At 37.6% G+C, this 66,445-nt stretch overlaps 1 protein-coding gene across 2 annotated transcripts; it reads right to left on the bottom strand.

Annotated features, from left to right (window-relative positions):
- Window positions 1-6,118: 6,118 nt before the first annotated feature.
- On the bottom strand, window positions 6,119-31,066 carry RFC3 (replication factor C subunit 3). 2 transcript variants are annotated; one of them, XM_040448176.1, is made up of 10 exons: window positions 30,876-31,066; window positions 28,173-28,310; window positions 24,988-25,055; window positions 22,828-22,925; window positions 19,425-19,606; window positions 18,260-18,396; window positions 18,076-18,174; window positions 7,974-8,043; window positions 7,869-7,884; window positions 6,281-6,425 (listed from the first exon to the last, which is right to left on the bottom strand). In XM_040448176.1, exons 1-10 carry the CDS (start codon window positions 30,960-30,962, stop codon window positions 6,400-6,402), a joined length of 921 nt encoding a protein of 306 aa, XP_040304110.1. In that variant the 5' UTR covers window positions 30,963-31,066; the 3' UTR covers window positions 6,281-6,399. The 2 variants fall into 2 exon arrangements, with proteins under 2 accessions (XP_040304109.1, XP_040304110.1); XM_040448175.1 differs by lacking the exon at window positions 7,869-7,884 and having other exon boundaries at window positions 6,119-6,425; window positions 30,876-31,065.
- Window positions 31,067-66,445: the final 35,379 nt, after the last annotated feature.

Below are 66,445 nucleotides of genomic sequence, written 5' to 3'. Positions count from 1 at the left end.
CCAAGACACAGACACCTTAGTGATCTCCAGGGTATTGAGTAGAACACCAGAAAAGTAATGTCTCAGTTGTCAAGCTTAACTACTCTAAAAAAGGTGAAAAACAAGCAAGAAAAGGGATCAAGCAGTTAATCAAATAACTGCCCGCTAAAACAAAGTTCAAAACTGTTTAAAAACAACAGAATTCAGACATTCAAAAATCTAACATTACCATGTAATATTCAAAATAGCCAGCATCCAATAAAAATTAATGCACATACAGAACCGCAGGATATATGACCCACAACCAGGAAAAATACCAGTCAACAGAAACAGATCTAGAAATGACAGATGGAATTAATCAAAGACTTCAAAAGGGCTATTATTAATATAAGAAATTTTTAAAAAATCATGAACAGAATAAGAAATGTAAAATACAAAAAAGAACCAAATGAAACTTAACTTCCAGAGTGGAGGAACTCAGTATTTAAAATGACAATTTCACTGCATGGTCTTAAAAGCAGATTAGACTGTGCATAAGATTAGTGAACTTGAAGGTAACAGAACCTATTCAAACTAAAGGACAGTGAGAAAAGGCCTAGAAGAAAAAGAGAGACTCTACAGGACACTATCAGGAAGTCAGAAATATAAAACTAGAGTCTCAGTGGACAGGGCAGAAAAATATTTCAAGAAAACAGCTAAATTTTTCCAAGTCTAATAAAGTATATAAACCCACAAATCCAAGAATCCCAATAAATACAAAGCAATATAAACAGGAAACTACAAAGTAAAATAGTGTCAAGACACATCTTAATCAAACTCCAGGAAACTAGCTATAAAGAGAAGTTGTAAATCTCACAAGTAGCCGAAGTAAAATAAAAGAAACAAAAACACACAGGGAGAAAAATTAGGATATAAATCTCTCTTCAGAAAAAATGTAAACCAAAAGACAAAAAATATTTTTCAAGAAAAAAAACCCATCAAAGTACAATTCTATATCCATTAAAAATGCTTTCCAAAGAACACTGCATACTAAAGACATTTTAGGCCCCACCAAAACCAACAAAACAAAACAAAACAACCCTGAGAGAATTCACCAGATCTGCCCTGCAAGAAAAGCTTAAAAAAAAAAGGTTTTCAGATTGAAATTTAGATCTACAAAAAGCAATGAAAAAAATGAATCAGTGAAGGGCTACTTACACTAAGTGAAACAGGAGGAAATTGGGTGATCTCCCTCTACAGAGAAGTATTAAAAATGAGTGGATAAACTGTCACAAACAACCAATCGGGATACTTAAAACTGATCCAAATTAGGCAAATTAAACAATGTTTATTGCTAAGAAACTAGCTTTACATAAAAATGGCAGCAACTCTATGGCCTTCTCCACCTGGTGTTGTTAGAACACACCTGTCACTTGGTCAGTAAAAATTGTAGCTGTGTAAGTTCAAGGCTGATTGCAGCCAGAGTAGTGGACTCAATTCAGGATGTAGACATATGAAAACCTATGGCTTTGCTGGATAAAAGTGGCAGACGTGGTTCAAGAAGGATGGGGGAAAATCTATAGCTTTGCTAGCCCAAGGTTACAATTCTAGTTCATGACCACCGAGAGACCAGTCAGTTATTGAACTGAGAGATCCTGGAGATAAAAGAGCCATAGAGGGACTAAGATACAATCTTGACTGACACATAACCAAATGAATGCTAAACTGGGGAAGTGAAAACCAAAGGATACTGAGAACTGGTTGCAATCTTGGAATGTGTTCCTCAGCCCACCTACAGCTCAGCCGACATCAAGCCTCATTTAAGACGTTGAGCTCAAACTGCCCAAATGATTATCTGGTCACGAAACTATGCAGACAGAAAGATGAAGCCAGGCTTAAAAATAATAATAATAATAATAATAATAATAATAATAATAATAACTGAGCAGAAACATCAGACACTGCACAGTGAAAGGAAGATAAATTACACAGTTTAAGTCTAGGTAAGCTATGAAACAAAAAAATCAGAAAAAAAAAAAAAACACATAAAGATGGCTAAAATATATTATCTAAAATTAAGTTTTCAGCCACAAATTACCAGACATGGGGTTATGGGAAGGAAAGAAATATACTGAGTAGAACCAGATGTTGGATTTAGCAAAGACTTCAAAGCAATTATAAATATATTCAAAGAATTAAAGGAAAAAGATAACAGTGAGACAACAAATAGGGAATTGCAATAGAAAAACTGAACCTACATAAAAGAGCAAAATGGAAACTCTAGAGTTAATATGCACAAACATTAAAATGAAAAATTAAATATCAGAATGCACAAACATTAAAACAAAAAATAAATTAGCTATCAACTATGAAATGGCATAAGAAGGAATCAATGAACTTCAGGATCAATGAAATTATCCAGTCCAAAGAACATAAAGGAAAAAGACTAAAGGGGCGCCTGGGTGGCTCAGTCAGTTGAGCGTCCGACTTCAGCTCAATCATGGTCTCACAGTCTGTGAGTTCAAGCCCTGCATCAGGCTCTGTGCTGACAGCTCAGAGTCTGGAGCTTGCTTAGGATTCTGTCTCCCTCTCTTTCTGCCCCTCCCCTGCTCATGCTCTGTCTCTCTGTCAAAAATAAATAAACGTTAAAAATAAAATAAAAAAAAAAAAAAAACAAAAAAAACAAACAAACCACCAGCGGGGGGGGGGGGGGGCGGGGGACATCAAGCATTCCAGCATATAAATAATGGGACTCTCAAAGAAGATGAGAAAAAGGATCACAGAAAAGATATGAATAAATAATGGTTAGAAATTTCCCAAACCAGGGGCACCTGGGTGCCTCGTTTGTTGAGTTGGCTCAAGTCATGATCTCATGGTCCGTGAGTCTGAGCCCTACATCAGGCTCTGTGCTGATAGCTCAGAGCCTGGAGCCTGCTTCAAATGCTGTGTCTCCCTCTCTCTCTACCTCTTCCCCACTTGTGCTCTGTCTCTCTCTCAAAAATAAACGTTAAAAAAAAAATCCCCAAACTGATACTACAATAATACTACTCATAATAATCTAATCCAAGAAACTAAATAAAACCCAAGATAAACACAAAGAGAATTAAAACTAGACACATCTTGGTCACACTGCTAAAAAGCCAAAGAAAAAATGAAAATACTGAAAACATCAAGAAGAAATAACAGAAGGTAGTAGAATGAAATATTTAAAATGCCGGGGGGAAAAAAAAGTAAAATCAACCAAGAATTCTATACATGAAGACAAAACAGATACATTCCAGATAAAACTGAGAATTCATTGCTAGCAGAACAAGAAATATGCCTACCATGCAAACTCTCATCAAAAGAAAGCTGGAGAAGCTATCTTAATATTAAAGTAGATTCAGAGCAAGAAATATTATCTGAAACAAATATTATCTGAAGTAATGACAAAGGTGTCAAATCACTAGCAAGACATAATAATCCTAAATATGTTTGCCCTAATAATGAGATTCAAAATGCATGAAGTAAAACTCAAAAGAACTGAATGCGATAAATCCATAATTGTGGCTGGAGATTTCAATATTCCTTTCAGTAAGTGAAAGAAAATTAACAATAAAGAAGACTTAAAAATATATCTGGAAAATCTTAAGTATTTGGAAATTAACACATTTCCAAGTAATAATTCAAAGAAAAAATCGTTAAGAAAAACGAAAAAATAGTTTGAACTAACAGAAGTGAAAACACACGATATCAAAGTCTGCAGAGGAAGCTAGATCAGTATGCAGGGTGAAATTTGTAATTTTAAATGATTATTAGAAAAAAAATGGTCTAAAATCAATGATCTAAATTTTCATGCTTAGACTCTGGAAAAATAAGAGCCAACTAAGTCAAAAGTAGAAGAATGGGATTAATAAAGATAAAAAGGTAATCAATAAAATATGAAACAGACAATACAGAAAATCAATGCAACCAACCAATTTTATAGGAACAACTAGAACTCTCTTTTTGTTGACAGAAATGCAAAATGGTACAACCTCATTGGGAAGCTTATTTGGCAACTTCTTAAAAGTTAAACTTATACCTTTCTTACATCCAGTCATTGTATTCCTATAAATTTACTCAAGAGAAATGCAAACAGTATGTCCACAAAAAGACTTTTCAGAAATATTCAGAGCAAGTTAATTTATACTAACCAAAACCTGGACACCCAAAGGTCCATCAATAATAGGCTTAAAACATACACAAACATATTCTGATCAATAAAAATTGAAATTAGTGAAACATACGTGTTTCAACAACATAAAGGAATCTCAATTATAATTGAGACAATGAAGCCTGAGAAAAAGACCATACAGTATTTGACTTTAAATTCTTGAACAGGCAAAACTAATCTATAACCACAGCAAGCAGATCGGTGGTCACTTGGGCCAGGGTAGGGGTAGAGTGACAGCAAAGGGATGTGGAAGAAACTGAAGTTGATAAAATCTGTATCCTGATTGGGATGGTGCTACTCTGAATACATTTGTCAAAAATCAAATACAAAGTGGGTATGTTTTAGTATAAATTACACCTCATTCCTCTAAACTTCAGCCTCTTTATTTTTATAGAAGATAATACCTCTCTCCTAGAGATGTAAGGATCTAATAATACATAGAAAGTCCCTAGTGCAACGTCTAGCATGTGTAAGCATTGCATTCTCCGACAATTCTCTAAACATTTCCTGTTTATAAGAAACTCTCAAGCTTGCCATACAATTACAAGACAGCTGCTGTTAGAAAGTTCTTCTTCACTTGCAACTAAAATGTCTCCCTTTAATCTATGCACACTGATCCTAAGTACACATTCTCTAGAGCAGTGGTTCTCAAACTTAAGGGTACACCAGAATTCCCTGAATAGCTGATCCGATTGCCATAGTTGCTGATTCAGTAGATGTGGAATCAAAGTTGTGAGTCTATGTTTCTCAGTTCCCAGGTGATGCTGGTGCTGGTCCAGAGATTCTACTTTGAGAAGCACTGCTCCAGAGGAATAAAAATTATAAGACCACTCAGACTTCCTAAACATCAGAAGACAGTCACAATATTTTCACTTTTTGTTTTTCAAATTAAAAGTCCTAACTCTGCCAAACCTTACTTTCCCAGTTCTTTAGTTATAGTCAATATCCTTCCTAGCATGTAAGTGCCCCAAGGACAGGGACTGCTAACTGGGGCCTAACTAGTACCCCCAAAACAAACAAACACAAAAAGATCATCTTTCCTGACCTTAACAGTTTCCCATAAGCCTAAAACTGCTACATGTTTTTATATGTGTATAGCTGTGTCCATCAATTAAATACTTCCTGACTGATCACTACTACAAGAAGTCTCCCTGTTATCCTCACAGAGGTAATTTAACTTATTGGAACTTAAAATCTTTTATTTCACCCTTGTTGGTTTAGCTTTTGAGTCATGCTTCTGTTGCCCAAAATTAAAGAAACTATTCAGAGCCTGTCCTACAAATCTGTCAAGCAAACTCTTTGTTCCACGAACCAAATATCTAATGAAAAAATGTTCCAAAGGATAGGATCAATGACAGAAAAATACACTTGTTCAAAGAGTAATTTCTATACTAATATACCTTTGCTGTGAAACACATGATGCATATTCTTCAACAATCTCAAGTACAATGAAAACATTCTTATTTCTTAGTAGCCCACCTAATATGTGAATTACTGAAATAAAATTGGATTTCTATAGTCTCAACAGGAATGGTACCAACAATGTTCTTCACACTCAGGCTATTTTATTTCAAAATTAATCCTTATATTTCCTGGAAAAAAAAAAAAACCCACAATTCTTGACTGAGAGAAAATATGATTAAAGGTAATGACTTGCCAAGCAGAGTTATGTGCCTGTGGCCAAAAATGGTCATTTAGAGGATAGAAAACAATCTCTGCTTTTGTATGTAGTAAATTTCCTCCAACAGATGAGAGAAAGGATGGAAAATGGGAAGACCAACAATGCATAGTTGAATAGCAAATTTTGAAAGTATATTAAACTCTAAAATCATGTTTCTGGACTCTGAAGTTTCTAAGTTGTGTCCTTTCAATAACTTCAACAGTATAAAAGAGCAATTATTTAAGTATAATAATTAATAGTTCACAGAAAAATTGCTACCAAAAAAAACCACAAAACACCACAAATAAGGCATGGTTAAGTGAAGTTAGTTTATTTTACCTGCAGCTCTTCCAATATAAAATGGATGTAAATGATGATACTGAGATATATTAGGAAGAATTAAGGATAGCTGTCAAGATGTCAAAACATCATGCCTTCCAATCCATCCTCCATGAACTTCTTATAAAGTGCCATAAATTTGGCTACAAATGCTTCCAAGTGATAAATGGCTTTGCTACCCAGCTGTAGACGATGTTCATAGTAAGCTGCCATCTGGGCCACTTCCCCTTTCAGCTGTCCGTCACAATTATGTAAAAGTTCTGAGAGAAGGCCCTGAAAAAAAGATAACCAGTAATTTAAAAAGTAATCATTAAAAAAATAATAAGCTGAACAAGTTTTATTTCTCATTCAAAAAAGAAGCAAAACCTCAGTATGTTCTTTTTACTTGTGAAATCTCTTTTGTATGTTCTTTTATATGGTAGTTTTCATCCAAAAACAAAAAAATTGCATACCTTTTCCATAGTGTAAAATGTGGTAGCTATCAATCATATTCCAAATGCCAAATACTTAATGTATGAGGGTGCAAAGAGAGAAGTAAAAAGATGCTCACTGCAACATTATTAGTTACAATAATAACGTGTAGCCAACCTGAAGTTCCACACAGCATCATATTCAAAAAACTATGATATAGTCCCATAATGAAATTCCATTCATCCACTAGAAAGGATAAAATAAATCCATACTGTCATGAAGTATCATCCATGCTACATTATTTAAAAAAAACAAACAAACCACAATGCAGAACATTGTGAAGCTTTGTGAAACTATACACACACAGCCATACATATGGGCATATTTCTACGTGACTAGAATACAGGTCTGTTGGAAGTGCTCACCCTTGTAGAAATGGATGGGTAGAACTCACTCTCTTTTATATTTGGCATAATTAGAATTTTTTCTTGTGAGTGTTGCCATATAACTTTAATAAATACAAACAGAACCCCCTGCATTCCCTAACATCTAAATCAGTCAACACACATGGCTTAGACCTACCAGACCAAACCTAAAGCTGTGCCTTACAAAATCTTACAAAGTCTAGACTCTACCTACTTCTTTAATGTCATTCCCTATGTGCACTAAACCTCACTCTCTGAAATACAGCTGACCCTTAAACAACGTGGGTTTGAACTGTGAGGGTCCACTTGTAAGCACATTTTTTTCAGTAAGTCCAGTAGCATAAATGTATTTTCCTTATGATTTTAATAAGTTTTTTCTCTAGCTTAGTTTATTGTAAGAATACAGTATATAACACATCTACATAATGTGTTAATCCAGTGTGTTATCAGTAAGGCCTCTGGACAGTAGTAGACTATTAGGAGTCAACTTTTAGGATAGTTAAAAGTAATACACAGATTTTCAACTATGCAGGAGGTCAGGGTCTTAACTACCACATCGTTCAAAGCTTCAAGGTTCAAAGGTTAACAGTACTTGTTCCCCAACTATTTACACCCTGCCTCTCTTTTAATCTTCCAAGTCTCAGTTTAAACACGCCTTCCTCACAGAAGCCACTGCTGACCTTCCACAGCCCACCTTCCATTATTACCATTTCACCTTCTTACTTCCTTTGTAGCACTTAAAACATTCTGAAATCCTTTTGCTTCTTGTTTCCCATTTCACCCCACTAAAATGTATATTTTCTGAAGTCAGGGCCTCCCAGGTCTTCCTCAACACTCCCCTAATGGTATCTGGCACACACAGGAAAGGTTCAATAAATACCTGTTGAATTAATGAGCTGGAGAGAAAGAAATGACAATGTGTCTCAGTACTGCAAAAGTCCAAATTTCATGGTTATGAATGGTTCAGGAACTGAAATCGGATTACCTTCATTATAATTTCAGGAGGAATACAATGAGTTAGAAGCTCATAAAGTCTTCCACGGACTTCAAGGAGCCTATATAAAACAAGATAATTAATACTTTGTAATGAAAATAAGACACAATTTTTTCAAGAACATACTGTGCTGTTTTAGTTTATGAATTAATTCCCATACATTTTGTTAAATGGCTTATCATACTTAAGATACACATTTAAGCTTTTCCTAATTTCAGTTCATGTTTCTAAAAGAAAATGTTCAGAACTCATTTAAAGTCAGACATTTATATTGAGTTATTAATTACATCAAAATACCATGAAAGTGCCAGATAAAAATTAAGACTTCAGGAAGAGTGAGGGTTGACATTATTCACACTGCATTTCAACCTACTTTCATGACATATCATGGGAATATGTTTATTTTTCCTCCAGATAGATACCTCGGACATCTAGAAAATGGTCATGAAAAGATAAGACAATCACTAGTTAATTATACAAGAAAAGAGCATACAAGCATGATTCTATATATCATTACATACTACCTCAACTGCAAAGTAAAAAAGCAGTATGGCAAGGAAACAAAGCGGTCCTGTCACAGAAAGGCAGTACAATAGGTCATAGGCAAGCACAGAATCAGACTGTCTAAGTGAATATGAATACTCCAACCTCTGAGCTCTTAATTTTCGGCCCTTCTCATAATAGTTCCAGGAAAGAAAGAATACATATGGCATTTTAAAATGGCAAGAAGGAAATGACAAAATTGTAAGTACACACAAAACAACTATCTTTCTCCATATATATACTTAGTACCCTAAAGGGAAAACATGTTTTAAAGCTTTTAGTAAAATATTAGTAAGATTTAGGAAGATATTAGTAAATATCACAGATGTTCCATATTTAGATCAGAGAAGTGACTCATCAAAGATTTTCTTTTGCAATACTAGAACACTTCCATTCAAAGCAAGTTTTCATTTTTTTTTTTTTTTTTTTTTAATTTACAACTAGGTTAGTTACCATACAGTGTAATAATGATTTCAGGAATAGAATTTAGTGATTCATCACTTACATATAACATCCAGTGCTCATCCCAAAAAGTGTCTTCCTTAATGCCTCTTGCCCATTTAGCCCATCCCCCGACCCAATACCCCAACAACTTTGTTCTCTGTATATGAGTCTCTGATGGTTTGTCTCCCTTGCTCTTTTTGTTATTTTTGCTTCCTTTCTGTTATGTTTACCTGTTTTGTATCTTCCACATATGAGTGAAGTCATATATTAAGCTTAGCATAATACACTCTAGTTCCATCCACATTGTTGCAAATGGCAAGATGTCATTCTTTTTTATCCCAAGTAATATTACATTATAGATATATACCACACTTCTTTATCCATTCAGTCAATAGACATATGGGCTTTTTCCATACTTTGGCTATTACCACCAGCACAGCACCCCTGTATCCTTCAAGACAGCACTCCTGTGTCCTTTGGAGAAAGACCTAGTAGTACAACTGCTGGATCATAGGGTAGTTCTATTTTTAAATTTTTTGAGGAACCTCCATACTGTTCCTTCAGAGTAACTGCACCAGTTTGCATTCCCACCAGCAGAGCAAAAGGATTCCTCTTTCTCCGCATCTTTGACAACTTCTGTTGTTGCCTGAGTTGTTAATTTTAGACATTCTGACAGGTATGAGGTGGTATCTCATTGTGTGGTTTTGATTTGTATTTCCCTGATGATGAGTGAGGTTGTGCATTTTTTCATGTTATGGGTCTGTTAGCCATCTGGATGTCTTCTGTGAAAAAGTGTCTATTCATGTCTTTTGCTCATTTCTTCACTGGATTATTTGGTAGGTGTTGATTTTGAGAAGTTCTTTACAGATTTTGGATACTAACCCTTTATCTGATATATCATTTGAAATATCTTCTCCCATTCCGTCAGTTGTCTTTTAGTTTTGCTAATTGTTTCCTTCACTGTGCAGAAGCTTTTTATCTTAATGAGATAAAGTTCAATAGTTCATTTTTGCTTTTGCTTCCCTTGCCTCCAGAGACATGTCAAGTAAGAAGTTGCTGCAGCCGAGGTCAAAGAGGTTGTTGCCAGCTTTTTCCCCTAGGATTTTGAGGGCTTCCTGTCTTATGTTTAGGTATTTAATCCATTTTGAGTTTATTTTTGCGTATGGTGTAAGAAAGAGGTCCAGGTTCATTCTTCTGCATGTTGCTGTCCAGTTTTCCCAACACCATTTGCTGAAGAAATGAGTTTTTTTCCACTGGATGTTCTTTCCTGCTTTGTCAAAGACCAGTTGGCCATACATTTGTGTGTCCATTTCTGGGTTCTCTATTCTGTTCCATTGATCTATGTGTCTGTTTTGTGCCAGTACCATACTGTCTTGATGATTACAGCTCTGTAATACAGCTTAAAGTCCAGAATTGTGATGCCTCCAGCTTTGGCTTTCTTTTTCAGAATTGCTTTCACTATTTGGGGTCTTTTCCGGATCCATACAAATTTTACGACTGTTCTAGCTCCGTGAAGAATGCTGGTGTTATTCTGATAGGGATGCATTGAATATGTAGACTGCTTTGGGTAGTGTCGACATTTTAACAATATTTGCTCTTCTGATCCATGAGCGTGGAATGTTTTTCCATTTTTTTGTGTCTTCTTCAATTTCTTTCATAAGCTTTCTATAGTTTTCAGTGTATAGGTTTTTCACCTCTTTGGTTAGGTTTATTCCTGAATATTTTATGGTTTTTGGTGCAATTGTAAATGGGATCGCTTCCTTGATTTCTCTTTCTGCAGCTTCATTACTGGTGTATAGAAATGAAACTGATTCCTGTACGTTGACTTTATATCCTGAGACTTTGCTGAATTCATGTTTCAGTTCTAGCAGCTTTTTGGTGGAGTCTTTTGGGTTTTCCAAATAGATTATCATGTCATCTGTGAAAAGTGACAAGTTTGACTTCCTCCTTGCCATTTTGGGTGCCTTTTATTTCTTTGTATTGTCTAATTGCTGAGGCTAGGACTTCCAACGCTACTCTGAATAAGAGTGGTGACAGTGGACATCCTTGTCACATTCCTGACGTTAGAGGGTACACTCTCAGTTTTTCCCCATAGAGAATATTAGCAGTGGGTCTTTTTGTACATGGCTTTTAGAATCTTGACATATGATCCTTCTATCCCTACTTTCTTGAGACTTTTTATTAAGGAAGGAAGCTATATTTTGTCAAATGCTTTCTCTGCCTTTGAGAGGATCATGTGGTTCTTATCCTCTCTTTTATTAATGTGATGTATCACATTGATTTGCAGATATTGAACCAGCCCTGTATCCCTGAAAGAAATTCCACTTGATCATGAAGAATTCTTTTAATGTATTAGTGGATCCAGTTTGCTAGTATCTTGTTGAGAATTTTTGTACCTATGTTCATCAGGGAAATTGGTCTATAGTTCTCCTTTTTAGTGGGGTCTTTGTCTGGTTTTGGAATCAAAGTAATGCTGGGCTCATAGAATGAGTTTATAAGTTATCCTTCCATTTCTATTTTTTGGAACAGCTTCAAAAGAGCAGGTGGTAACACTTCTTTAAACGTTTGGTAGAATTACCCTGGAAAGCCATCCAGTCCTGGACTTCTGTTTGTTGGGAGATTTTTTGATTACGGATTCAATTTCTTCCAGATTTGTCCATTTCTTCCAGATTGCCCTATTGGCATGTAATTACTCATAATATTCTCTAATTATTATTTGTATTTCTGCAATGTTGGCTGTGATTTTTCGTCTTTCATTCTTGATTTTTATTTGGGTCCTTTCCTTTTTCTTTTTGATCAAACTAGCTAGGGATTTATCAATTTTCTTAATTATTTCAAAGAACCAGCTCCTGCTTTCATTGATCTGTTCTGCTTTTTTTATTTCAACAGCACTGACTTCAGCTCTAATGATTATTTCCTGTCTTCTGCTGGTTTGGGACTTATTTGCTGTTCTTTTTCCAGCTGTTTTAGGTGTAAGGTTAGGTTGTGTACTTGAGACCTCTCTTCCTTCTTTAGGAAGACCCGAATTGCTATATACTTCCCCCTTATGACTGCCTTGGCTGCATCCCAGAGGTTTTAGGCTGTCATGTTTTCATTTTCACTGGCGTCGTGTATTTTTTAATTTCCTCTTTAATTTCTTGGTTAACCCATTTAGTCATTAGTAGGGTGTTCTTTCATCTCTAAGTATTCACGATCTTTCCAAATTTTTTCTTGTGGTTGATTTCAAGTTTCATAGCATTGTGGTCTGAAACTATGCAACGTATACTCGTGATCTTTTTGTATTTGTTGAGGGATGATTTGTGACCCAGTATGTGATCTATTCTGAGAATGTTCCATGGGCACTAGAGAAAATGTGTATTCTGCTGTTTTAGGATGAAATGATCCGAATACACCTGTGAAGTCCATCCAATCCAGTGTTTCATTCAAAGCCATTGTTTCTTTGATTTTCTGCTTAGATGAAATGTCCATCGCTGTAAGAAGGGTATGGAAGTCCCCTATTATAATGGTTATTATCATCAATGAGTTTATGTTTTGATTAATTGATTTATATATTTGGATGCTTCCATGTTGGGGGCATAAATATCTACAATTGTTAGATCTCTTTGGTGGACAGACCCCTTAATTATGATATAATGCCCTTCTGAATAATAATGCCCTCTTGTTACTGTCTTTATTTTAAAACCTAGTTTACTTGATATAACTATGGCTACATCAGCCTTCTTTTAGCCACAAACAGCATGATAGACGGTTCTCCAACCCCTTACTTTCAATCTGTAGATGTCTTAGGTCTAAAATGGGTCTCTTATAAGCAGCATATAGAGGAGTCTTGTTTTCTTATCCATTCTGATACCCTACGTCTTCTCATTGGAGCATTTAGTCCACTGACATTTAGAGTGAGTACTGAAAGATATTAATTTAGTGCTGTTGTACTGCCTGTAGAGTTGGGTGTTTCTAGTGATGTTCTCTGGTCCTTTCTAGTCTTTGTTGCTTTTGGTCTTTTTTTGTCTTGTTTCATCTTTTCTCCACTCAGAGTCCCCCCCTTAAAATTTCTTGCAAGGCTGGTTTAGTGGCCACGAACTCCTTTGGTTTCTGTTTGTCTGGGAAACTCACTATCTCTCCTTTTAATCTGAATGACAGCCTTGCTGGTTAAAGAATTCTTGGGGCGCCTGGGTGGCGCAGTCGGTTAAGCGTCCGACTTCAGCCAGGTCACGATCTCGCGGTCCGTGAGTTCGAGCCCCGCATCGGGCTCTGGGCTGATGGCTCAGAGCCTGGAGCCTGTTTCCGATTCTGTGTCTCCCTCTCTCTGCCCCTCCCCCGTTCATGCTCTGTCTCTCTCTGTCCCAAAAATAAATAAACGTTGAAAAAAAAAATTTAAAAAAGAATTCTTGGCCGCATATTTTTCCAGTTCAGCACACTGAATATATCCTGCCACTCCTTTCTGGCCTGCCAAGTTACTGTGGATAAATCTGCTGTGAACCCGATCTGTCTTCCTTTATAGGTTAAGGACTCTTTTTTCCCTTGCTGCTTTCATAATTCTTTCCTTGTCTGCGTATTTTGTGAATTTGACTATGAAATGCCTTGGTGATGGTCGGTTTTTGTTCAATCTAATAGGAGTTCTCTGTGCTTCTTAGATTTGGATGTGTCTTTCCCCAGATTAGGAAAGTTTTCTACTATAATTTGCTCACATTAAACTTCTGCCCCTTTTTCTCTCTCTTCATCATCTAGGACTACTAAGATTTGGACATTATCTCTTTTTTAATAAGTCACTGAGTTCTCTAAGTCTTATATTGTTTCCTGTAGAACTGAAACTATGAAGCACTCTATAGTCCATACACTAAGCAGGTAGACAGACCTGTGTTGGACTTTTAGGGGATGTGCCTGGAGGGCACAGCTGGGCAGGGCTTGGTGAAAAGGCTCTGTTCTCCACTAGGTGGTGCTGCTTAGCTTACTGAGCTGGATCAGTGTGATCTGCGCGCACCGTTATGCATGTATGCGGGAGAGGTGGAAATGGCTTCACCCAGCTTTCTAGTCTGACAAAGGAACTTTGTGCTCTCACCAACCCACAATCAAGCACCTCTCCTTTGTCTTGGGCTTCCATCCACTCCCCACCTCCATCCTGTCCATGTCCAACCCATCAGCCTACCAGGCAGCATCTCCCTCCAGAGTTTTATCTCAGATGGGGTTGTGTTTCAAAACCCCACACTTCATAGACCCCTGCAGCTTAGACCCCTGCTGTCTCTCTGGGGGAGGCGCTCGCTGAGCAATGGCTGGGTGGTGAATTACCCCCAGAAAATGTCTGTGCAATCGCACAGTGGTAGAAGTTCAGAGATTATGGCAAATCCCAACACAGCGACAGTGCCTGGTTTCAACAGGCTCAGGTGTCTTTGTCTCAATAGCAAATGTGGGTGCTCTCAGGGGTCCGCTGGGACCACTGCCTGTGGAGAGGCCATATGGCGTCTACCAAATGTTTTCCAAGAAGGGGAACCGCTTCTCCCTGTGTGGCACATGGACCCGTCAGACCCCGCTGCCTGCTCCTGCAGATTTGCCCTTTTTCCTCTCCAGAGCACCACCAGGCATTGAGTTCCAGAATTTCCAACTCTGTGCTCCACTGTTTATAGAATCCTAATGGTATTGAGACCCTCTCCTTCCTTTCTGTCACTGGTTTTAGGGACCAGATTTCTTATTCAGTCACTTGTTAGTGTTTTCACTCTTTCTCTCTCTCCAGCTACTTTCAGGAGAGTGCTTTTCCTGCACTCTCCACCCCTCTTTCCTCTCTCCACAAAAACAGCTCCCTATCCTCTGTGGCTATTCTCTCCCCCAGTTCACTTCTCCACACAGTGTACCTGCCGAGTTCTGTGACTCAAGTTATGCATATTGTTGTGTTAATCCTCAGATCAATTTCCTAGGTATGCAAAATAGTTTGGTGCTGATACAGCTGCATTTCAGAGATAAGACAAACAGAACTTCACCATCTTTCCTCATCCCCTCATCAAAGATTTCTTAAAAGTAGTTCAGACTCTTCTCCAGAGAGCCCAAGAGTATGAAGTTGTATCAAAATAAAATAAAGTGGGAAAAAAACAAGCATCTTTTGAACATCTGCTATGTGCAAGACACTGTAACAAATTATTTTACTTAAGTCCTCACACTAGCTCTGAGTGGGGGCATTATCTCCCTTTTTTTAGATGAGAAAAAAAAAAGGGTGATAGTTTAAGTAACCTCACAAAGTTGACTATAGAAGAACCATGAATTAAGAACAGATCTGCCTTACTCTCCAATCCATACCCTTCCAATGTTTGCCAAAGTATTTAACTCTTTCCTCTGTATGAGACTGACTGCAGTATGCTATTTATACCTCACAACACCATTCTTTTACTGAAAAGAGAGGTTAGGCTTTCATTTAAACTCATGTCACTGAGGCAGAATTTTAATTCAAGTCTGATTCCAAAGGCCTTGATCCTTCTTGGACATGATAGTATTATCTTTAAAAAAAGAAAGAAAAAAAAAAAAAAAAGCAGGGGTGCCTGGGTGGCTCAGTCGGTTAAGCATCCAACTTCTTGGTTTCTAGTTTAGGTTCAGGTCATGATATCACAGTTCATGGGTTCAAGCCCCACATCAGGCTCTGCACTGACAGTGTGGAGCCTGCTTGGGATTCTCTCTCTCTGCCTTCTCTCTCAAAAATAAATAAGTAAACATGAAAAAAAAAAAAAAAAAGTAACCCTGATTATTAAAGAGTTAAGAAACAGATACAAATGACAGATGGTATTAAACCATTTTAGGGAATCTATACACCCAATCTGACATCAACAGTTGCATGCTCTATCAACAGAGTCAGCCAGGCACCCCAAAATTATTCTAATAATTATGCATATCATTTATTTCTAAAAAGTTAATTCAGGATGTTTTCCTCTACAACTGTTCTATGCTGTGTGCATTGTGTGCATGTTACATGCATCTTGTCTTAGTCTGAGTTAATTTCTAATATAACTTAGTTTCTTAAAAATGAATACATTCTACAATTTCTTTGTGTCATTATTTCTTGGGGATTGCAAGTGCTAAAGAGTACAAATTCTTCTGTCAGAGAAACATGGTATTATTGAACTGTCTCTGATTCTTAACTGAATGTCTGCAAGTAAGCAATAATCTCCCAAAACAGTTTTCTTACCTATAAAATAAAGATAATAATAATACTTTTCCATGTAGGACTGCTCTATGAATTAAATGAGATGTCACAGTGTAAGAACATTAATAATTGCTCACTAAAATTAGCTATCAAATTAGAAAACTATGACTCTTCTAAAATAAATCAAATAAGAATCAAGACTGTAAATATCACAGCAAGTCTAATGGGTCAAAAATGAGAAACAATTATTTGGTACTGTGTGGGCCAATAATCAGAATGATACCAGCCCTCCTAGTATTTTTGGTCAACCTGAAAGCTTTGAAATTCAAATTTCTTTTTTGTAGCACAACGAAATCACTTCCTACAACTGTTAGTCTAATCAGGAAATAACACCTCTTTTTAAAAAAGTGTATTTGTGAGCTGCCCAAACTTGTTTGGAAAATTGAAAGAGATAGCAGCTGCTAGAAGAATTAAGCAAAGCAATGATCAACTAAAGTCTTAAGAACAAACTAGTAATTATCAAATACTACAACATCTGTACCTAGCTCTCCTAAAATTAGGAAAGTTCTACAACTGCTACTACCAAGTTTTCGTCTTTAAAATCAGAAAACAAGAAAGTCATCTTCAATGCAGAAATATTTTACAAAAGTAAAAGTCTCCTAAAACATGTTTTGAATTTTATCTCTTTTAAGGCTGAGATTACTTCACTGCTTAGCAATATTTTACAAAATGGAATGCACACTTTTTCCTAAAGTTTTTTTTTCTGAAGAGACTACTTACAATGTTTGGCACTTCTTAAAAACTATTAAATTCTTCCATTAAAATAAATGAATTATAGGAATTCAAAGCAAACCCTGATAAAATACTAAGAACCCATTATGTATGACTATCCACGAATCTACATGGTGGCCAAAGAGTACATGTTATAATCCTTTTGAAGAATCTTTACAAAAATTAGAATTCATCAGATATATCACCCAAGAGGAGAAACAAGGTATATTTTTCTCACGATTATTTTCACATGAACCAACGAAGCTTAAACTTTAGCAGATGAACACAGTCCAGTGTGTTTCTTAAAGCAATCAACTACCCTCTCTTAAGTCCAGAGATGGTTTCTCAGGTCTGACAGGCATGAAGAATAGGAGACCACATATCAACGAGCCTTAAAAACCTCTGGGCCTTAAAACTGCCACTCCTGATTTGGAGAAAAGTAGATGGCCCTTCTCAAAGTTGTCATAAATCAAACAATTAATGGCTGACATATTTTCAGTATGAGCCACTACTGAATAATAGACCCACAGAAGTAAATGAAAACAACTGTTCAACAAATATGTTATAAAACACTTCCTAAACACTGGTGGCATATACACAATATCGTTAACAGAGCTTATCATCATACTTGAGCACAGAGTTCATGTATGTTCTCAAACCATTATCACACAATCTTTTTTGCTCTTCATAGCAAAGGCACAGGTATTCCCGGCAGAGTAATAACAACAGTATCTTCGTTATAAAAATGAAAAAGTTAAAACTCGTTAAAATGAAGTTACCTGCTCAAGAGCATAAAAATCAGTAGAGGTATGATTCATAGCCTGGTATCTTTCTAAGATATGATGCATCAATTACAATTATAATATTATTCTTTTCAGTATTAGAAAATTAAGCACATTGAGTTATAAATTAAGTCATCTGAGATTCTGAAAGGAAAACTAAAACTTCCAAGATTTGTTTTAATTTATATGTAAGTTCCATATGCAAATGTCAATAGCTTAATAAAAGCCACATTACTAAATACCACCTATTCTGAACCACTAAATTTCTAAAATTAAAATCCTATCTTTTCTTTGAAAGTTTAGTATTCATATTCAAGATTTAACTATAATTCTAAATGGCACTGGTGGTAGTATGAAACAGCTAATCCAAAACTCAGACTATCTGTTCTATTTCTATGATCAAACTTTTATGGTCATTTTTGAGACTACTTACCTTTGTGGAGTCTGCTGACTGACAATAGCATTAGCAGTCTCCCTCAGATACACCTCCCAATCTGTTTCAGGGATTTCTTGATCTGCAGTAAAAGGATATCTACATGATAAAAAGAGAACACAATAAATTATATGGAAGCTTGTGCCCCAAAATGTTTCCTGTGGTCACTGCCCCTTTCACTCACTGTTGCACTCTGCAGGCTTCACACATAAGTAGGGCTTTTCGAAGATTCCTGCAGGACTTCTCTGCAAGTCTATGAGCCAGTTGTGAAGGAAGATTCAGACCTTCCTTCTTACACACAGTAGATAACACGTGACAAATCTACAAAAAAGACAATTAACAAAAACGGGCAATCTATCAGCACACTGAAGCAATTTCTGTTGATAACACCTTTATAGACCCTTGTTATTTATTTTTGTCACTCCCAACCCTAACCCACAGGCTCCTTTAGCAGAAAGCCAGGGGTCAGTCAAGTTTGTCAGGAAGAGGCAGCAACTGGTCCTGCCAACTACAGAAAGAGCTGGTTTGAGCTCCAAGTCCTGCCAGCCATCTTAGGGGGCTGGGTGTGTGTGTGGGGGAGGGGGAGGGTGCTGTGAAAAAACACACAAGGCCTCAGGTCTTTGACAAGGACACCGATCAGAGGGCTGCCAAGTAGAGTCTCATAGGCTGAATTCTGCGTGACTCGGGGGGTATTACTTGCATGCCCTAAGAAGCGAATAGTGCCCACAGGAGTGGTGTAACCTGGTGGTCCCTTTTAACTATATTACTCTCAAAATTTTTATAAGTGAAACTTCTAATAAAGTTACTTCACCACTTTGCAACTAACACAAGGTGACATATTATCCCTACTTTGCATAAAATCACCCCAAATCTATTAACAGCAAGAAAGCTGCTTATTGTGAGAAATTTCCATTTTTACTTTATAAGTGTTAAGAAAAGAAATCTATCTCAAGTCTCCTCCAAAGCCAATTAAATCAGCTTGAGGTAGAATAACTAAATAACTAGAATAACTAAATAACTAGCCCTTAACTAGTTTAGTGAAATTCATACCTACTTAAGGTAAAGAAAATGACTTAAAAGGAAGAACTTCTTAAATATTGATGGCATATACGCAATATTATTCTTAATAAGAGTTTATAATCATGTTTTCTATGTATTGGTGATATCTGGTATTTACTACCATACATATTCATTTATATATCTACTACAGGTTAGTATCCAGGCCATAGCTGTTCCTGAATCACTAATACATTTCACTATGTTTTTACAAAACAAACTTGACAAAGATATACACACAGTACTCAGAGAATCTGAAATGAATGACTTCTGAAAAGTTTCACTTGACTTACATCTTCAATGCTGGGAGCAGGCACACGAACCGCCAGGCACCTACTACGAATAGGTGGTATCACTTTAGATGTAGAATTGCAACACAAGATCAATCTGCAAGTGGACATATACTTTTCCATGGTTCTACGCAAAGCATGTTGAGCATCTTTGGTGAGTTTGTCAACCTCTGTCAGTAATACCACTAGTCAAGGAGAAAGAAAACAAATTTTAACTTGAGAATCTATCTCCTTCTCTTCCTTCTCATTATTTGGAGTGAAATTCTAAATAAGAAATCTGATATACTACTCTTCCCTTTGGCAAGGACATATAAAAGTCTCAGGTATGGTGAGAATAATTTATTTTATTTATTTATTTTTAAGTTTATTTTGAGAGAGAGGCAGACTTCATGAACGCAGAAGGGCATAGAGAGAGGGAGAGACTCCCAAGAAGGCTCTGCACTGACGCAGGGCTCAATCCCACAAACTGTGAGATCATGACCTGAGCTGAAATCAAGAATCAGGAGCTAACAGCATGGAATCTACTTGGAATCCTCTCTCCCTCTCCCTCTGCTCCTCCCTTGCTTGTGCTCACTGTCTCTCAAAATAAAAAAATAAACATTTAAAGAAAAGATGTTAAAAGAAAATTCCAATCACAGTTAAGAAACACTAGGCTAAAATGAAGTTAAAGATGTTACTTTTTTGTAGAATTCACTGCAGTCTTTATTATATTTATATGAACCAAAACTCACCAAGACAGAGAGGTGCTAGGCTGTACTTCCCCAAAATATTTTATCTCAGAAGCACATTTCTGGGGAACACTTTAAATCTTATCATGCCTAAGAATATACTTTGGAAAATACTGATGCAAGAAACAGAGCCAAAAAGAATAAAGACAGCTGGTCACATGTACTATGAGATTCCACCGAGCCATAATAAAGGATTGACTTTAAAGTGTTTCAGGAATACTATATAGCTAGAACTGAATACAACTATTTATTGTATTTTTCATCATATTAAGTTATTTCTAGAAGATGGCAGTGTAGATTTGAATCTCTCCCACAAAAGTAGAAAGATTCCAAGACCAAAGACTCATGGACAACATTTATATCAAAACAAAGTGATAGGTTTTACCTAAGAACTCCCTAATATGAGCAAATGAGAACAAGCAACTATGTGTGGGAGGGTGGCAAGAATGTACCATGTTTCTGACAGCCTTTGGTACAGAACCCAAATCCAGGTACCTGTAAGAACACACTGTGAAGTACAATGGGACAATTTGAGAACAGCACCCACAGGGTTCAATTTATGGGTTAAAGCAAAGGAACCTGGATGCAACAAGGTTTGACAAGAACAGAACACTGAAAACAAAATGAAGCTCCCTTCCAAGACAATCCTTCACAGTGAGGAGAAATTCTAGAGATAGAATCCAAATGGAATAGGACAGGAAAAATAGAAACAAGGAGACTGATCCCAAAATCTAACAAATAGCACCTAACATAAAGTACTACAGACCAAATGATACAAAAATAAGTCCTTGGTAGGCAGAAAACAGCAGCATATTTTAAAAATTAACACATCATGACCAAGTGAGGTTTACTCTAGAAATAGAGAGCAATTTCACTAGAAGAGCCAATAATATAATCTACTTGACCAACAGAGCTAAAAAGAAAAATCTTAATACCACATTCACAGATGCAGAAACAGCATTTGAAAAAATTTAATACACATTCACATTAGGAACACTCAATAAAATACAAACTGATGCTTACTTTCTTATTTCTTACTACGATCAAATAGATACAGGGACGCCTGAGTGGCTCAGTCGGGTAAGTGTCCAATTCTTGATTTCGGCCCAAGTCATGATCTCATGGTTCGTGAGTTAGAGCCCTACGTTGGGCTCTGTGCTTACAGTGCGGAGCCGGCTTGGGATCCTTCCTCTTCTCTCTCTGCCCCTCCTCCACTCGAGTATGCGTGTGCACATGCATGAGTGTGCTCTCTCCCTTTCTCTCCCTCTCAAAAATAAATAAATAAGCTTAAAAAAAAAAAAATAGATACACCTCAGGCCAAAATCCAGCAACTAAATGGGGAAACCCTAAGGCTCTCCTTCCAAAGTCATGACAAGGATGTCCACCATCTTTAGTACTATTAAACACTATACTGGAGGTATTGGTAAACATAATTAGATAAGAAAGAATGTTGAAAGCCATACAAATTGGAAAGGGAAAAAATTATCTCTATTCAGAGATGATATAAATATATATCTGAAAACTCAAACCATGGAAAGGCTATTACAAACAATACAACAATGAATATAGTAAAACATAAAATTAAGATATAAACATCATAGCTATCACATATAACAAAAGTTAGAAAACGTAAGACTCCATTTACAGTAGCAAAAAATAGATAAATGTAAATTTATTCTGAAATACAGTGAACTAAGGAAGATAAAAACCAGCTGAAATATGCATAGGCAATTCACAAAACAGTAAAATGAGCAACAAACAAAAGAAAAAAATTATCATACTAACTGAAAGAAAAAACAAACACAATTTATTTTCTCCATTCAAACTGATAAAGATTAAAAATAATTGACCACAATGGTGATAAATGTCAAGGAATAATGGCACTCCCAAACACTTCAGATGGTAGTATAAATCGACCTTTTGAATGAAGAATTTAGCAAAATGTATCAAAGGCATTAAATTCTGGCATATTTATTATCACAAAATCTTCTATGAGAATGTACACATACATGTGCATACAGGTAATACCGGAAGGTAATGACAAAAATGTTAACAGTAATTGTCTCTGGATAGCAAAATCATACCTGATTTTGTTTAATATTTGATAATAAACATGTAATTTTGGTCCTAGGAACAGTTATGCTTTTTTTTTAAACGTTTATTTTTGAGAAAGAGAAAGAGTGTGAGCAGGGGAGGGGCAAAGAGAGAAGGAGACACAGAATCTGAAGCAGGCTCCAGGCTCTGAACTGTCAGCACAGAGCCCGACGCGGGGCTCAAACTAATCAACTGCGAGATCATGACCTGAGCCGAAGTCAGACGCTTAACCAATTGAGCCACCCAGGTGCCCCAGAATAGTTCTGCTTAAATCATGTTATTTCTTATTTTAAATAAGGTGTTTTCATTACTTATCTAGTTCTAAAATAACAAATGAGTGGCATAAATTGTCCTCTTTCCACCAAAATTCAATTCCATTAGGCTACAACCTCCCATGAGCAGAGATCATGCCTGTCTTACTCACTTTTACGTCCAAAACTAAGAGAACATCAATGCTCAGCATAGAACAGGTTAATAAATATTCGCTACATAGATGGAATTTATGTTTCCCCACTACATTTTCCCTTATACTCACTATGTACCAGGTCAGTGTTCACCTTAAAAGAAATATGTTTATCACATACCTTTAAAATCTCTTTGAGAGTTTGTTTCAAGTTGCTGTGATTGTGCCACTGTTTTCAACATCTCTTGAATTACTACCCGGTCACTATTTCCAGCATCACTATATAATACAAAAATAATGGTAAATATAGACTTAGGTATTTAGAAAGTATTATCCCTTTAATCTGTTATTATAAGAAAAACATTGAAGATTTTAAGTGGTTAAAATATTAATCAAAATTATTCACACCTAATTACATTCACAAAACTTTCAAAGTGAAATAGTTCAGGGTCATTAAAATAACAATATTCCAATATTCAATTACAATATGATAGATAACACTGAAAACGGTAAACGTGCTTATATTAAGTTTATTGTTACTTAAAAAAAAAGAGCAACAACTGGGGCATCTAGGTGGCTCAGTGGGTTGTGTGTCCAACTTCAGCTCAGGTCATGATCTCACGGTTCACAAGTTCAATCCCCGTGCTGACAGCTCAGAACCTAGAGCCTGCTGCAGATTGTCTCTCTCTCTCTCTCTCTCTCTCTGACAGCTCAGAACCTAGAGCCTGCTGCAGATTGTCTCTCTCCCTCTCTCTCTCTCTCTCTCTGTCCCTCCGCCACTCATGCTCTGTCTCCCCCTCAAAAATAAACATTAAAAAACAAAAAGCAATAACTAATACCTAAGTTTATCAAATACTTTAATACTTCTGCACCGACTATAGTTAGTATCTAGTTACAGCTAATTTCTCAATCATCTGTAGTCACCCAAAATGTAAAAATAACTCTGAAACAAAAATTTAACCTCCATGCCTCTTCTCCACCCAAATAGTAAAGGTCTGAGAGAGAACAAGCTTAGACAAGTCTGCTCCCAGCACTACCATGGAGCTGATTCAGGGTCCTGGCAAGATGATGACACAAGCAAATGGAATTTAAGATAGTCAGAACTCTGTAAACTACTGACTTATGATAAGCATTATCTGTCATTTACACCTACATTATTGCTTTAGCACCTAAGTCCTGCACCTCACAAACCAACATAAAGTCACCTAGTTAATTTAGGCTGTCAATTTCAAACACGTGAAAAACAATCAGCTCAATCTCTAATGGACTACTCTTGCCACAGAAGAACTCAAGATGAGAAACAGGGCAAAAAAATCAGCTTTAGTTTATTTTCCCAAACAGCCATCAAATCTTTCTTAATTCACTAATATTGTATCAATATGCCTCAAGTGTCTCTTATGATCATTTCCTAGTCAAGAATCAAAAACACTTCCCTCTGTCTATGAAATTACCATTTTTCCCTACTTTTCTAATCAGACCCTTTCTCACCAGTCATATTTCTCTTGATTTTCTTGGACACATATAAGGAAAGTAATAATGCCTAAGCTGTTTTGAAAACTACATATAATTATCCATGTAAAGTAACAGTGCCTGTTACTGAATACATATTAGCTTATAACTATATTCCTCCTGCTCCATTCAATCTTGATATAGATGTTCATCCTCATCTCTGTGCCACTGCCCAAAAAGGTTGCCTTTGCCTGAAGATGTCCTTGATTTTCTTCTCCTTCAAGAACATACCAGGCCCCAGACAAAACTGAAGCTTTACTCAACTTTGCTCCCAAGACAATCACTTCTACACTATTAAGCAGTACTACACTGCCATGGCATGAGTTTTCAATGTGTCTCCGAACAGGAGCCTAATCTTTGATTAAGTCATGATAAATAATATAGACATTGGTTGGTGGACTATGATAACACACTTTAATCAAGAAACTGAAACAAAGGAGAGGCAAAAAAAAAAAAAAAAAAAAAATATTTGGTAATACAAAATATATACTGAAATATTCACTCCAGACATTACAAACTTTTTAGCCATACTTTATTTTGCTATCAGTTCTGCTTGAGCCAACAGAACAAAAATTTAATGACTATGAAATGTACTTTGTATAAAACACTGAGTTCTATAGAGCAAGAAAACTTAATTATTAAACTTATTTGACTCAGAAGTCAGAGAAAAGGGGAAATGGAAAGGTTCTAGTCTCCCTATTTCACAGTGGGCATCTTTACTTTTACCTATTGTACATATGGTGTTTCCACACATGATTCTATTTCAAGAATGGGTTTAACTCTTAAAAAAAAAAAAAAAAAGAAGACTTGTTTCTATATAGTAGAAACCTACCTGGGATTAACTTCAAGGTGATAATTGCTCGCAATAGTGCTAATTTCAATTTTCTTTTTAGATGGAGTCTGTGGACAAAGAAAATAAATGTTCTGAATGTGTAATTACTGGCTATTTCTCCTCTTTTCTCTGTTTCACTGTTTGTTTTCAAAACAATTTATTCTTCATAAAAAAAAACTTCAGATAACCAGCAAGAATATTTTAACTCCATTAACCCCATTTTTTTCTCTATGTGCAGATGAACGTATTTCTATATAAATTGGGTCATATCACACATCCTGTTTTCTACTTTTCCCTCTATCTCCAGAAATCTACAAACCATCTCATTATGAATGATCATCCCTGTAAACAGTCTGCATATGTCCTTGCATAGACTTTTCCATAACACACAAAAATAAACACATAGATATGTATCTATTTATATATATATATATTTAATATATTTCTATAGAGTGTGTTTCTTGTAAAAAAGTTATAAAAAAAAGAGTCAATCATACCCATTTCTCTGTATTTTACTTTTCCTAGTTAACAATGCATCTACACAATTCCCCTCAGATACTGGTGTAGATTAGTTGCATATGACCTATAACATGGATGTCCCAAAGCCAATCATACTGATGGGCATTTTGCTTCTTGCTTTTTGCCATCCCAAACTATCCCACAATTATCATCCTTCTCCATACATCTATCATGTACTGACTTCATTTCTATGCAATAGATTCCCAATAAAGGATTTGCTGGATTGAAGGGGACACATTTTCTAAATTTTTATGTGTATGTATGTATGTATATATCTATAATCAGCCTATCTCCCCCCCCAAAATCTAACAATTCAGTTTTCCACTAGCAACAAATACTCTTGCCCAACATTCCCTTCTGGATATATCATGCCTTTAAGTTCTGCCAATTTGATAACAGATTCACTGCTTCTCTTTATCAAAAATGACAAACATCTTTACACACATTTATTGGTCATTTATATTTCTCTGACTCTTTTATTCAGTTTTTTACCAAGTTGTCTTTCATTGTCAATTTGTAAAATCTTTAACACATTCCTTTCAACTATTTTTTGACAATCATTTGTTTTTCTGATTCTATGTACGTTATATTCTATAATAGGAACATAAATTTCATATACATCCAAGTACATATTTCTTTTTTTCTATCACTTCCTTATTTAAAAACTTTTTTTAACGTCTATTTTTGAGAGAAAGAGACAGAGTGCAAGCAGGGGAGGGTCAGAGAGAGAAGGAGACACAGAATACGAAGCAGGCTCCAGGTTCCAAGCTGTCAGCATGGAGCCTGTTTCGGCTCGAACTCACAAACCGTAGGATCATCACCCAAACCAAAGTCACTTAACCAACTGAGCCATCCAGGCGCCCCTGCCCCTTCTATGTTTTCTATTAAAAGGTATTCTCGACCTACAGGCTGCTCATATAGTCTAAGAAATTTAGTGCTTCATTTTAACATTTAAGTTTTTAATTCACCTGGAACTCATCTCTGTAAATTATGAATCATAGGGATTCAACTTTATTTTCTCCAGAGTAGATAACTAGTTATGCTACCACACTTTGCTAACTCCGGTTTTTAATACTGATTTGAAATAGATTTTCCATCGTATTTCTGGGCTCTCTAATAAGTTCCACTGATCAAATTCTCTATTCCCATGCCAATATACTATTGTTTTAGTTAAAACAGCCTTACAATATGATTTAATATCTCATAACACAAGTCCCACTTCACAAATCTTTTTTGTATGGTCTCAGAAAGGTATTCTTTCATATGTACTTTCAGATCATTTCATGAAATTAAAAAAACAAGTTGGATTTTAATTCTAATTTCACTGAAATTTATACTGTAACTTGGGGAAAACAGATATTTTAAAATATTAAGCCTCCTACCTGAGAACTTACTGGATATTTCCATTTGATCAGCTTTTTTTTCCCTTTTATAAGGTATTACAGTTTTCTTCCTACAGATCCCACACCTTTCTTGTAAAATTTGTCCCTGAATATTTTATAAGAGTTCCCACCAGGATGTACCACAAGCCACCTTAAACTCAATGTGTCTAACACAAGCTCATCAATATTAGCTCAAAATTGATTTATCTTCCTAAAGATTCTATTAATAGCACTACTTACCATCCAGTCACTCAGCATTCATTTCTTCAGTGCCTAATATGTACAAGATGCTACACCACGGGCTATGAAGGATATAAAAATGAGCAGGACATGTTCCCTGCATAACTTCAAAACAAATACAATCTTCTCAAAAAAAAAAATGTATGATAAACTATAATGAAGGCAAAACAAAGTAAGTACTAAAAAGTATAAGCTATGGGTTAAAAAAGGAAAAACTAGGGGTGCGTGGGTGGCTCAGTCAGTTAAGCATCAGACTCTTGATTTCGGCTCAGGTCATGATCTCATGATTCATGGCTTCAAGCCCCGTACTGGGCTCTGCGCTGACAGTGCGGAGCCTGCTTGGAATTCTCTCTCTCTGCCACTCCCCTGATCACGCTTTCTTTCTCTCTCAAAATAAATAAATAAGCTTAAAAAAAAAAAACTTAAACAACAACAAAAAAAAGGAAAAACTAATTCTAATGGGGTTGGAGAGGGGCACACCAAGAGAAGGTAATTTCAACTAAATCTCAACCACTGTCTATAAGAAGAGTATGAAAATGCACTGCATGGTACAGGCTGGAAAGCTCAGCCAAGATAAATCATAGGAATTCTCTGAACATCCCAGAGCTTCGTGCGTCCTTGTCTAATCAGTCAGCTGTCTAATCCTTACCAAGTTGCCTGATTCCACATTTAAAATTTTTCTCAAAATCATTGTTTTTCCAAATCCATTATTGCTCTCAGAATAATGACCTGTAGAGACTTGAGTTCCAGTTTCAGCTGAGGTACTGATTTGCTAGATAATCTAAAATAAATTCCACTGCCTACATTTTATTTACCCCAAATCTCTGGTTGCTCATATTTCCTCTCGAACATAACTGACTTTGTTCTGGTTTTAACAGTTAGGTCTATAAATCAGCAGCTCTCAATCCTGTGCATCTGGGTTATCTGTGAAATTCTTACTTAAATCACACATTGGGCAGCAATGGACAGGGCCATGGGAATATATATGATAGGACTGGAAATCCCTCCTATAAATATTTGGAGGCCTCAAAGCAAAATGCTTACTGTGATGGTCTGATGTTCAATTCTCAATTTTTCCACTCCAACACCATAAAGTTCACGTAGAATACACATAATCCTTGTCTTTTTTCCGGCACCTGATGGCCCATACACTAAGAGATGAGGAAAATCACCACATTGCACCTGGGGGGAGGAAAAAAAAGAGGCATTTTCCCTAGTCAAACAACTGCTCTAGAGAGAATTAAACTACTTTTTAGGTATCAAATATTTTGTTTCTCCACTTATGAAACTTCAAAAATATGTATGTATGAGCCTATACAGAGACTTTTATATTTATTTATTTTTATTTATTTCCTTTTTTCTGAGGGAGAGAGAGACAGAGCACAAGTGGGGGAGGGTCAGAGAGAGAGGGAGACACAGAATCTGAAGCAGGCTCCAGGCTTTCAAAAACTCCTAGAAAACTTTTTAAAATAAAAAACTGATTATTGGACCCCATCCATGAGATTAAGATTCAGTAACTAAGAAATGATGCCTGACTTAGTATGGGCTAAAGTCTCTTTTTTAAGAATTGAATGTATGTAGTTTATTTGAAAAATAAAGGAAAACTTTGTAGGGGAATAAGGAAGCAAAGCAAGGAAAGGAAGGCAGCCAATGAATGCACTATCTGCTTAACCACTGCGGGCATCTGCAGTTTAATCCTGCTGGGGATACTCTTGAAGCCAGTGTAAAAAAAAACACCACAATAGGGGCGCCTGGGTGGCTCAGTCACTTAAGCGTCTGACTCAGGTCATGATGTCACCGCTTGTGGGTTTGAGCCCACATCAGGCTCTATGCTAACAGCTCAGAGCCTGGAGCCTGCTTAGGATTCTGTGTCTCCCTCTCTCAGCCCCTCCCTAGCTCTCTTTCTCTCAAAAATAAACAAACATTGAAAAAAAAATTTTTTTTAAAGAAAAAACACACCACAACGTTAACCCACCCAAGAGGTGGGGAAGCTGTAGTACAATACGCTGTCATCAATCCTTTGATGCAAATTGCTTGGGAAAGTGGTTCAGATTAAGGAAGAGCATCAATTACCAGGCATTTCAAGTCTGCTTAGGAGCGTCAGCAAAAGAAAGCCTTCAAGAAGCACAGATCCTGGAAGCTGGAAGTCAATCTGTGTGCATTTATAAGTCAAGAGCAATGGGATGGAGTAGGGCACTGACAGTGCTGCAACAGAGTACAAGACTGTGCTTTTAAAAAACTTCCCAGGTGACCCTGGTGATCAGTCACGTTTGGGAGTCAGTGCTATGAAGGCTAAAAAAAAAAAAAAAAAAACCAAAAAAAACAACACTGAGAACACAGGTCTTAACCTCAGGGGCATAAAATCTTGTGACAGAAGTTTCTAAGTAAGCATTATAGAAAAAAATGAAATAAGTATCTTAACAGAAAAGCTTATTGGGGTGAATTTTAGTACTTTGGAAACTCATCTATGTCTGGCACTGAAAAAAAAAAGTATCAAGGAAAGGAACTATTCACCTGAAACAGTGCCTGGAAAATAGCAGGTGCTTCACAAATACCTTTGCCTTTGCTTTTTAAACTCCATCTAGCCAAAAATTAAGGGTATGCTTTAAATGTTCCAGTTTTACTAAATTGTAGATTCAACAGTAAAACAGTTGAACAGTTTTTAAAAGCAAATCTATAAACATCCGAGAGCAGTATATTAAATTTTTGTCCAAAATATTTACTCCAAATTCTGTATAACAAAAAGACAGCCATAGAAAATAAAAGGTGTCGTTTGCCTAAGAAAATCAAAGTGAAAGCTATGGTGAGAAAATGCAATTTGTCTAGAAATGGAAGTATAGAGCTGTATACAGCTGTAATAGAGCTTACACTACCATAGATGGAATACCAATAATTTAAAAAAGGAAAAAAAAAAAAAACCTTCAATCTCACAACACTATCAACTTTTCCAATGACTCTGAATAAGGATAGAGTTGTTGTTTTTTTTCATTATTTCTCATTTTTTTAAGTACTTACCAAATAGTACCTGTAACAGAAAAAAGGTGGGTACTGAAGAACCTGAGAGCTGAGCAAAACACTTCCATTAGCATATGGTACTACTTGGTTCTAAAAAGGAGTGAATAAATAGCTTACACAGACACTAGATTTTTCTCAAGACCCTTCTCCCCTCTCCATTTCCTAAAATATTCAGTTTGTTTCTCAGAAAACATTGCCATTCGACACTTATACCAACTACAACACGAAAATACACATCAGGATGGAGAAAAGAAAAAAATCTTCTATTAGGAATTACACTCAAGGACGATCTAATACAACCTTTTAAAATTAGAAATAACCTCTGAAGTTAATAAATAAAACACCCTCCTTTTTATAAATAAGGGAAATGACACCAAGAAATTTTAAGTTACCCTGTTAAAAAGTAAAGTCAGATGATGTCACTTCTCTGCCCTAAACCTTCCATGGCTTCCGATCTCACCCTATAAGAACTTACTGGATCTGCACCTCCCCCCGCCCCTCCCTCTGCCCACTATTATCCAGCTACACTGGCCTTCTTGAGGTTCCTAGAATAGGCCGGACACACTCCTGCCTCAAGGAATTTGCATTTGCTGTTGCAAGTGCACTCTTCCCTCATTTTCCTCTGTTTCAATGCTTTCTCACTTCAGGGCCTACCACTCCTTAGGGGCTTGAAACTCCCGAGATGGGGGCCTACCCTCTCCCCGCTCTCCCTGCCCCGTTACGCGGACTCACCAGGTTGCGCAGCTGGGCCGCCTGCTCCTTGTGATAGTCCAGCCGTCCCAAAGAGCAGGGACGGTACTTGTCCACCCAGAGGCTCATGCCAGCTCCAATTCCCGGGGTCGGCCGCTTGAAAATCCCGCGCGCGGGCGCTCTCTCGGTCCGCACGCAGAGAGATGTTCTCCCGCGAACTCCAAATCTCGCGACGTCACTTCCGGCCCTGGTCGCTTACGCGACCAAAGAACTAAAGACTACGGAAGCTGGGTCGGGACAGTACTAGCCGCAGTGTTGGTGCCGTCTGGTCAATGATGTTCATTGTCTTATTAATCATTTTTTTGTGTTGTTCTTACCCTGTATGATAGTCCAAAAATTACTAAACAAAATTGGAAATTCGGCTCCGGGCTTCAAATACAGATACTCAGAGGAGCCATGTTCCCTGATTAATTTCGTTCGTTCGTTCGTCCACTCATTCGTTTTACAGAAACCTGAAGAATAAATAGTGCGTTGGGCCCTGTTCCCGGTACTAGAATATGTAAGACCTTGGTCAGTTCTCACTGGGTAGGCTCTCAATAAAGCTGTTTAAGACAAATTGCTAAAATTAAAATCTAATCTTCACTACCTTTCCTTACTTCGATTCCTCAAGAGTCTTACTGGGTTGAAAGCAAGAGAATCAAAAGGCCACAAAAAACTACAGAAGTGTGCCCTGTAGAAGAGACAATATGACATTAGTATGTTATTTTAAGTCCAGAATGTTTGTAGAACCTTCTGATTAAAATGAGAATAACGGGTGCCCAGGTGGCTCAGTAGGTTAAGCCAGTGGACTCCTCATCAGTCTGTGGGTTCCAGCCCCACGTGGGACTCTGTGCTGACAGCTCCAGAGCCTGAAGCCTGCTTCTGATTCTGTGTGTCCCTCTCTCTCTGCCCCTCCCCTGCTTGCACTCTCTCTCTCTTTCTCTCTTAAAAATAAACATTTAAAAAAAATTTTTTTAATGAGAATAATGTGAAACCCTTGGGAAAATATTCTGCAGAGCAAGCCCATGTAAAACTTTCATTGTGCCTCTCAAACTGCACTCTCAAATGCACCCTTCTAGTTGTACATAAAATTCATTGTTTAATTTATGCTTTTATTTTATATATTGTTATAAATATTTGCTGTCATTAGGTTGCAAGTTCTTACAAGGCATGTATTGATTTCCAAATATGTCTTACAACCTATCAAAGTACCCCCTCTCATTCACTTATTAAACAAGAATTTATTGTGGTCTATGAGTCGTCATATTTATTGAGTTATTTCTATGGGCAAGACATTATTGGGCACAATCAGTAGTACAGCCAACTATAAGATATAGTCCCTATTCTATTTTTTTTTTAATTTTTTTTCAATGTTTATTTATTTTTGGGACAGAGAGAGACAGAGCATGAATGGGGGAGGGGCAGAGAGAGAGAGGGAGACACAGAATGGGAAACAGGCTCCAGGCTCCGAGCCATCAGCCCAGAGCCTGACGCGGGGCTCGAACTCACGGACCGCGAGATCGTGACCTGGCTGAAGTCGGACGCTTAACCGACTGCGCCACCCAGGCGCCCCATGATATAGTCCCTATTCTAAAGAAACTTTCTGAAACAAGCTCCAGGGGGCTTCAACCTCTGGGCCTTTGAACTTACTATTTCCTCTTCATGGACCACTTTTGTCTAAGTCTCAACAGAGATGGGTCTCTCACCTTTCTCAGGGTATTTGCTCAAAGTCATCTCTTCAGTGAGGCCTCCTTGACCATTCTATTTAATACTATGAAACTTTCCATATTCCCTATGTTACTATGTTGAATCAGAATGGAGGGGGAAAAATGTTTCAAATTAGAAGGTAAAAGAACTCGGAAGCAAAGATATTGAATTGTCATCTATGTGGGTAATATAATCCTCAAAAAAAAAAATAATAATGGAAATAATTACTCAGAGGAAGAAGGTGAACCAGGTGCTGAAATGATCAGTAAACTGATAAGAATGACCCTGAGCATGACAGACAACTTCAAATACAAGGAAGGGTAATAGAGAGTGGAGTTTGAAGACATGTAGACACATGTTTCAAAGTTGCCAGAGGTTATAAGGAAGGAGAAATGGTGTGAAGAGAACAATACATAAGACAGACACTTAGCTCACTTAGGATTGTCAGATTTCATAACTTAAAAATACACAAAGCCCAGTTAAATTTGAATTTCAGATAATTGTCACTAAATATCACTGCAAACAATATTTAGTACTACTAAATATTACATAAATATTTCATAGGCATATGTATACAAAAAAAATTCATTGTTTATCTGAAATTACAATCTAATTGTGTGTCCTGTATTTTATCTGGCAATCCTAGACTCTTGAATATATGGGAAGTGAGGGAGGGCTGGGAGGAAATAGGATCCTCAGGGAAGAGCCAGAAAATGAAAAATATGTTCAGAGAAGAGGTTATACATATTAATCAGTGGCCGGCAAACAATAGCTTCAACAGCTCAATGACTCAGCTTCCTCAGCCCTAAAATAGGGTTGATGAAACCTGCTTTCTTTACATGGTTCATCTGAGGATTAAGTGAGGTAATGTAAGCAGCAACCACATCAAAGGTACTCAATAAATAGAGGTTATATTTTATTGAGAAAAGACATTTACGGTGATACAGGGTAAGGGGGCTTGAATACAGAGATGGTTAAGAACACACCAAGTTTAAATTTGCACTGAGCTCATCCAAATGAAAATGATAAAGCAGTCATCTTTTACCTGTAACTAAGGGCTAGGCAAAACCAACCTAAACTTGTAGAGATGCTCAAGATGAAGGAATGAGTTAACTGGGCTTTTCTGCCCCTAACCCTTGGCAGTTCATCCCAATGCACCTCTCTGGAGCAAACTTATACTTGGATGTTGCCAGAATCAGAAGTAAGGTATTTTTATAGGCTGGATCTAATTTTGCTTCTTTAAAAAGAAGTAATGAAGCAGGTATGTCATGATCTCAAGAGGTCTAGAGAGGAGTCAAGGAGTGTGTGTAATTTTACTTCCTCTAAAGATATATTATCACTTTGACTTCACATGTTTGTGAGTTTTCTCTTTCATATATCTGAACAGATCTGGATCTTCCTTTGCAGAGGGCATACCCAGCAAATTTTGCTGGCAACCTTGCCCCTATCTTAAAGTGAGAGTGTTCTGGTCCTTTATACTTATAATGTATTCCTTGAAATTGTCACCGATAGTGTCCAGTTATAATTCCATTTCAACATTTGGGGAAGGGCCAATGGGCAAATCCCTCTCTGCACTTTAGAAATAACATGAAATAGTAAGGTGGAAAGAATTTTGAACAGAGGTTTCTCAGAGCAGCTTTACATAATGTCACGTTCTTTGATAGCAAGAATATGACTTTTAACATTCTGAAATAAGTGAGCATAGATTTTGCTGCAAATAGCTTGGGAATAATTTAAAACTCCCAAAGAGAGAGGGGAGAGGTAAAATTCATTTTAAAATTGTGGCAGAGTCAATGTTCTGTGTTCACCATAGCTCCTGATTTTCCTGGATACGCAGGTGCTTTCCCCAGCTTTCTCTGTAATTAGTGGAATCAAGTGACTGAATTCTGGCCAATGGCAAGTAGGCGGCAACGATGGGCACCATTTCCACTCCTGTCCCATTAAAACTCCTGGGTGCTCCTCCACGCTTTCACCACTTTTGGTCAGTTTGTTGCAGAGAATCTAGTGGAGGGCTCTGAGGTTTTAGGAGACACCTGAAGCACTGGAGGGAGGGGACCTAGATGCCTGTGTCTTAGCCCCAGTTACTCTCCACACAGCTGCAAAGCAAAGCAGGTAATTTATTTGGGATGTGGTTACACATATCAGCAGAGATGGACTTAGGAAAGAGAAATAGGGGAGAAGTAAAGCCAAAGCAAGAATGAGTTATCAAGGTCACCTCTGTGGGAAACTGGGGCTAGATCACTATCTGAGAAGTGTGCAGATTTCTTTCAGTAGTCTTCTGAGAGGATTAGGGAGAAATGTTTATCCAGCAGCTCCCATACTCTATTGGTTGAAGGCATTTCTTGAAGATGCTAATCCCCAACACCCACACACACATTTCTGTGGCACCAGGCCTGCATGCTCAGCAGAATCCTGCTGGTGCTGTGCCATCAAAGTCCAACAATCCTACCATTTCTTTTTCTTACTCATTATCCATCTTTTTATCCACTTATTATCCCATTCTCCCAAGAAAACAGATAATAATGATTTTGTACTTTTCATATTAAATTGCCATACAGTACCAAAATATCCCAAGATAATAAAGACAATTTTTACAAAAATAATTACAATATAAATGATAGCTTTGATTTATCAGAGAGCAGACAAGTACTTTTCACATAAAAAGCAAAATGGCGCCTCGTTAAAATGGCAGGGATTCTGCGGTTAAGTGGGGATGTAGACAGTTCCTTGACTGGGGCCCCTCTGCCCCTTTTCAGTTGGCACATGCAGTGTTTCAAAAAGTAAATCTAGGAATTCAAACTCTATAGGTCCATTGTATGATCAAGGGCTGCTTCAGCCAATTGTCACCAGTCAAGAATATGTGCTTGCTGAATGCCCTCTATTACCAGAGTAAATTTTGTTCTAATTTTAGTTTGATTTTAATATGAAAATTGTTTCCCTTCTAAATGTATATTTTTTTCTTATGATAAATCTAAAAATTACATAGTATTAAAAAGAGGAGGGTCTCTGAAATAATGTATTGCAAAAACGAAGACAAAGCACAATTGTGGGGCACTGCAACACAGGTTTTTTTGTCTGTTTTGTTGTTGAGGGGGATGGGGGGGTCCGTCATGTGAGGCACTTTGGCTCATGACCTAAGTATCTCAAGTAGACTTCTGTGTCTTTTGGGTGTGAACTGGCATTGCTGGTATCCCTGGCTCTTAGGGTCTTAGGATGACAGGTATTGGTTGTAGACAATGGAAATGTCAGTGCCATGAATCAAAGAGCATGAAGGGTCTTAATCCAATGTTCTCTGAGCCATAGGACCCTGTAACACCTCCCATCCAAACAAGAGTCAGAGCATAAGATTCAGATCTGTACTGGGTGAAAAGGACCTGAAGGTATAGGCAGCTGATACCATGTGGTGCTTTTATATTCAATCCGACAAGTATTGTTACTTATGCTTTTATATACGTTTATATCTGTGTATCCACAATCTATATCAAGATATAGAACATTTCCACCACCCTAGATGGCTTTCTCATGCGTCTCTCCATTCAATACATTCCCCAGGGCAGCCACAATTCTAAATTCTATCATCATGTATTATTTTCTCTGTTCTTAATCTTCCTGTAAACGACATCATACAGTATAGTTTCTCTTGTGCATGAGTTCTTTTGCTTATTGTATATCTGCAAAACTCATCCATTTGTTATATGCAGTAATAGGTTGTTCCTCTCTTACTGCTCTGTAGTATTCCATTGTATCACTATCAGGACAGGGGGAATCACGTGTGCAAGGCAACACAGCCTCCTGTTTGGTTTAATGCTCTGTTGTTGACATCTTGAAATTGTTAATAATTCCTTAACAAGGCACCTGTATTTTCATTTTGCACTGTAAAATTATCCTGTGTCAAAACTGTGTCACCAGACCTGACCAATATATAGCTCAATTTATTATTTATTGTACCATTGATGGACATTTGGGATATTTCCATGTTTTGTCTAGTAAGCATAATTTTCTTGAATATTCTTATACATTTTTTTGAGACATGTACTAATTTCTATTGGACATATGCATCTAGGAATGAGATTCCTGGGCAATAATGGTAGGCATGTATTTAGCCTTGGTAAATACTAATGAGAACTTTCCAAAATACTTGTACCAGTTTACCTACCCATCAGCAAAAACTCAAAGACATTTCACATCCTCCTCAACAAATTTCTTTTTTATTATGGTAAAATATTCATAACATGCCATTTATCATTTGAGCAATTTTTAAGTGCATAGCTCATTATCATTTAGTACATTCATGTTGTCGTGCAACCATCACCACCATCCACTTCCAGAACTTTCCCATCATGCCAAACTAGGACTCTGTACCTATTAAACAGTAACTCCCCACGATGGTAACCCCCAGGCCCTAGAAACCATCATTCTACTTCCTCTTCTTTATGAATTTGACAATTGTAGGTACCTTAACGAAGTGGAATCATATATTTGTCCTTTTGTGTCTGGTTTATTTCACTCACCATGTTGTCTTTAAGGTTCATCTACATTGTAGCACATAATTTACTTTTATTCCTTTTTAAGGCTGAATAATATTCCAGTGTAAGTTTATACTTTATTCATCCATATCTGTTGATAGATATTTGGGTTATTTCCATCTTTTGGCTTTTGTGAATAAAACTGCTAGGAACATTTTTGTACAAATATCTGTGTAAGCTCCTGATTTCACTTCTTTCGGGCATATGCCCAGAAGGGGAATTGTATCACATGGTGATTCTATGTTTAATTTTTTGAGTAACAACCATACTGTTTTCTATGGCAGCTGCACAATTTTACATTCCCACCAACAATTCATAAGGGTTACAGTTTCTCCGCATCCTTACCAACCAGCAAGCCTTTTAATTTTAGCCATTCTGGTAGGTTTGTAGAGAAATCTCATCATGGTTTTAATTACCCTAATCATTAATGATGTTAGGAATCTTATGTGTGTGTATCAGTGATCAGCATATTCTCTTGTAAAGTGCGTATTCAAATCTTTTTGCCATTTTTTTATTTGTCTCTTACTGATTTTTCAAACACATGTATTGTAAATATCTCTTTCCTATGTGTGGTTTTTGGCTTTGAACTCACTTAATGGTTTCTTTTTCTTTTCTTTTCTTTTCTTTTTTTTTTTTTTTTTTTTGCTGATTTCTTTTTTATTTTATTTTATTTTGTTAATTTACATCCAAGTTAGTTAGCATATAGTGCAACAATGATTTCAGGAGTAGATTCCTTACTGCCCCTTACCCATTTAGCCCATCCCCCCTCCCAAAACCCCTACAGTAACCCTCTGTTTGTTCTCCATATTTAAGAGTCTCTTATGTTTTGTCCCCCTCCCTGTTTTTATGTTTTTGCTTCCCTTCCCTGTGTTCATCTGTTCTGTGTCTTAAAGTCTCATATGAGTGAAGTCATATGATATTTGTCTTTCTCTGACTAATTTCGCTTAGCGTAATATTCTCTAGTTCCTTGATGGTTTCTTTTGATGAACAGAAATTCTTAATTTGAATGTGTATACTATTTTTTAAAAAATCTTTGCCAACTCCAAAGTCATCAAAATGTTCTTGTGTTTTTTTTAAGCTTTATTGTTTCATTCTCACATGTAGATTTTATAAATTTTTTTTAATGTTTATTCATTTTTGAGAGACAGAGAGAGACAGAGCATGAGCGGGGAAGGGGCAGAGAGAGAGGGAGACGCAGAATCCAAAGCAGGCTCCAGGCTCTGAGCTGTCAGCACAGAGCCCAACGCGGGGCTCAAACTCACAAACGGTGAGATCGTGACCTGAGCCAAAGTCAGGTGCTCAACCGACTGACCCATTCAGGCGCCCCTCTCACATGTAGATTTTAAATTCACTGAAAATTTTTTGTATGGTGTATGACATAAACATCAAGATATATTTTTTCCCATGTGGATATTCAGTTACACCAGTATTATTTATTGAAGAGAACTTTCTCCACTCTACTGTAGGATCACCTTGTCATAAAACAGGTGACCATATATGTGTGGATTTGTTTCTGAACTCTGTATTCTGGTCCATTGGTCTATTTGTCTATCCAGGCACAGAAACACACTGTTTTGATTACTATAGTTTTGAAATAGGTCTTGGTTTCTGGTGGTTGGACTCTTTTTGTTCTTTTTAATCAAGGTTGCCTTTGCCAGTTTTTGTCCTCTGCATTTTCACATAAATTTTAGAGTCAGCTGTCAATTTTACAAAAATCTTGGTTAGTATTCCCTTGGGGATTGCTAGTTACAAGCATTTAAATCTATATTTGAACATTGTGGATTTCATCATCTTGGTCTTGGAAATCGTAAAATGGATTTTTTTCCACCTCAGCACATTACACTCCTTTCACCCATTTTACTCAAGCCTTTATATATGCAAAAAATTTCAAAAGCAAAAAAAGCACTTTTTTCTGCATGATTTAACCGTGATATATATTTAACACCTCTTCAATTGCCCTTGCTACCTTTTTGAAAGGTAATATATTAAAACTGAAAACAGTTACTTGCAGATGTTAAAAGGAGACATTTATTTTACATGAAATGGCATAGAAAACCAATTAGAAATGTAAAAACACAAAATGTCGTTAAATGTCTGATATAAAAAGAAGAAAAGGCCTTTAGTCCTTTGAGGTTCTGTGGCTCTTGTCACTGATATTACTTCATCTCAATGTTTTAAAAATGATCAGTGTGTGGCCTCTGAGAGAGGGATCTTGAGAACAGGAGATCCCATAGTGGAGCAGAGCAAGAGGACATTCCAGGGCACCAGTGCAGGAAAGGTCCAGGCAATAGTGATGGACAAAGCTTGGAAAGCGACTACTTTAGGCTGAAGCAGGAGGAAAACTGTCTGCAGAAGATGAAATTAATATCTGATGTTCTCACACATACTCAAATGAGATTTACACCTATGCGAGAGAATCTGAGGGTAAGTTAGCAATAGGTACGTTAAAAACTAAGCCAAAGAGAAAACAAGACAATTAGTAATAGCAAGAAACCTAAAAATTATATAGAAGGGCATTTAGTATCTAAGAAAGGAAATGTTATAACATTATAGCATGTGGCTGAGCTGTAGATAGTACATATATAATCAAAATTAACATAAATACCATATATTTACCTGACCAGAAACTATGATATAAATGCACTGGGAATTGCATCTTGGTAGGAGGGGGGACTGGTGTAAGACAGAAAAGACCTCATTTTCCTTAGTAGGGAATCAATAGCTAATTTTTCAAAATCAAGAAAAAGCAGGATACGTGTTATCCAGAAATATGGAGTTAATACTAATACACAAGCGCGCGCGCGTGCACACACACACACACACACACACACACACACACACACTCCCCTATGCATACACACACACTAAAAGAGTTGAAAGTGTTTTCTCCAGGAAGCCTAAATCAAGTCGTGGGGCAGAGACCAGGGACGTGGGAATGCCATTTTTCATACCAACCTTTGTGGAATCTTTTGGCTTTTCTTACCATATCCTCCAATAAAAGTAAAAATTAAGTGAACAATACAATGATTAATACAAAGTGAACCCAAGAATATACTGGCCTCTATTGCCACACATATTAAATTTATTTATTTCAGTACTAGCTTTAATCAGGATTTCTAGGGGGACTCACCTAAACAGGTTGGTCAGGAAAGGTTTCTTTCGAAGAGTTAACACTTAGAATGAAGTTACAGTTAGAATCAGCCAGAAAGGGAGGAGAGTGTATTTCAGGATACAGGACCCAAACTGGCATAGACCCCGAATGGGGAAGTGTCAGGGCTCCTGCTGAAAGACTTGTTGGCCTGAGAGGAGTAAACACAAAGGAGAAAGTCAGGAGATGTGGCAGGCTAGGCCAGTGAAGAGACTGTGCTAGGCTTTTAATAAGGATTTGTTTTTATTTTTTTTTAATATTTATTTATTTTTGAGAGATAGAGCATGAGTAGGGGAGGGGCAGAGAGACAGGGAGAGACAGAATCCGAAGCAGGCTCCGGGCTCTGAGCTGTCAGCACAGAGCCCAATGCGGGGCTCAAACTCACAAGCTGTGAGATCATGACCTAAGCCGAAGTCGGATGCTTAACCGACTGAGCCACCCAGACACCCCAATAAGGATTTTTTTTTATGTATCCTGAGTTTCCTCTAGTTACCTCACAGGTATGTAACAGGGTTAAGCTGGTCCTTCCGGATTGCAACATTCTGCAATTCTAAAACCCTGAGCTGTTTTCCCAGGGATTTTGTTCTGCGATGGACAACTTTCTGCTGGGGATCAGGGCACAGCTCAGCCTTGCCCTGCACCGGCCCTGGCTTCTTGTTTGACTTTGGGCAAGTCACTTTGTTTAGGCCCGAATGGACTTGTCCACAAAGTGAAAGGCTGCACCAGGTAACACCTCCGTGCCCTGCCACCCCTAACACTGTAGCTCCTTGCACTACTCTTTGCTTTTGCCAGAAGGAAGTATACCCAGGTCTTACAAGCATGAAACTCCTTTTTTTTGACATGATATTCAGCAATTCTTTGACTTCGTAATTTTTGTGATGTTTCTACAAAGTGGAATAGAGATATCAGTGGATGTTGGTTTTAGCAAATGTGATGCAGAGATGATGACCTAGGATTGATGGCAGTATATTATTAGACCATTTCATTGCAACATTGTTTTCAAAACTACAGTTTGATTTTTTTCCTTAGAAATTAATCATTATTATATACATGTTTATTAACTAGATAACTTGAGTGACGTTCTAAGCTTTCCCTGTAATTGCAGCAGCTCACTACCCTGTTATTTGATGATTTCTTCGGTTTCCATCTATCTTCTGCAGCAGGAGCCTCTATGCACCACCTCCCCCCCAGCAACAAGACAATCCCCTCATCTGCCTGATCCACCTGACTCCCGCCCAGCAGCATTTTGTGGGGGGAAATGGAACGTTGTGAGTGGGGAACAGCAGGGCAGAGCTTTCTCCTATTTAGTTTCTCACTTACACGACCACAATGATCAAAGGCTAGATGGTTACTTTCCTTTTGGCTTACTGTCTTAATGGAGAGCCCTAACACCTGACAGCTCAGATCTCACCAACTTGGCTCAGTCTTGACAACACCCTGTCACCAACATGAGATACAGCACATTTCAAGCTCTAAAACAGCCAGGTGTATGGGATGTAGAAAAGGGACTCTGAAACATCGCAGTTCTTGGAGGCAAGACAGTGGCATCTGAGCAATGAGTGTATGTCATGAATGTATTAGCATTAACAGGGTGATATTTGGTGCCCCAACTCTCACATTCCCCCTTTGAGGAAGACCCCGCAGGGCAATGCAGCTCAGTCCTAGAGAGAGAAAAAGCCTCATTTTGGATTCTCCAGAACCTTGATGCACAAAAAACAAAGCTATGGCTTTATTCAGGCTGAAAAGGACCCTGCTCTGCACTCTAGAACAGCTAGGTTGAGCAGAATCAGTTTGCCTTTTAGTTGAAATGTCCAGGTCTTGCTACCCAGGCTGCTGTCATGAACTGCTCCAGTCTAGTCAAGGTGCAGCTTGCTTTCAGTGTTGCAAGGCTTCTGCAGGGCAGAGGTAGGGAGAATAATGAACAAGTGGGAATAATACAGGGCCTCTTTTTAATACTTTGTTTCAACCTCCTTCTTGAAATAGCAACATTTATTATTAAAAAAAATTTTTTTTTATTTTAGAAAGTGAGAGAGAGCAGTGTGTGGGCAAGTAAGAGTGGAAGCAAGGGAGGGGCAGAAGAAAAGGGAGAGAGAATCTTAAGCCTCCCTAATGTGGGGCTTGATCCCATGACCCTGTGATCATGACTGGAGCAGAAATGAAGAGTGGGAAGCTCAACCTACTGACCTCGCAGGTACACTGAATGAGCAACATTTCAATCATGAAGGTATCGTTCCCTTTTCCACCTCTTGTCCTTCCTCTGTAGCAATAAACTGTGCAAGTGAGTTCTACAGCTGTCTGTGTCCCTCTCCCCTGATGGATGGTAGGGAACAGTGAGCAGCCCACGTCTCACAGCTTTGGCATGCATGTTGTATACGCTGTTCTTATATTCCTACCTTTGCTACCTCATTTTCACCGGTTTTAAGATTTATTTTGCTCACAGTTATGTGTCTAACCACCTTCGATCTTTTCGAATAGGACAGGGTGTGCATAAGTAAATACACAAATGATAGATACATTGGCAATTTAGAAAAACAGCAAACAACTGGACAGAACAATTGGAAAGGTCAAGCTGTGGCTAATTTACCATCTTGGTGATTCTCTTTGAAAAAATGGGAAGGAATCGCTACTTCTGCTAGGAGGGGCTGCTAGGAGGTGGCTGATTCTGATGTGGAGTTTTCAAAGGCTGCAGTAGCCTGAAATTTCCGCGAATCAAACCAGATTTCAGGAACGCAGTCATGAGCAGGCCCTGACTAGAGCCTCAAGAGTCTAGGGTTGGAAAGGCCACACTGAAGTCATGGTTGCTGTTTTGTATTGTTTTGGGTTTTGTTTTGTTTTTCTTTTGAAATACACTAATGGTAAGAGCAAGAGGAAAAACTTTTATGTAGAAAAAGCGAAGAAATTTATAAAAGTCTCATCCTCCTTTTTTATATTTAAAAATGTGCCTTTTATATTTAAAAGTAAGGGCCAATCACATTTGTCCTACGATATCAAAATACGGGTTTTGCTTTTTTTAAGGTGTTGTGGTCCTGTTGGTGCAAAATGAACAAACCTTTTAGAATTTCTAAAAAAAAAAAAAAGGAAGAGAGTTTTGTTTGAGCCCAGGTTAGGACAGCTGTCTGGGATATACAAGCTTCACCAGAATAGAGTGCTCCCGGAAGGGAACATTTGGTGTAAAGGTATACACATTTTTGCATAAAAAGTTACAAAGTATTAGACAAAGACCATTTCGGAAAGTTGCAGACCTTAAGTTTCTATTATATGCAGGGCTGTAGGACTTTAATTTTATGGGAACCAGGGAAGTTTCTTACTTTTTCTTATCCTCTGTGTTCAGAATGCTCCTTTTTGGTTATTTTCTTTATCAAAGCAGATGTACAATGTGTGCTCCAGGCAGAAATAGAACCCATACTTTGAAGTTTTGCTGAGTCATTTTGACCTTGGGAAATGTTAGAGTACTGCTTCCCTGAGAGCCCAGGAGCAAAGCCCATAAACATGAAAAGTTGCAAATTTCCTTTTTGGGTTCCCAGTTGTTCTTAGATGGTCACAGTTAAGAAAATAACATGAAATATGCAATACCTATGTATTCTGTAACCATGCCTTAGCTTTCATTTGAAAGACTTTATTTTTTTATTCTGCTTGGGGCTGCCACACTATCATTTTAAGAAACAATAGATGCAGTGCCATTAACAAAAACCGAGAAATACGAAGAGGACAGAGTAAATGATTCCAAATATGTGAAATGTAAACCTAAATGCAGCTATTTTGACTTTAAGAATTACAAGGAGTTTAGAGAGGTCATAAACCTTTTGGGTTACTTCTTCTCTACAATTTCTACATTTTATTTAAAAACTTTGAAATTTGTCACAAAAACTTCAAATTCATTAATTCAACGATGGAGGTATACTTTTTCTGATCAAGACAGGAAGACCCCAACACATAATGTAGGTAGAAAGAAAAACAAATATATTTAACCTAAATTAATAGTTGTTATTTCTTTGTTTCAGTATCAGCTCATTAAAAGGAAACTAGAGGGGCCTGGGTGGCTCAATCTGTTAGGCTTCCAACTTTTGGCTCAGGCAATTATCTTGAGGTTTGTGAGTTCGAGCCCCACTTAGGGCTCTGTGCTGACAGCTCAGAGCCTGGAGCCTGTTTCCGACTGATTCTTTGTCTCCTCTCTGTGCCCTTCCCCTGCTCGCGCTGTGTCTCCCTCTCTCTCGAGAATAAATAAGCATTAAAAAAAAAAAAGAAAAAGAAAAGAAAACCAAAAAAAGGCAGGTATTTGTCAAGGAAGTTTTTGTTTTTTTTTTTTTTTTTAATATTTTTGTTCAGCTGCTGTGAAGGATCCGATCCATTATAATAAATACATTTATGTTGAGGTGTTACTAGCACCAGCAATTCCCATTTTTTCTCTTGAATAAAGATTTAAGTTGTGGAGCTTTTAAACCTTTCTCTGTTTCTTCCTATCACGGCCCCTCCACCCCCATTCCTCTACACAGAAGTTACAAATAGAAATGCCAACAGGGGCCAGACAAATACTTGGTCCAAGCTTTGGGAGAACAAGACAGGGGGAGAACACAGGAAGTTTGTCTTCAGCTTCACTTGATCCCCGCCTCCCCCCACCCCAAACAGGATGCCAGTCACTGGTGATAGAATTTCAAATGTTTTGAGAAAAGCCCTAATGCAGATTTCCCCCCTCAATCTCCTGAGACAAACAATGCCACTGTGCAGGCCTACAGAGCACATCTGCTGGCCAGATTCAGCCTGCAGCCTTGGCTTGCAAACTTTGCTTACACCTTGTAACATTTTGCTCAGATCTTCTCAGAAAGAAACAAAACCAAAACACAAACCAAGCACTATTTGATTTATTTCCCCTTGAACTTAGTGATTTATTACCCGTTGTTTGATATACCCCAGCTAAATTTTCTAGTATAAGAGAAAAGGGGCTTAAAGAACACATAGTTAGCCTCTGCCTCACCAAGTATCTGTGGCTGCATAGATTGTATAATCCTTGTTTGATACTGGAGGGAAACCTTTGGGGCAAGCAAAAGCTGAAACAATGGACTGAACGGGGAAGTGAGGACTGCATTCTGACTGTCATTGATGCAAACCTTCCCTGCCCCCTACTATTGTGGATTGCCAGCAGCTGATATGTTATCTGAAGGTTATCATTTTGGTTTAATAAGCTCAAGGAGATCTGCCTGTTTTCATTCATAAATATGTTTAATATAAGAAAGTACATTTATTTATATTTTCCGCATTTGAAGACTAATCACATTTACCTAAAAATAATAGCTTGCCCACAAATGATACTCAGAGAGGGACAGCAAAGCAAATCTGACCAGTTAGTAATTTCTTTACACAGTAATCTGTTACATGGAAATCAATTCTCTGTTTCATTCCCGGAATGAAAAGGCTCGGAAATTCCTTTAGTTTCATTTATTTTAAGTGATGGGCAATATATGTTACAGCCAATAGTTATCATCTTATGAAATATAAATAACTTTTATTATAAACAACTGAAAAAAATGCAAGGATTAGTAATGACTTCTAATAGAACCCTGCTGATTTTCCTTATATTTCTTATACTTCTTTTATGTCTCTGATGCCTTCTGGCCAAATATTCTGTTAAATTCCTTATCCTCTTACCTTCCAATTTAGGAAAGATTTTATAGGAACTTCTTACCCGTAAAGGGAATTTTGAATTAATATGTCTTTCCTTTGGTGCTTTCGAGTATTATTCTTTAGCAATAGATTTTCAAAAAGCAGTTCTGTTTATTCATGTGGTGTGTGTGTGTGTGTGTGTGTGTGTGTGTGTGTGTGTGTGGTTTATTTATTTATTTAAGAGAGAGAGTGCATGCATGCAGGGGAGGGACAGAGGGAAAGGGAGAGAGAGAGAATCCCAAGCAGGTTCCACATGCAGAGCACAGCCTGACCTCAAGACCCTCAAGGTCCTCACAACTGGGAGGTCATGACCTGATCTGAAATCAAGGGTCTGACACTTAACTGACTGAGCCACCCAGGCACCCTATGTTTATTCACAGTTTTGAAGACATTTGTAGATTTAGATATTTTCCCAATCTATTTGATATCTTAAATTTATTTATACTTTTTTTTTCTTAACTATTATAACAAAAAATTTTCATGCAATTTCCGTGCTGCATTTCATTGGTGAAACCAGACACATTCTAAAGAATGTGATTTTTTAAAATTCTAAATAAAACAGCAACTATTCAAATTAGAACATGTTTTTTATGGCATATAATCAGCCTCATTCATCCACCTGTGACTGTGGGTGTGTGTATATATATATATATATATATATATATATATATACACACACACACACACACACACACATATAAGTATATACATATAAAAAAACTTAGTTTAACAGTAATTTATATTTATAAACACCCCCCCACACTGAAAACCTTAGCCAGTCCCAAAAATACCAATCCTGCACTAATATTGTGGTATGTTTTCACCAAATTACAAAATTACCACTGCTTTAAGTAGGGAGGAAATTTACTGTAAAAATAGACCCCCAAATGTAGAATTGCTCAAAAATTATACAACTTTATTTCTCACTATGTAAGCTCAAGACTGAGTTATCCTAGAATAGTAAGTGGCTCTTCCAAGAACCAACATGGGGTCACATGCTCCTTCCATCTTTTGTCTCTGCTACCTTCACCAGCTGGCTTCCAAGGTCACCATGCTTGTTTGAATCAAGCCAATGAAAAGGGAAAGACACATAGGATCACATATGAAAGTGTGTCGGGGCCAGAACTGGGAGCAGGACATAGCACATCCCATTGGCTAGACTTAGTGACATGGCCATATGTAGCTTAAGTAGAAGCTGGGAAAAATATCCCACCTGTATGTTCCAGTATGAGACACAAGGGGCTTAAAGAACACACAGTCAACCTCTGCCTTGTCAAATATTTGTAACTGGGCATAGATTGCATAATCCAAAAAAATGAAGTAGAAGAGGACCATACCTGTATCAAGATAGGGGCATTTTCCTACAATACAGGTAGCTTAAGGCTTCACTCAGTCCTTGCCACTCAAAGTGTGGTACCTAAACCAGCAGCATCTGCAACATTTGGGAATTGTTAGAAATACAGACTCACAGGCCCCACCTTGCTGCTTCTGGTCTAGATGTTGATGAGATACCCAGAGAATTTTCATACACATTAAAGTCTGAGAAACACTGACATATATCTCAATTAAGACATCTTATGTTAGTTCAGAATTATTGTTCCATTTGTACAGAATTTATATTTTTGTGTGTGCAGAGTTACATATTTCATGCACTTACATAGACACATCACATATGCCATGTGTTCAGATGTGTGTATATTCATGTGCCTTTACATATATATACATATATATATATATGCTTGTTCTGACTTAACTGTATATACCATATTAATTTGTTTATACGAAAGTCCTATTTAAAAATATTATTTCTTTTTTTGACTTTATAAACTATGAGTTAAAAATTTTTTCAGACTTTGCTAAGGAAAGAGCACTTAAGTCAGGTGGATGCACTGACAATTTCAAGTAAGGTTTATATTCCAGACAGTGCTATGAGGGAAGCAGCATGTCTCAAAGAATGATGCCTGAATATTGCCTATTCATTTTAGGGTATGCCTCCAACAGGTAGGGAGACTGAGGTAGAATAGTAATTGGGATGCAAGTTGTGAAATGCATCTATGAGGTGGTACCACTTGAATTGGATCCTAAATGATAAATAGGAATTTTCCAGACCATGAGAGAAATCTACTAAGACATAGAGGCTTGATAACAAAGATTTATTCAAAAAAGATGAATGATATGTTGTCAATGGCTATGTCTCTTAGGATTGCATTTGGTTATATGTCAAAGTGGCCTGAGTTAGTGGCATAACCAAATAGAGATTGATTTTTTCCACACACACCCACACCCATAGAAGAAGAAGAAGGAGGAGGACGAGGAGGAGGAGGAGGACGAGGAGGAGGAGGAAGAGGAGGAAGAGGAGGAGGGGAAGGAGGGGGAGAAGGAGAGGGAGGGGGAGAAGGAGAGGGAGAGGGAGGAAAAGGAGGGGGAAGGGGAGGAGGAGGAGGGGGAGAAGAAAGAAGAAAGAAGAAGAAGATGATGATCAGAGGCAGGCAACCCAGTACTGGTGCAGCAACTCCATGCTATCTTCCATATCCTAGGTTCATTCAATCTCTGCACCCCCTCCAATCTGTAGCTAGTAGCTGTTCTTATCTGCTGTTCTACTTCCAGGCTTCTGTCCACTTAGCCAGGCAAAAAGAAGAAGAAGAAATAAAAGCAAACAAAAACGGGGGCACTATTTCAAGAAACCAGGGGCATCTGGGTGGCCCAGTCAGTTAATCGTGCTGTCAGTGCAGAGCCTGCTTGGTATTTCCTCTCTCCCTCCCTCTGCCCCTCCCCTGCTCTCTCTCTCTCAAAATAAATAAACTTAAAAAAAGAAACCAAACTCTTCCAATGGCTTTCCGACAGGCAATTGCTTACATCTCTCTGGCCAAAAGTGTGTCAGATGATGACTCCCGGCTGAAACAAAGATAAGAAATGTCGTGTGTGTGTGTGTGTGTGTGTGTGTGTGTGTGTGTGTGTGTGTTTTAAACTGAGCATATTGAGGGGTGCCTGGGTGGCGCAGTCGGTTGGGCGTCTGACTTCAGCCAGGTCACGATCTCGCGGTCCGTGAGTTCGAGCCCCGCGTCAGGCTCTGGGCTGATGGCTCAGAGCCTGGAGCCTGTTTCCCATTCTGTGTCTCCCTCTCTCTCTGCCCCTCCCCCGTTCATGCTCTGTCTCTCTCTGTCCCAAAAATAAATAAACGTTGAAAAAAAAATAAATAAACTGGGCATATTGATGCCTTAAAATAAACTGGAGTTCTAAGAATAGGGAAAAAGAGAGATTAGATTTTCAGTAGGCAACTACCAGCATCTGCCAAAACAGGCACAGTGCAAAGATTGGGGAATAGGGAGAAATGATGAGGAACTAGGCAAGTGCCAGATAAGGAAAGCTCTTTTGTATCATGCTGAAGAATTTGTATTCACATGTGATTTAATTCATGTGATTTGTTTAAAATACATATGGAACTCTAGGAGCAGCGTAGATGGTGGATTAGAAAGCATAGACAATAGGACAGATTTTCATATGACACTTTAAAATCAAAATATCACAGAACAGCTGAGCACAGAACAGCTCTGCTAAGCAACCATTTCAAAGAAAATTTGCTTTTACTTAGGGAACTAGTTACTAAATCATTATTTTCCCCCAAGAGTGTTAAGTGTTATACAATGAAAAAGCAGAGTTTTCCATTGGCCCCAGGGTGGTTGAGATTCTTTTACCTGAGTCTTGAATTTGTCACTGTTGTTCCCCAAAGGAAACTCTCTGTTCCCACAGAGCCTACCAAAGCTTTAATTAAAGACCATTCAAAGTCGGCTTCCCAAAGACACAGATTATAGTGCCCCACGGTGGTCTGCAAAGGAACAAGACATTGTGTTTGGCATTTTTTTTTTAAGCAATCTTTTTTTTTTTTTTAATTTAATTTTTGTGTAATCTCTACACCCAACATGGGGCTCAAACTCAACCTGAGATCAAGAGTCGCATGCTCTTGCAACTGAGCCAGCTGGGCTCCCGTGTTTAGCAAACATCAAAACACAGTCATGGGTTTGGGGGGCACCTGGGTGGATCAGGTGGTTAAGCATCCAACTTTGGCTCAGGTCACCATCTCACGGCTTGTGAGTTCGAGCCCCACGTCGGGCTCTGTGCTGACAGCTCAGAGCCTGGAGCCTGTTTTGGATTCTGTGTCTCCCTCTCTCTCTGCCCCTCCCCTGCTCACTTTCTGTCTCTCTCTCTCAAAAATAAATAAACATTAAAAAATTTTTTAAATAAGTCATGGAGATAAAACGTACAGCATAAGGAATATAGTCAATAATACTGTAATCATGGTGGGCATTTCATAATGTATATAATTGTTGAATCACTGTGTCATATACCTGAAACTAATTTAGTATTATATATCAACTATACATCAGTTAAAAATAAAAAAAAAAAAGCTATTTCAAACATTATACAACTATGTTTGTTTCCTGTTATTCCCTTAACAGATTACCACAAATTTGGTGGCTTAAAATGACAGAAATGTATTCTCTCATAGTTCTGGATGCCAGAGGTCTGAAATCTGGTTGTCTGCAGGATTGGTTATTTCTGGAGGCTCTGAGGGAGAATTCATTCTGGGGCACTCTCCCACCTACTCTTTTCCTACTTTGCCCATAATCCTTTGCATTCCTTGATTTATAAACACATCATTCCGGTCTCTGCCTCTGTCTCACATGTCTTCTCTTTGGTTCTTCTGTGTCTGGATGTCTCAAACCTGATGCATGTTGCTTATTAGAATACTAATCATTGTATTTGAGGCTCACCCCAAATCCAGTATCATCTCATTTTGAGATATTTAACTTAGTTTAATGTACAAACTAAGACCCTATTTAGGAAATAGGGAAAGAACCTATTTCCAAATAAGGTCACATTCACAGGTACTGGGGGTTAAGACGTGGACATAATTTGGAAGGACTTAATTCTACCCACTAGAACTACCTCAGGTAGAACACCAAGATTTTGTGATGTCGGGGATGGGGGGCTGCGCACAGACAATGAGACCCAAACTTTAGTTGATTGATTGAACCCATGAATCTAAGAGGAGACTCTATTGAAAATAAATGATCTCATGGTACTCTATTCACACTTCTTTTTTAAGCTGATGGAGACAGAGAATATTGTTTTTACATTTTTCTACATGCTGCATTTTTCTGCTATAAAAATGTGTTTTCTCATTAGTTTAAAATGACAAACATTTTTGGAATTGTTGAGTCATTATAGCTTTTTCTTTCCCTTATGGTAATAAATCCAAGAAAGACAGAAGACTGCCTACCTTGCTTGTATACCTTTTTCTCTCTATACTGCAATTTTATTCACTAGATGACTTTACCCTGAACATTTTCATATTTCAGTTAACTTTTATTTACAGTTTTGAAATAGGAACCTCTGAACCATGAAAAGGGCAAAAAAAAAAAAATCAACTGAAGTTCTTTGATGCCTACATAAATGTGTATATCTGCTTCATAGCTAAATAGTATTAAATACATCTATTGGAGACTAAACTTTAGCTTTACTTTAAGAATTTAAAAGAACTCTTAAAGGGAATTAAAGTTTTAAAAAATGCAGTTTGCGTTTCGGCGACTTTTGCTTACAGATCTCTCATCAGTAGGTAGCAAATAGCATGGAATATAATTTTATATTTAAAAAAATTTTTTAATGTTTATTTATTTTTGAGAGAGAGACAGAGTACAAGAGGGGGAGGGGCAGAGAAAGAGGGAGACACAGAATCCGAAGCAGGTTCCAGGCTCTGAGCTGTCAGCACAGAGCCCGACATGGGGCTCGAACTCACGGACCGGACCGCGAGACCATGACCTGAGCTGAAGTCGGACACTCAACCAACTGAGCTAGCCAGGCGCCCCTATAATTTTATATTTTAAATGATTTTCCTCATCAACACTGTGAATAGAGGTGTTTGAAAGAATTTAAATGTAGATTCTATGTAACTTTTGTAAAATTTCTCTCTGAATTTCATAGTTAAGTTCACTCTGAAATATTCATTGACTGCCTGCTCTGAGCTGAGCACTGTTTTTGTTGTCATTGTTTGTTTTTGTTTTTTTTAAAGTAAAGTTTTTAAATGTTTATTTATTTATTTTGTGTGTGTGGGGGGGGAGGGCAGAGAGGAGAGAGAGAATCCCAAGCAGGCTCTGCACTGTCAGCACAGAGTCCGACTCAAGGGTTGTAACTGTGAAATCATGACCTGAGCTGAAAGCAAGAGTCGGTCACTTAACTGAGCCACCCGGGTGCACTGAGCTGAGCACGCTTTAAGGATCCCATGAACAGGTAGACTAAGTCCGTTTTTTCACTGGGATCATTCCAGTGGGAGGAGGCAGATAAAAAATAAGCACCAGGATAATTTCATATATTGATCAGTGTAATGAAGATGATAATGTAGGGTAATGTGATTGTATGTCACATGGTGGTATGGGATGAGGAGTGTCTGCTTTGGCTACCATACTCAGGGAAGCCCTCCCCAAAGAGATGATTCTGGAATCGAAGCTAAAGGATGAAAAGGTACTTTTAATACTGCGGACGTGGCTGACATTGTATTAGCAAGGCCACATCTATTGACGTTCACACTAAGCACAAGCAATCTGAAGAAAGAAGAAATGATGTCAAATAGCTTCAGGATAAGATCTGAAGCCAGAAAATTGATTTCCAAGCTGATGACTCATAATAGAGCTGGTGTATAGGGCCAGAAACCATCTTATACATATGGCCAGAAACTAATTGGGAGCATTCCAGACCTAGACCTGTGGTCCTGTGCCCAGAAGCAATTTTATTCTATGGATTCTGGGTATGACAGCAGCAAGATCTCAGCAGCAAGTAGCTGCAGCCAAGGGCCTAAACTGAAATCCTGGGGAAGCTTTCCTCCAACCTGCCAGAATTCCCTTTCCGTGACAAATTTGTGGTTTCTTTTTTTTTTTCAACGTTTATTCATTTTTGGGACAGAGAGAGACAGAGCATGAACGGGGGAGGGGCAGAGAGAGAGGGAGACACAGAACCGGAAGCAGGCTCCAGGCTCCGAGCCGTCAGCCCAGAGCCCGACGCGGGGCTCGAACTCACGGACCTCGAGATTGTGACCTGAGCTGAAGTCGGACGCTCAACCGACTGAGCCACCCAGGCGCCCCTAAATTTGTGGTTTCTAAGGTTTGGAGGGGTCAATCTAGAAAAGCTTGGAGGGAGGAGGACTTAAGACAGAACGTAATTTTTGGTAAAGAAGCCAAAAAAAAAAAAAAAAAAGTTGATTACCTCAGTCCGTCAATGCTGCATAATGGTTGCCCGGATACAGCAATCCAGCAGAACACCTACCTTAAAGTTATGGTCATATTTTTATTTTGCAAGGAAACCAAAGTTTGGATTCCATTCACTATAAAACCAGTGGTCACCATTGCTATTTTTGCTTTGGTTCCCATTTTTCTTTCTAAAAATTCAACTACATTGAGGTAAGATTTATATATCATAAAATGTTTACAGGTCCATGTTGACATATGTAAACATCTGTGTAAATGTCCTACACAAAGAAATCAAGTACTGCCATCACCCCAAGGGTTTCCTTGTGATCCTTCCCATCCCATTCCCAACCCCTACTCTCAGTCCCAAGAACACTTGTCTACTTTCTATCACTATAGATTTGTGTTTCCTAGAGGTTTATATAAATGGAATCAGAGTATGTGGCCTTTTGTGTCTGGCTTTTTCCATTTAGCATAATACTTGGAGGTTCATCTCTGTTGCTCCATGTCTCAGTAGTTTCTAGGTTTTTATTTTTTATTTTTAGAGAGAGTGTGAGGGGGGAGGGGCAGAGGGAGAGAGAGAATCTTAAGTAGGCTTCACACTCAGCACAGAGCCCAACATGGGGCTCGATCCCAGGACCCTGGGATGATGACCTGAGTCAAAATCAAGAGTCAGATGCTCAACTGACTGAGCCACCCAGGCGCCCAGTAGTTTTTACTTTTAATAGCTGAGAAATAATCCATTGTATGGATATAACACAATTTATCCATTCACCTGTTGATGGACATTTGGATTGTTTCCAGGTTTTTGCCAAAATGCATAAAGATGTTATTAACACTCAGGTACAAGACTTTTGTGGACATATGTTTTCATTTTTCTTGAGTAAATATCTGAGTCAAATTGCTGGGTTATAAGGTTAAGGGTATATTCAGCTTTTCAGAAAACTGCCAGATAGTTTTCCAGCGTGGTTGTAATATTTTACATTCCCACCAGCAATGTATATGTGTTCCAGGTGCTCCTAACTTTGCCAATATTTGACGTCTTGCTTCTTTGTGTGTTTGTTTTCAGTCATTAATTGATTGTATAAGTGGTAACTCGTTGTGGCTTTTTTGTTTTTCCTATAATTAATGATATTAAGTATTTTTTCATGTGCTTATTAACCATTCACATATCTTTGTGAAGTGTTTACTCAAATATTTTGCCCATTTTTAATTGAGTTGATCTATTTTATTGCACTATAAGAATTATTCACGTATTGTGGACATAGTCCTTTGTGAGATACGTGTGTTGTGCATTATTGCCTCCCAATATGTGGCTTGCCTTTTCATTTTATTAATGGTAATTTTCAAAAAGTAGAATAGTCTCCTTTTATTTTTCCTATTAGGATGCTGATCTTTTGCTTGTTTTTTCTTCTTGTCATACCCCTGAATTATGTATGTTCAGAAACTAAGATTATAATTTGCAATAATATATATTGCTAAATATTAAATGGGTAGAAAATTATGCTGTTATAAAAGTGAAAAAAATGATCTATAATTACAACTGCGTGTACTAGTTTTCTAGTGACCACAAATGGAGCAGCCTGAGAGACACCTATTTATTATCCCATAGTTCTGTATGTCCGAAATCTGGTCACAGACAGCCCAGGTGGTTCTCCGCTTCCAGTTTCAAAAGGCTAAAATCAATCAGTTTCATTCAGGGTGTTGGCAGTATTCAGTTCCTTGTGCTTGTAGGACTCAGACCCCGGTTGCTTGCTGCCTGTCAGCAGGGGATTATTCTCAAGGCTGTCTTTGTGCCCTGGAGCATGACCCCCTTCACAGCCCCCACTGGCAGTTGAGTCTTTCTCAAGGTCCCTGTGTCCTTTTGCCTCATTTCTCCTGTCTTCCTCTTCTGCATTTCTCTAGCTGACTCTTGTGCCTTCCTATTCTACTTATTAAGGGTTCACGTGATTAGATGGGGCCCGCCAAGATAATCCTGAACAATCTCCTTATTTTAGCTTAGCTGATTAGTAACCTTAATCATATCTGTTAAAATGCCTTTACAGAAGTAGCTAGATTAGTCTTTGATTGGGTAACTAGGGGATGGGAATGTCAAGAGAACATCTTTAAAAATCTACCTAACACACTGCCAAACTAATATCTGTATTATGTGTGGGGAAAACAAAACAAAACAAAACAAGTTAAAATTAGATTCAGCAAGAGGTTGCAACTAGGAATGCTAAGGAGATATTTTAATTGGAAAGAGTCATGCAAATGTTAAATATTAGCTTAGAAATTAGAGATAGTAAGGTAAAATTCACAGCTATTCTGCATAAGCATTTTATTCAAATTGTCAGTTTTCACCTCTAATCACTATCACATTGAGTATGCAAAGAAAAGGAAAACTTTGTCATTTTGCTTTTCTTCTCTTGGCTTAGCAACTGATTTGACTGACACCTTTAAACAACTAATAATTTGTATCTGAAAATCTATAGGTCTAGTAAATACAAGATTTTTTGAGAAACTGTCAACAGTAGAAAAATGAAAAAAAAAAAAAGAAATCATAACTGTAACACATTGTTAAAAGACTGCAACTTGTTCCTCCGCTTTTACCCTCTTTCCTTGCTTTGTCCTTTTTCAACTCGAACTGCTTCTTCAAGTTCGAAGAGGAAGGTAAGCTATGTGAAATGTATAAGAAAACAAACATGGTGTTTTCCTTGTTAAGTTTCCATACTGGTCTGCTAGAGCTGTCGTAACAAAACGCCACAAACCAGGTGCTTTAATTGTGGTAAAAAACACATAACATGAGATCTACCCTCTTGACAAATCTTTCAGATTTTCAGACAAATCTTTCAGTACTGTATGGAACAGTACTGTTAACTATAGGTACAATATTGTACAGTAGGTCTCTAGAAATCCTTCATCTTGCATGACTAAAACTTTATACCCACCGAACAGGAACTTCTGATTTTCCCCTCCTCCCAATCTCTGGCAACCACTGTTCTACCTTCTGCTTCAATGATTTTGCCTACTTTAGATACCTTATATCAATGGAAGCATGCAGTATTTGTCTTTCTGTGACACCCTTCCACTTGGCATAACATCGTCTAGATTCATCCATGTTATAGTATAGGACAGGTGTGACGGTTAATTTTATGTGTCACCTTGACTGTGTGTATCTGTGAGGGTGTTTCTGGATGCAATTAATATTTGAACCAATAGACTGAGTAAAGCAGAGCGTCCTCCCTAATGCAGTGAGCCCATCAAGTCAGTTGAAGACTTGAACGGAAAGGCTGAATGAGAGGGTACTCTGCTGGCCTGGCTGCTTCATCTGGGAGATCAATCTTTTCGTGCCTTCAGACTCCAACTGAAAAATTTGCTCTTCTCGGATCTTGAGGCTTCCAGCTTTCTGACTGGAATTTACAACATCAGCTCGCCTGGTTCTCAGGCCTTAGGATTTGGACTGGAACTGTATCATTGGCTCTTCTGGATGTCTAGCTTGCCGGATGCATATCTCAGGACTTCTTAGCCTACAACATTGTGTGAGCCACTTCCTTATAGTAAGTCTCTTTGGTTCTATTTCTCTGAAGAACTCTGACTAATACAACAAGATTTCATTCTTTTTGTGGATGAATAATATTTCACTCTGTGTATATACCACATTTTCTTTATCCATTCTTTCATCAATGGGTATTTAAATTGTTTCCGACTCTTGGCTATTGTGAATAGTGCTGTATTAAACACGAGAGTACTAATAATCTGTTCAAGATCCTGATTTCAATTATATTTGATAAATTCCCAGAAATAGGATTGCTGGATCATATGGTATTTCTATTTTTCATTTTTTGAGAAAACTGATTTCCGCAGTGGTTTCACAATTTTGTATTCCCACCAACAGTGCACAGATGTTCAAATTTCTCCATATCCTCATCAATACTTGCTAACTTCTGGGTGCTTTTGTTTTTGTTTTTCATAGTGGCCATCCTAACAGGTATGAGGTGATATCTCAATGTAATCTGGATTTTCATTTTACAGAGAAGCAAAAATGTCAAGCATCTTTTCATATGTCTATTGATGATCTGTATGTCTTCTTTGGAGAAATGCTTATTCAAGTCTTTTTTTTTTTTTTTTTGAGATAACTTAGTGTTTTGCAATTGAATTGTAGCATATCTTACACATTTTGAGTATCAACCCCTATTGGATAATATGGTTTGCAAATATTGTCTCTTATTCCATGCCTTTTCACTCTGTTGTTACCTTTGCTGCACAGAAGCTATTTGTTTGATATAGTCCCATATGTCTATTATTGCTTTTCAGATTGGGTATCCATTACCATATTTATAGTTATAGTTACTTTTATACTTTTGACTTTTACCTCCTAAAGTGATGTATACACTTCTGTTACAGTATTACAGTATTCTATTTTTGTCTGTATTATTAGTGTCTTTGTTAGTTTTATAGTTTCATGTTGTTGTTTGGCATCTTTTGTTTCACTTTGAAGGACTTCTTTCAGTTTTTCTTTTAAGACAGGTCTAATGGTGAAAAAACCCCTTTAGCTTTTGTTTATTTCGGAAAGTCTTTATCTCTCCTTTGCTTTTGAAGAACAGTTTACCAGATATAATTCTTGGTTGACAGTTTGTTTGTTTGTTTGTTTGTTTGTTTTTCTTCCAGCACTCTACCTATATCATCATAGTCCCTCTGGCCTGCAAAATTTTGGCTGAGAAATGCACTTAGTCTTATAGGAGTTCCTTTGTATGTGATGAGTCACTTTTCTCTTGCTGATTTCCAAATTCTTTCTTCGTGACTTTTGATGATTTCAGTGTGTGAGGTTTCTTTTCTACCATCTTTCTGATGTCACTCCCTGGGTCTTTGCAGATTTAACCAAGTTAAGATGAGATCATTATGATAGTGGGTCCTAATCCAATATGATTTACAAAAAAGGTGTTCTTATAGAATGGGGAAATTTGGGTCCAGACATACACAAAGGGAAGACAATGTAAAGACACACAGGAAGATAGCCATGTGATTACAGTGATGCCAAGGAAGGCCAAGGATTGCTGGCCAACACCATAAGCTAGAAGAAGCTAGGAAAGATGTTCCCCTGGTGTTGCCAGAGAGAGCATCGTTTGCTTGCTGACAGTTTGATTTCAGACTTCTGGCCTCTAGAACTGTGAGACAATAAATTCCTGTTATTAAAGCCACCCAATTGTTGGTTTGGTATTTTGTAATACAACAACCCTAGGAAACTAATACAAGAGCTTTATTAATAAAGCTTTAATAAACTTAGTTTCACTGAGGATTCCCTTCTACCAAGAGATATGCATAGACACAACCACTTTTGAGTGATTCTTATTCTCTCCAAGAGAACAACTAAGGGACTGGGGGAGGGGAATAAAAAAAATACATCAGGGTTTATTGAGCTAAAATGAATGGTTCTTTTGAGAAATTTGTTGAGGTATCCAAAGTTTAACTTCATAGTGTAATATCAAAAGCAAAATGTATTGCAGCAGACAGTTGCTTATTGCTTCTTTACACCCTCAATAAGTGTCACTAATGCATCTCTTTACCTAGGTGATCTACCCTATGAGGAATTGTTTAAGCCCTTTTACCTTATGATTCTTTTTATTTAAATAAACATGCATGCAAGAAAAATAAAACAAGCATTAAACAAATCACAAAATTACGTAGAGTAGGGTCATGACATTTAAGCAAAATATGTTCAAAAAATCCAAATGTGTGAATACCACCATAGCATAAAATAGAGTGAAATACAACTGAAATATTGAAATGACCAATCAGCACTGAAGTTATTCATATAGCATTTAAAATGTTTCTCCTTCTAAAATGAATATCATATTTATTTTCTGTTTTCTTTTATTGTACAGTGTACTAGTGGACACTAGTTTTTGTGACAGAACTAAGCCAATACGGAACTCAACACGTCACTTTTTACTTTATGCAAAACATAAATTGTAAATAAAACTTCTTTACTTTCTTTCTCCTTGCATGTCCAGGAGTAGCAGCAGTTGGCTTTCCTTTGGCGTCTCTTTATTTCACAAAGGAAAAAAGTTTGTCATTTCACAAGAGTGGAGAATAACAAACCAAAAATGTGGTTGCCAGGCCAATGCAAGGTGCACTCAAGAGCCAAGTGACATATTCCCATACATCAGCCTCAGGCATAATGTATGCAAATCTCTACATGTCATCAACCTTTGAGGTCAAAACCATAATGGCAAATGGTAAATCCACAAATGCCTATGGGCTACTGTAATTAAAGGTAAGCCCTGACTGACAGTAAACAGAGATGATGTGTCTCTGTCCAAATCATACCAAGTAACAGATATCAGGGGAATTTGTGAGATAGCCTTCCAAATTACTTCCATCAAATACTGCTGGGCTCCTGCAGGATAAATACCACCCTGAACAATACTTGGAACATACCAACACCAAATATCATGCATTAATACTAATTTCAAATTTTACAAAATGAAACTAAGAAAAATAAGAGTACTGAAGAAGCATACATTTATTACTAAGGAAATGTTTTAATTTATAGAGCAATTGGAAAAACATATTAGTTAAAAGTGCATTAGAACATAAAAGCAATAACTTCTGCCCCAGTCAGATCTCTTTAAGAAAAGCGTTCTTTCTGTGTGTGTTCTTTATTAAGAACATTCATCTTCATGCCAATCAGTGCCACCGGTTGATTTTAAACTCCATGGTAACAACATTAACTACCGGGAATACCAAGAGTAGCAATAAAAATAATAATTATAATAAATGCCTACTTGGGGGAAATTTTCAGCTCCTTCAGGAGTTTGATTTCTCCTTTGTCTCATGGAGGAAAATTATAATAATTGTTTTGTCAGTTGCCACTGGAGATCTTTTAACTTCATATCACATCAATTCAGAGATCCCAAGTCTAACTGTCACTCAGAGAATGTTAAATAACTGTTTGGGACACTGCAGGAAGCCGCTGCTTTCTGATTCAACCCACTGAGTTGTAAGGAATAAAATAGCATTCCCTTGATGCAGCACTTCTCCAGTCCCACAATGCCTCGGGGTTATTTTCACTCAGATACATTGAAAGGATAACAGGTTTTACAACAACAATGTGCTGGGAAACTGCATATGTGAATTTAAGAGATTGGAGGAGTCTTCAGTAGTGATTTCCCCTTCAACAATAACTGACAATTCTTATGTAATTGAGAATTAAATTTTATCAATAAACAGGATTCATGGGGAATAATGAATGAATTGTTTTAGTAATTAAGAAAAACCCTGTTGTAATGTACCCTTTAGGCCAAAGAATAGCTGTGTAGAAGCATGAATAAATAATATATGGGGAGCCTGGGTGGCTCAGTTGGTTAAGCGTCCGACTCTGGATTTCAGCTCAGCTCATGATCTCAGGGTTCAGTTAGTGAGATAGAGCCTCTGTTCAGGCTCTGGGCTTACAGCATGAGCCTGCTAGGGATTCTCTCTCTCTCTCTCTCTCTCTCTCTCTCTCTCTTTCTCTCTCTCTTTCCACCCCTTCCCCATTCTCACACACACGCATACTCTCTCTCTCTCTCTCTCCAAGAAAACCTTAAAAAATGTGTTGGTGTAAATATGCTTCATGAAATATGTGGGATGTACATATATACTAAAACACTGTTATTTTTCTATTCCCTGCAAATGAGCACAGGGGATGTTTTGGGGGTGATGAAAATGTTCTAAAATTGGATTTTGGTGGTTTCACAACTGTAAATTTACTAAAAACCATTGAATTTCACGCATAAAATGGGTGAATTGTGCGGTGTGCAAATTATACCTTTAAAAAGCTGTTAGGAGATGTCCATGTTTTATTTTAGATGACTCAAGACTAACATATTTTTTATTTGATGGCTGAGCTCCTTATTTCTTGTGGCATTATTGTGATGAGCAGATGGGGTGATAATAAATGGAGGGATTTTGTAAATGCTAGAGTACTGTATAAGCACAAGGTAGCACACTAATATTTCTTTTGTTAATTGTAGTGTGTATATTTCATTATTTTATGTTGTTATTAAGATTACTTCTATCTATAATAAACTCTTGCTAGATGTTATTCTTGGATTTTGACTAGTTCAAAGTCACATCACGACAGAGGTAGGGTCATCCCACCAGAAGTCATCTGACCCCTGGCACAGTGTTGTTCTAAAACACCATGGGTAATTAATGGAGAAAAGAGTTATACTTACCCTTTTCTACCCATCTTTTCATTTTGGACTGTAATAAAAATGTACAGATGGAAAAAAAACACCAAGATAAAATTTGTCAAAGTAACTGCATATAGGTCTTTTATGATAGTCACCATGCCTTTCCTTCAACCTTCAACAGTTATTTATCACATGCTGACTGCATGTTGAGTAATATGCTAAAGATGCAGTGGTCATGAACAGGGAGAACACTGCCCTTGTTCTGATAGAATTCCCAATGGGAGGGGGATCTCTAGAATTTCTGGTTTTTCCATTTTGACCTATATTATTTAGACTTTTTTTTTAAAGTCTATTTATTTATTTATTTTTGAGAGAGACAAAAAGAGCGAGAGAGACAGAGAAAGAGTGCAAGTGTGCCAGCAGGGTTGTGGGGGGAGGGCAAAGAGAGAGAGAGAGGGAGAGAGAGAATCCTAAGCAGGCTATACCAAAACATTTCTTACCATTTATCTGAAATTCATGTTTAACCAGAGACTATATTTTATCTATTTACCCTACCAAAACAGGGACTTTTAAAACTTATTTTTTTAGTATTGTTAATGGATTTACACATGCTTATTCACAATCTCTTCATTAGTAACAAAATATGCTTTTGTAAGATGCCTGACTAAGGACTTATGTTTTACAATTCTTTATACATAAATTACTATTAGAATAACTAAGGAGTTCTAAGTGTTTCTTTTTTTTTTTTTTAACAATTTTTTAAATATTTATTTATTTTTGAGAGAGACAGAAACAGAGTGTGAGCAGGGAAGGGGTAGAGAGAGAGGGAGACACAGAATCCGAAGCAGGCTCCAGGCTGGCAGCACAGAGCCTGATGTGGGGCTCAAACTCACAAACCAGGAGATCATGACCTGAGCCAAAGTCAGACGCTTAGCCTACTGAGCCACCCAGGTGCCCCAGGAGTTCTAAGTATTTCTAAGGAAACCAATCCCCATGTCCCTTTCACATGTGAGTGCAGTCACCAGAGGACTTCAGGCAGAAGTCCAGGCTTGGCGCTGCTCTGGGATGTCATGTTTATGATTCTATCTGATGTGTCCTGAGGCAGTACACTTGCACCTCTGGCATTCTTTAAGGCAGTTGTGCATTTTAAAATTAGCTACAGTACACAGTACACCTGCCATATGCAGTGAAGGCACAACCCGCTACACACACCGCCTCTAGTAGAGAATCTAGCAGAGAATGGAAAGTCAAGCAACGTGGAAACCACAAAGAAAAGATAGCCCCACTCTATTCATATCCTCATTGCATCGGAGACCAGAACCTCAAGGCTAGGACTGTTTAGCTGCCAGAGACTTTTTTTTTTTTAATCAAATAGAAGCTTCCACTGAAGCATGGATGGTAGGTTTTTCACAAGGTGAGGCTAAACAACTGTTAGGTAGAAAATATTCTAAATGACCTCCTTTGGTCTCTGTGGTACGGTTCCTATTTGTTTCCCTCATTCTGTAACCTTGATTTAGTCATTCAATCAATCTGTCAACAAATGCTTCCTGAGGGTATCCATTTGAACACTAGATACCGTTGTGGGATCTAGAAGTTCAGATAGGGTTTGGTTTTTGTTTGTCATTTTGGTCCTGGTGCCAAGCTCAGTGCCTCGGTGGGTCAGCACCCATATTCATGTGCCAAATGAGTGTGTTCAGCAGTGAATATGACAGAAACAGTTCTTGTCCTCCACGAGTTTACATCCTGTCTTCCTGACCTTTCTCAGAGAGGTTCTGAAGCTCAGCAGAGAAAATCAGGCTGCCACAGTCACTGCTGTTCTAGTTTTCCTCTACTTTAGCCTTTGCTTGAATCTTGAAAATCTTTTGATTTCCTATTTTAGCCCTCTGACCTGAAATGGAAGCAAAAATACTACATGCTTTTTCCATGGCTCACTTCATGGGGTATCATCAGTCAACCTCACCCCCAGAACCTCTTGTCTGATTTTCCTTAGATTGAGGAAACCACCTGGAAATGGCAGTTTCCCTTATTTCCTTGGATTACAATTTTCCTTGGATTACATTAGATCAATTTGTGGTAGAGTAGTGTTCTGACAATCCAAAACCCTGAATCAAAACAAAACAAAAACTAGGCAGCAGCAAAATGGCACATTACTAAATTTACTGCTTGAAACTAATGCAAACTACTGAAAGCTCAGTTATATGATAGTCCAGTAATCTTGTATTATTGGCATTTTATTAGTATTTAATAATTACTAATATCACTCAATATTTAGTTAATATAATCTGTCATAAAAAGGACAATAGTTTGGTGGAAATTTAAAATGGTATAACCCAAGCAAAGGAAACAATCAACAAAACTAAAAAGCAACTGACAGAATGAGGAACAATATTTGCAAACGACATATTGGATAAAGGATTAGTATCCAAAATCTATACAGAATTTACCAAACTCAACACCCAAAAAACAAATAATCCAGTAAAGAAATGGGCAGAAGACACGAATAGACACTTTTCCAAAGAAGACATCCAGATGGCCAACAGACACATGGAAAGATGCTCAACTTCACTCATCATCAGAGAAATACAAATTAAAGCCACACTGAGATACCACCTCACACCGGTCAGAGTGGCTAAAATTAGCAACTCAGGAAACAACAAATGTTGGCGAGGATGTGGAGAAACAGGAACCCTCTTGCACTGTTGGTGGGAATACAAACTGGTGCAGCCACTCTGGAAAACAGTGTGGAGGTTCCTCAAAAAAATTAAAACTAGAATTACCCCACGACCCAGCAAGAGCACTACCAGGAATTTATCCAAAGAATATAGGAGTGCTGATTCATAGGGGCACATGATAGCAGTGCTATCAACAATGGATTACTACATACAATGGATTACTACCGGGCAATGAGAAAGAATGAAATCTTGCCATTTGCAACAACATGAATGGAACTGGAGGGTATTATGCTAAGGGAAATAAGTCAGTCAGAGAAAGACAGATATCATATGTTTTCACTCATATGTGGAATTTGAGAAACTTAACAGAAGACCATGAGGGAAGGAAGGGAGGCAAACCATGAGACTCTCGAATACAGAGAACAAACTGAGGGTTGATGGGGGGTGGGGGAGAGGGGGAAAATGGGCGATGGGCATTGAGGAGGGTACTTGTTAGGATGAGCACTGGGTGTTGTATGTAAGTGATGAATCTACTCCTGAAGCCAAGAGCACACTGTATACAGTGTATGTTAGCTAACTTGACAATAAATTATATTTAAAAAAATGGTGCAGGGGCGCCTGGGTGGCGCAGTCGGTTGAGCGTCCGACTTCAGCCAGGTCACGATCTCGCGGTCCGTGAGTTCGAGCCCTGCGTCGGGCTCTGGGCTGATGGCTCAGAGCCTGGAGCCTGTTTCTGATTCTGTGTCTCCCTCTCTCTCTGCCCCTCCCCTGTTCATGCTCTGTCTCTCTCTGTCCCCAAAAAATAAATAAACGTTAAAAAAAAAAAATTTTAAAAAAAAATGGTGCAGCCTCTATGGAAAACAGTATGGAGGTTCCCCCAAAAGTTAAAATAGAATTATCGTATGATTTAGCAATCCCACTTCTGGTTATATAGCCAAAGGAACTGAAAGCAGGATCTTGAAGACAGGCTTGCACATGCATGTTCATTACAGCACTACTCACAATAACCAAGAGATAGAAGCAACCCAAATGTCCACTGACATATGAATGAATAAATAAAATGATATATACATACAGCATAATATTATTCAGCCTTAAGAGAAGAAAGAAATCCTGCCTTATGCTATAAACCCTCTCATGAATCTTGAGGACATTATGCTAAGTGAAATAAGTCAGTCACAAAAAAAACAAATATTGTATAATTTCACTTATACGGTGTATCTAAAGTAGTCAAAATCAAAGAAACCAAAAGAAGAATGGTGATCTCCAGGGGCAGGGGAAGAGGAAAATGGGGACCTTTTGTTGAATGGATATAGAAATTCACTTTTATAAGATAAAAAAGTTATAGAGATCTGTTGCACAATAACGTGAAAACACCTAGCAGTAATAAGCCACACACTTAAAAGTGGTTAAGATAGTAAATTTTATGTTATGTGTTCTCTAATTTTTAAACACAATTTTTAAAAGAGGACAACACTAGTTATGCTGAGACCCGATATTTTCTTAGTTATAAGAAAAAGGATTGAAGGTTCAGCTTTTAAACCCTGTAATCTCCATATAAAACGAATTTTGTTGTAGACTGGACAGAGATTATTTCCAAATTTGCATTCGAGATTGATGCTAAACATGCATCACTGTGTGTGAATCTAAAAGGGAGAGTTATTTAAAATAGATTAAATGATGTGGAATAAAACTTCCAAAAGCTGTAATTGAAAGTGTCAGAAACATTAGCTTTGAAACAAGTAACATTTAATCACATAGATTATACAGAAGCATAAATTTTTGTAGGTTGTTTTCTTCAATCAAATTTACATTTTAATCTGCTGAGACTATTCATCACTTTTGGCTGTCTGGTACCAAGCAACTTGTCAGAACTTATAAATGCAAACCGCCTACATTGGGAATAGGACTTTTCCTTTAAGCACAAAGATGATGAAAGTTTAATTAGAATACTTCAAGATAGCAGGTGTCTGAGAGTGGTGAGATTAAAATAAAGGGCATTTTGTTTATCTGTATTTCTTCAGCTACTAAATGGTAAAAATTATAATCATTCATGCCTATAAGACTGCTTTAAGGGCCAATAAAATTTAAACTTTTAAAAAATAGACACTTGCCATAGGACATAATTTGACTATATATATACTGCGATTGGCAGAGGGAAGCCATGAGACAGACAGACCCTCTCTTCAAGGGTTGGGCTGGGAGAGGACAGTTATTGGTCATTTTGGAGGACTTGCTAAGATAGGAGGGTTCCAAGGATAAAGAACCTCCATATGGCTGCAGATTTTGGCAGTTTTCTTAGGTAAGTATTAAATTCCAACTGTTTTTCACTGTTGTCCAGGGGATTTGTTTTCCATATTATCAGGTTCTGGAGCAACTCTTCATTTCACTGGCATCACAGAGGACTGCTGCTGTACTCTCGATACAGCCCAACTATGTGTGGTTGCTGAGGTCACGGTAACAAACTG

The sequence above is a fragment of the Herpailurus yagouaroundi genome, unplaced genomic scaffold, assembly GCF_014898765.1.
Source record: "Herpailurus yagouaroundi ecotype Mexico unplaced genomic scaffold, PumYag 197, whole genome shotgun sequence".
NCBI classification, from domain to species: domain Eukaryota; kingdom Metazoa; phylum Chordata; class Mammalia; order Carnivora; family Felidae; genus Herpailurus; species Herpailurus yagouaroundi.
The sequence above is the reverse complement of the archived record's forward strand: the minus strand, read 5'-3'. Positions and strand labels throughout refer to the sequence as shown.

Bases quoted from the DNA above. Each gene is read 5' to 3' on its own strand.
- RFC3 (XM_040448175.1), bottom strand. From the start codon at position 30,962: ATGAGCCTCTGGGTGGACAAGTACCGTCCCTGCTCTTTGGGACGGCTG. The intron at 25,056-28,172 runs GTAAGCATTTTG...CTTTGTCCACAG, and splicing joins TTGAACATCAGACCATCACA to ACTCCATCTAAAAAGAAAAT. The intron at 18,397-19,424 runs GTAAGTCAAGTG...TCTTTTTTGTAG, and splicing joins CTGCTCCCAGCATTGAAGAT to ATTTGTCACGTGTTATCTAC.